This window comes from Arachis hypogaea, chromosome 18 (assembly GCF_003086295.3).
Source record: "Arachis hypogaea cultivar Tifrunner chromosome 18, arahy.Tifrunner.gnm2.J5K5, whole genome shotgun sequence".
NCBI lineage: Eukaryota > Viridiplantae > Streptophyta > Magnoliopsida > Fabales > Fabaceae > Arachis > Arachis hypogaea.
In genome coordinates this window covers 111,631,506-111,703,594 of record NC_092053.1, presented here as the reverse complement: position 1 = coordinate 111,703,594, position 72,089 = coordinate 111,631,506, and the positions used below count along the sequence as shown (strand labels likewise).

At 35.7% G+C, this 72,089-nt stretch overlaps 2 protein-coding genes, 1 long non-coding RNA gene, 1 other non-coding gene and 2 pseudogenes across 7 annotated transcripts in view; 2 read left to right on the top strand and 4 right to left on the bottom strand.

The window, feature by feature from the left end:
- Positions 1 to 2,968, top strand: part of LOC112769156 (beta-adaptin-like protein B) — a 4,273-nt gene extending 1,305 nt beyond the window's left edge. Inside the window, exons 2-6 of one of the 4 annotated variants that reach the window (XM_025813598.3) lie at positions 556 to 638; positions 801 to 900; positions 1,040 to 1,187; positions 1,640 to 1,720; positions 2,358 to 2,968. In XM_025813598.3, coding sequence (XP_025669383.1) covers positions 866 to 900; positions 1,040 to 1,187; positions 1,640 to 1,720; positions 2,358 to 2,723 — 630 coding nt within the window. In that variant the 5' untranslated portion in view covers positions 556 to 638; positions 801 to 865 and the 3' untranslated portion in view covers positions 2,724 to 2,968. Of the gene's footprint in view, positions 1 to 555; positions 639 to 800; positions 901 to 990; positions 1,188 to 1,639; positions 1,721 to 2,357 lie in introns of all 4 variants that reach the window. The other 3 variants (XM_025813596.3, XM_025813597.3, XM_025813599.3) reach the window with 3 other exon arrangements.
- Positions 2,969 to 3,410: 442 nt separating this feature from the next.
- LOC112769158 (uncharacterized) lies at positions 3,411 to 6,928 on the bottom strand (annotated as a pseudogene).
- A 1,921-nt stretch (positions 6,929 to 8,849) lies between these two features.
- On the bottom strand, positions 8,850 to 10,066 carry LOC140181734 (uncharacterized). The gene is made up of 2 exons (XR_011876860.1): positions 9,774 to 10,066; positions 8,850 to 9,013 (listed from the first exon to the last, which is right to left on the bottom strand). It is a non-coding gene; the product is annotated as an uncharacterized lncRNA (long non-coding RNA).
- An 8,036-nt stretch (positions 10,067 to 18,102) lies between these two features.
- On the bottom strand, positions 18,103 to 22,572 carry LOC112771575 (uncharacterized; annotated as a pseudogene).
- Positions 22,573 to 39,434: 16,862 nt separating this feature from the next.
- LOC112773534 (small nucleolar RNA R71) lies at positions 39,435 to 39,542 on the top strand. The gene has a single exon (XR_003188081.1). It is a non-coding gene; the product is annotated as a small nucleolar RNA R71 (small nucleolar RNA).
- A 9,610-nt stretch (positions 39,543 to 49,152) lies between these two features.
- LOC112773174 (phospholipase D alpha 1) lies at positions 49,153 to 69,418 on the bottom strand. The gene is made up of 3 exons (XM_025818233.3): positions 69,141 to 69,418; positions 50,498 to 52,415; positions 49,153 to 49,745 (listed from the first exon to the last, which is right to left on the bottom strand). Exons 1-3 carry the CDS (start codon positions 69,243 to 69,245, stop codon positions 49,315 to 49,317), a joined length of 2,454 nt encoding a protein of 817 aa, XP_025674018.1. The 5' UTR covers positions 69,246 to 69,418; the 3' UTR covers positions 49,153 to 49,314.
- Between the last annotated feature and the right edge of the window lie 2,671 nt (positions 69,419 to 72,089).

Below are 72,089 nucleotides of genomic sequence, written 5' to 3'. Positions count from 1 at the left end.
TTCATTTCCACACAAGTATAATCTAACAGAACCCCATCTTCGATTTTCTGTTGAATTTCGCCTACCCTGAGAAAAAGTTACAAAATTTGTGATATGATCAAGAATTCTTGCAGCATATATATATATAGCATTTTTGAGAGACTCACTTTGCTTTCGTATGATGCGGCAGAACCATTTCTGGAGAAGACACCTCTTACCAATTCTCCAGTAAAACCCATATCTTAACTAGCTTTATGAATTTGAGAAGAGATCAAAAGAAATAAGAATTCTGAATGAGATTTATATTAATATGGACAATGCATAGATATAGCATATAGAGGATGATGCTACTAACTTTAGCATTTCTACATTATTAGATAGTAAAGTGATAAAGGCCAAGCTACATTCTCACTTGTCCTCTGTGATAATAAATTAATAATGTAATCTTAGTCTTAATATTTTCTTAATATGTGCACCAAAACTTTAAAGACACTTATTATTGTTACTTGCTTTATCTTATAATATGGTGAAATCACATGTTAGCTAGAATTGAATATGATCGTGATCTATATACAGGGATTTGCAGAGCTGGAATGCTGGCTCTAAATCAAGGAAACAAAATAATAGAAGCTGGAAAGTTAAAAAGAAAAAAAAGAAGGGTATATGGATTTAAGTGCAATATTTTTATTGTTGTCATGTACATCATCCTGTCATTTCTATTTCCGTATTCAATTTCATATTGTTCTAAGTTAAGCTAATATCTCTTGTTTTTACTTAATGACCGGATGGGGTCAATTTTTTATCTTGGATGTTCTCTCTAGATACAAGGCAGCCAATGCTCGTGAGGCTGAAAACATAGTAGAAAGAGTTACTCCAAGGTTACAGCATGCCAATTGTGCAGTTGTACTATCAGCTGTTAAGGTAAATTTTGTTTATTTATTTTTTTCCCCTTTACTTATTATCTTGCATTGCACATTAGAGATTACATTTTATGTTGTTTGCTAACTACAGTTTTTAATGGGATGTACGTGATCCTGCAACAAATGGAGCTCATCACCAGCACTGATGTGGTTCGAAATCTCTGTAAAAAGATGGCTCCTCCTCTTGTGACATTACTCTATGCAGAACCCGAAATACAATATGTAGCCCTGCGGAATATCAATCTTATGGTACAAAGAAGACCACCAATTCTTGCCCATGAAATTAAGGTGGTGATCTAAAACCGATTTTGTTGAATTCTTCATTAAGAAATAGCACATTTGGGCACTAGTGAAGAACTTCTCTTCTCTAGTTTGGAGACTGGGCTTATTATATATCTGCAGGTGTTTTTCTGCAAGTACAATGATCCTATCTATGTGAAAATGGAAAAGTTGAGATTCATTTCAAGCTATTTTTACTTATTTCTTGTTTTATGTAGTTCGTATTTGGACCTTCTGTCCTTTCATTAATGAAATGTGTTCTTTTCTGTATTTTTTTTTATAAATAGCAAGTTATCTTGTTTCAGTGATGAGACTTGTATGTCTTTCATTCGCTTGGTGCTGAATTGCAGCTTAACAGTTGCATATTAATTATCAGTGGCTGCATCCTCATGTATTATATTAACTTGTTAAGCAAGGGGCTAGTTTTGATTTCTTTAGTCCTTTGATGTCGATTTTTTTAGAAAGGCTGTTCGCGCTATTGGTCGTTGTGCAATCAAATTAGAGATGATTCAGGTACTGAGGGCCCACAACAGATGATTCAGGTACTGCCTCATATTGCATACAACATACTTGTCAAGAACTGAACCCCTTATTTATGGACCAATTGAAGTTCTCGAAAAGATTCTAAAATTAAAAGTTTTATGGAGAGCATAGTGAAATTTCTTGATATATTATTATCTAGACAGTACTTTCACACCCCATTTTCAGTGTCCTCAAAACGCCATCTTTGAATTATATAGGAAGGGTGTCAAACAAACTGATCTTTCTCTACCAAAATTGAGTTGTAGGACCTCTGTTTTACTTAGTATGCAAACCTTTATCTGTGAGATCTTTTTCTTTAAAATTATAGTCTAAATTGATATATCTTAGATAATTGTGTGTATTCCTTTGTCTGTATGTTATGGACTATGATACTTTCTTCTTCCTCAAAAAATCTAAGAAATCTCTCTCTCTCTCTCAACTTTATTGACTAGTGTATTCCTAGAAAGGTTCCTAAAATTGTTGGAAGCCAAACAAAAAGTTTACCATTTTGTTGTTAGTTGTATAAGATGGTTCTGGGAATCTACTATTAAGCACATACTCCTATGATCAACCTTTAGGTCAAATTCTTACTTGACTTCTCCTTTGAATATCAATTTTGAGCTGTAACAATTAATGGTCCTAACTTGTCTTTCTCAGGCAGCTAAGGATGTTGTGTTAGCTGAGAAACCTATGATAACTGATGACTCAAACCAACTTGATTTGTCTCTACTTGATGAGATCCTTGTCAACATTACTACATTATCTTCAGTTTATCACAAGCCTCCAGATGCATTTGTAACCCGTTCACACACCTCAGCCCAGAAAGCTGAAGATGAAGAGTATCCTGAGGGAAGTGAAACAGCATATTCTGAGTCATCTTCTGCAAATCCTGCCAATGGTGCTGTTTCAACCCCGGCATCCGTTGCACCGCCATCACCTCCACCTGTCGTGCCTGTGCTGGATTTACTTGGTGATTTGATGAGTCTTGTTCCTAGTGATGAACCAGCTACTCCTGCTGGGTGAGTTAAACATGGATAATTTTGACAAAATTGTGGCTTGCTTATTTGATATTTCCTATAAGATGATTGGCTATATTTTGTTCTAATTTTTTGCTTGTTTAGAACGTTATTACTTTTGTATTGAAATGGTGGCCGACAATGATTTACATGAAGCTGTGATGTATTATAATATGATAAAATAGGGTTATGTGCATTTTGGATAAATAAACATATGTAATAGACAGTAATAAAAGCAACAGTCCTTTTCTACCGTTGATTGCTTTCTAAATCAAATGTATGGATTTGTATATGAAAACTTTTTTTCTTCTTTCAACTCTCTCTCGTCTCTCTTTTACAAAATTATCTCCTCTCTGTAAATTTATTTTATTTAATTAGAAAAGGAAAAATTAAATGTTTAAAATTAACCGGAGGATAGGTGTATACTAGAGCAGAGGAGGGTCTTTGACAGATGTAAAGTTATCGTTTGTTTATTCACAACGCCTAAAAGATATAAATTATTGAATGAAGACACTGGGCAACACGTTCTCGCCTACAGAAGCAACATTAATGTATGTGTTAGGTGGCTGAACCCAAATTTGAGTAACTCGAGGACAAAAATATTTCACACTAAAACGCCTTTGGAGGTAGAGTGAAATATTTCACAATTCACACTATAAAACTGAACCAATACTACAAGTAATTACAAACCAAGTTTGGAAAGCAAGACATGTCTAGCAGTATTCAGTAAGGTGGTAATCTAACATTGGGCAATCTCATATCCACATGATACATTGATGCTGAAAGCTTTTATTTTTAGCACCACAGCAAATTTATATCCATTGGGAGTACCCAGCAACTGAGAATTCAAGGCTTCTGAACTATCGCCCACCATCATGCAAATCTAGCCATACTTTGTTCCGTGTAGACAAGAAAGTAGGGACTTCCGTACTCTCTAAAATTAAAACAAAAATAATGTAGACTTTACATCTGGCATAAAATGTAAACAACACTCGGGAGCAAGACTTCCAGAGTCAAATGAGTGGTTGAATGACAATTCCCTGTCACATATCATGAGTGGAACGGCTACTATCTGAATGATGATTCTGTGATCCTACATTTGAGCTATGCCGGGAAAATAAGTTGGGGTATGAAAAATATGGATCATCATCTAATGAAGGCAATCTATTAGGCTGGTGAGGAGAGAATTTCTCTCCCACTGAATGATTTTTTGGTAAAGAAGAATCAAAATCTGCTTTGAGTGTATCGAATGAAGGAAAACTTGGTGAACCAGATAGAGAGTCTGAAGCAAAGTGATCCTGGTTAAGTTCAAGAGTATTTCTGCCACTGCCATCGGAGGTACCTCTAGAATTATGCTTAGCTAGATGTCCCCTTTCTGTAGTAGATTGATTGTCATCCCCTGCATAAAATGCGTTCACAGAGCTGCTATCAGGTGACTGTTCACTGTTTTCCCTGGTAAGCTCGCTAATTCGGACTTGAGCAAGACTAGCTGCTGAGCGAGCTGCAGCTGTAGCACATTCAGCAGATTTTGTGGCAGCATGAGAAGCAGCCAACACATCCTGCAGGTCCACATTGGCTTCAGATTTTGAGCTTGACAAGGAGTTCACATTGGCTTCAGTTTTTGTGCTCAACATGGGGGGAGGAGAATCACTATGTCTAGTAGAATATGATCCAGCCGGTAGTGGAGGGGAGATGAACGGCACAAACTGCTTGCTTTCCATTTTACCAGATGTATTATGGGGTTCATCTCTCTGAATAGTTGACATCTCGTGAAGTTGCTCATGCCTTATGTCTGGGATATCTCCAGACTCCAGAGTAGCTAGATGAACGAAGATTAACTTCAGGAGGTGGAACAACTGGAGCTGTGGCAGTATTTGCATTTGGCTGGACCGATACCTAAGGCACATCAGGGAAGTCCAATATGTCTGAATCGGAATCAGAATCAGGTTGTTCTTTATTGAAAGTATCAGGAGCAGTGTTTGACTCTTCATCTTGTTTTTCTTCAGGTGGTGGCACGTTTGACCCAACAAATTGTGTGGGGCCATTCTGGCAATGAAAAATCATTTTAAGATTATGGTGCAAAGAAAGGAAAGCCAACATGAGATTGTTACTGTTGCACTAGTCACTACTGCCTAGTACTTACCAGCAAGTCCTCGTGTTTCTTAAAGAACTCGGTTTCTGAAGCAGCCGGATCCCATTCTATCTCATGCTCAACAACAATTTCTTTTAAAAGGTTCAGTTTCTTTTCAGGTGATGGAGCACGAACCAACAGCAGCTCTATTAACTACAAGTGAAATTCACAAAGAAAAATGTCATAAAAGAGAATAACTTCCATCCTTGATGGTAAGTCTATATAAATGGTTTTCTCCACATAGGATGAAAAGTTAAGGAACCTGGCAATTAACACCATAGTCCGGCCTGAGTTCAGTAGCAGCAGATAAAAATTCCTTCCCATATTTGGCAGCAAATGCCTGCTGAACCTACAATAACTTCGGCAGATCTGCACATCTGGGTGCAGCAAAACATACACTAGATATGGCTTCCTTCAAATCTAGGGGACATTCCCTGAGAAACATTAAAAATTTTATGAGACAAAATAACGAGTCAAATGGCATATAGAAGATAGACAAAAACATATTCTAATCCACATGGATATTGATTTATATTACTAAAAATCCTAAGAGATAAGTGAAAGATGAATAATTCAGAGAAAAAAAAAGGGGGGGGGGGGGGTAGTGCTACTTTTAGTGAGAAAAAAAATGAATGCTTCATGTTAACAAATGCATGTTCTACACATTGCTACCTTAGTTGTAAATCATACTTGGATGTCAATGATGTAAAGTAAATTCAAACAAGCAAACAAAGCTAGAATACCTTTGTGCCTCGATTATTGGAAGTCTCACAGCAATTAATTCACAGAACAGTTCAATGATCTCCTGGGCAGCCATCATGTTCTCCTCTCTGATAATATGCTCCACCTGCATCAATAGCCCTTCCAAGAGAAGGTTTTAGTATGTTAACAGCATCAATAGCCCTTTCAGCTGCTCCAGCTCCAATTAGAGTGTGCATTTCATCGATAAAAAGTATTATCTCATCACTTTGTTTAATTTCCTCCATCAGTTTCTTCAACCTCTCCTCAAACGCACCACAATATTCAGTTCCAGCAACAAGCAGACCCATATCTGTATTTGTGGATACACTAGAAATCCTACTGCATAGGATAAATTAACTCCCTAAAAGCAACTCATATATAAAAAAAACTACTATTTACTGATATGTATGGTTCTGAATTTACTGATTATAATGAAATCAATCCTAATACCAAAATGGCATAATAACAAGCACCACTAGAAGAAAAATCATAAAGGATCATAAAACCCAAAAGTAATAATGATGGCCAAGAAAATCCACCTTTGAGAATAATAATAATTATATCTCTAGTCAAATCGAAACATTAAGTAATCCGGCAAAACAAAAAAGAATGCAAACGTGAACAAAATATGGTGCGTATGTCACTAGAAGGTTTAAGTAATCAGGTTTTCTAAATATTTAGATTTCTCCTAACAATTTAAGGGCATGCAAGCTAACAGGGGTCATTATATTAAGTATTGACAATGTCAGACAAAGCAAATGAAACTTTATAGAGCGATTGGCCAGATGGCTCAATCTATCTATATAGAGAAATACAATGACTTTATCTTTCAAAAGCAAAACCATGCATAAAGAAACTATCATTATCAGATTCCAAGGAACCATTTCCAGTAAATCCACACAAGGTGAAATAACTGCTCAAAAGAAATCGTACCAGATGTATAAGCAAAGTGTATGTGACTTGTTTGTGCCAATACAGCCTTCTCCAATGGCGGTAAGGAAGCCTCAATATTTTGAACACGAACGATCAATCTATGGCTCCTAGAAGCAGTTGTCATTACTTGTTCCTGCAACCCATGAAAAACCTCTGCTGCAAAACTAAAATATGGACCTTCTATCCTTTCATTAATGAAATATGTTCTTTTTATGTTTTCCAAACCACAAACTAAAATGATGTTTAGAGAAGGCATAAAAGTGCGTTGACTATTGTAACTTTAGTGTGTAATGGCAACTATGTCCCTGCTATAACGCTATTCTCTTTTCTACATCTTTGCTTGGATCCTCTTTCCTTTGATGTTTTTATATAACTTCCTTTTGTTTTTGCCTAATTATTTTCCCTCTCCCTATATTCAGACATGCAACAAGCTTACAACAAAAATAATATTTACGGCCAAATCACAATTTTTTGGAATTCATGATATATTCTGCTATATATGCTCTGAAATATTTTATCATATGAATAGTATTTTTCTATATTATTTTTTTGTTACGTTGTTTTCCTTACTTTGTTAACATAATTTACCACAACAACAAATGAAGTGAATGATTATTAGTGAGCTTACTGATTTTTAGAGCTCCAACCAGAGTAACCGGCAAATTGTGTTAACACATGTCTTCATGTTCTAACCTTGTCACTTTTTTGTTTGAATCTTTGTTCATGTTTCATGAAAGCTTCTCCGAAAGTGCTTGACATCAGAAGGCTCCACACCGTAGAACACCGCTTCGACGTATTGCCCCAACTTATGCTTCATTCAAGGATCTTCTGGAACTCGTTTAAGCACCAAGTGGAGGAAGCGTAGTTTGGTGAGAGAACAATGATTGCAAACATGGAGTCTTCAATTGCTGTGAGAAATTCATGTGAAATAACGTCACCTTTGCGAAGGTTGGTCTCATCAATGAAGGTAGTGATTCCCTTCATTGTGAGTGCGCATAGAGATGGCTAGTGAATCCATTGCGAGGGTCTTCACCCTGAAGCTGTGATGAACACATCATACTTGCATGATCTTGAAGAAGTAGAAGCCATGTATACAGAGAAGACGATTACGAGCAAAGAAGAAAGATAACTGGGTTTGTGTTAGAGTGAATAGTATAGTAAAAGCAGCTAGACGGAGAGAAAAGCTTCTATAATACAAAACTGGAAACTGGAATTTAATGTAATATTAGAAGAAGCAAGACCGAGAGATGCCGAACTTAAAAAGTTTATATAATGTTGGGTTGAGATTGACTTATATTCTGTTTCATTCTCACTCTGAAAAAGTGAAAATACAAAACCATTTGTTTTGGCGTTTTGCCGTACAAACCACTTTCCCTTTTTGCGATAAAAAAAAATAGCCAATTATAGAGTGAGAACGAAACAGAGTCTACACTATAAATCAATCTCAACCCAACATTATATTAAATTCCAGTTTCCGATTTTCAGTTTCCATATTATAGAAGCTTTTCAAGTTCGGAATCTCTCTGTCTCTCATCTTCCGATATTACATTACATTCCAGTTCCAGTTTTCAGTTTCCAGTATTATAGAAGCTTTTCTCTCGCTCGCTGCTTCTACTATCCTATTCACTTTCCGCATTATAGAAGTTTTTCTCTCGCTCGCTGCTTCTACTATCCTATTCACTTTCCGTATTACTCTAACACAAACCCAGTTTACTCGTAATCCTCTTCTCTATATACATGGCTTCCACCTCTTCTACTTCTTCAAAATCATGCAAGTATGATGTGTTACTCAGGCAATGGATTTACTAGCCATCTCTATGCCGCACTCACAAGGAAGGGAATCATTACCTTCATTGATGAGACCAACCTTCGCAAAGGTGACTTTATTTCACATGAACTTCTCACAGCAATTGAAGACTCCATGTTTGCAATCATTGTTCTCTCACCAAACTACACTTCCTCCACTTGGTGCTTGGACGGACTCCAAAAGATCCTTGACTGCAAGGATAAATTGGGGCAACACGTCGAAGCAGTGTTCTACAGTGTAGAGCCTTCTAATGTCAGGCACCAGAAAAGAACCTTTGGAAAAGCTTTCATGAAACATGAACAAAGATTCGGACAAGAATATAATAAAATATTTCAGAAAGGGTAGAAAGGGAGAGGGAGGATGAGGAGATTTGTTGATATATGGTGGGTGGTGGAGACTTGTAAATGTATGAAAATGGAGGAGGGGGAGACTTGTACATATAGGGTGGGTGAGGTTCATGTGCAGGTGGCGCCGCTTGTGGAGCTGGGTGGTAGGGAGAGTTGTGGCATCCATAATAAGGACTCTGATCATCATCAGCAGCAACATTGATAGCAATTAAGCAAAATGCTAATGCATAAATGAGTGGAGGCAAATGCTTCCATGTCATTGAGGTTCCCATAACAACTAACTCTTGCGGCAGCTGCAACCTCAGCTCCAAACCTCTTACGCAGCAACCACAACAACTCTAATCACAACATAGAATAACCAAGAATCAATCTTATAGCCAAGGTTCTGAGAACCGGACCAGTCATTGAACCAATCAAGTGACTGGTTCAATGGTTCACTGGTTCGACCAGAGTCGAACCGTGGTTAAACCGGGTTAATTAAATATACAGTGAAATTATAAAAAAAATTCAATATACAAATCACAACATTGAATATAGCATTCAAAAATCCAGAGCCTCAAAACCCAGAATCCAAAATATTCTATATAGCATTCAAAATAAATAAAAAACTCAAGCAAATTTTGAATGAACATCGGATTGCAAAAGAGCCTTTTGTACTTTCTGTAACAAACAAACCACACAAACAACAATCAGCATCCACTGTACTGTTATAGGGTTTGGACCAATAATGGGCCTGAACACACTTTATCAATTGACATAGAAATTAGAAAATTATCTACCCGAGTACAAAGTATAGCAATACTATTGCACAGTAAACAAATTGAAAATTTCTGTAAAACGCAAATAAAAAATCCAAATTACAGAATGATTAACAAAAAAATTAACAAAATAAAAAAACTGAGAAGTTCACGGCAGCAGAACAAATTCCCTACGACTCAACAACTTCAAATAGTAAATCCAACAAATCAGAATCACAGAATCAGTATTATACTAACTCAGCAACTTGATGGAATCAGAAGTGACAGCGACGAAAAGGGAAGCAGAGAGAGAGAGCTCGAACAAGAGAGAGAGAGAGAGAGAGCTCGGACAGACAACTACCTATGGACCCAGCAATCCTTCGCGACGCGATGCCAGGAGCTCAATGCAGCCCTTCTTGCGACGGCCAGGAGAAGAGGAACATCGAGAAGATGGTTAAGCAGACTTTACCACTAGCGACGATGGCACCCACAGCGAGAAGAAAGGTTCGACGAAGAGTGTGAGTGATGGGTTTCGGATGATAGCTAGTGGGTGGTGGGCTGGTGGCTGTTGGAACTTCGAAGAGAAGAGAGGGAGTGAGGGGATCAAGGGACAAATTAGGGATTTTTGAGTGAAAAGGAAAAAAGGGAAAGGAGGGATTTTTGGTTTCAGCGTTTTAGCTATTTATTTTTTTTTCAGCGTTGGATTTTGGAAACCGGTGCTTTTAAAAACCCATCTGGTTCATCCGGTTTGACGGTTAATCGTTAGTTCGACCGATTTTTTATTGATTTTTTATAAGACGGTTTTGAGAATGGACTGGATCGACCAGATGACAAATTTCCGGTTAACTTGATTGAACTGACTAGTCGGATCCGGTTTTTAGAACCTTGATTATAGCAATTAAGGCCGCAAAACCTTAGCTTAAGGTAACAAAATAATGACTAAAGGACTTTTCGAAACGGAAACGCTTACCGTAACAGAGAAGAAATTACTGAGTGAAGTAGCAACAGTTCCGGTGTTGGTGTATAACAGAAAACTCGCGGTAACCATAAACCTAGCACAACAGCCTCATCAACACGCTCCGTAATAACGCACTTAACAAACAGGGAGATTTAGAAGTAAGGTTAGAGCTTATCAAGACAGAGAATTCAGAGAAGCGGCGGTTTCCGACAGCAGAGGCAGCGGTGGAGCAGCCGCAGCTCCGGTGACAACTCCTGGAGAGCAGAATGGTGACTGAGCTCCGACGGGGTGCTTACACCGAAAGCAGAGGCAACCACCAGCCATTGCGCCAACTAGGAACGGCCATGCATGGCGGTGCACAGTCCGACGACGGCTCGGCAGTGGCGAGGAGTGGTGACGGCATGAACGGCGATGAAAGTGGCTGGCTCCAGCGACGGTGACAGGTCGCGGTGAGAGTGACGATAGCGACGGCGGCTTCCCTCAATGGACGACGCGGCGACACGAGTGGCGGCTGAATAGGTCGCGGTCCCCCCTTCCTCGCGGATCTCTCTCCTCTGCTTCACCCATGGATGACGGCGATGCTAGCTCCCTTCGGCGAGGACGATGGCGCGAACAGCTGCAGCCATGGCGACGGACTTCACGGTGGTGGTTGCAGCTCGCGGCGACAGAGAAGCTCCTCCGCGACGGCGCAGCTGGCAGCAATGGAAATGAATCAGCAATGACACCCCTCTCTTTTCTGTGTCGGTGTAAGGGTGTGTGTGGATGAGCAACGGCGTGAAAGTGGGCGAGGGGAGGGCGTCTGTGAGTGTATTTGCAGGAAGACGGTGTGTGAGGAGGATGGGTGTGGGCTCGACAGCGTCAAGAAGGAAAAGGAGGAGGAGGGTTATGGCGGCTGGGAGATGAAAATGATGTTGGGGTTAGGGTTTTGCTATGTTAAAAATTAGGATTTGTGAATTAAAAATAGTAAGGGTAATTCTTGGTAATTCTAAATAAAAATAGAGATAATATAATAATTGAAAATTAATTTTAATCTAACAATAATAATGTATAAAATATTATTTATTCATCAATTTATAAATTATTTTTTAATAAATATTTTAATTTAAAAAAATTAGACATAATATAATTAATTTTTTTGTTTATAAAGATAAAAGTATTAAATTCTGAAATCTTAATTATTTAAATTAAATTATATAAAATTTTTATTATTTTATATTTACTAAATTTTATAATTTAAATATAGAAAATAATTCGATAGTTATAAAATCAGATAAAATCTTAAATTATTTTAAATTTAATTAATCAAAATTTATTTTAATTATCTTTAATAAAATAATTTCTGAGATTAAAGTACTTAATGAATAAATAAATCAAAACTAGCTTTTAATAAGATTTTTTTTTTTTTTGAAATTTTTGAGTCTTACACCACCTCTCAATGAATGCATTTATTATAGGCTCATCCACTCAAAAGCGATGAGTGTTCAGCCAAATGATACAAATCATCTCTAATATGATCTGATCATGCAAAGACATATTTTGTTTTCTCTTAATACTGTAAATACACCTAATTGATTGCATTATACGAAAAAAATAACTACGCGCTAATAAAATTCTAAAACATACAAACCTAAACCATAAATTATTTATGAAAATATCCTAATCAGATTTTAAATACATAAATGAGTGTTTTCTATTTAATCTTTTAAATACACAAAAATTATATAGATGTTACGTGAAAATAAAAAATATAAAAATTCTAAAACATGCAAGCCTAAACTATAAATCATTTATAAAAAAAGTCCTAATTAGATTTTAGATACACAATGCGTGTTATTTATCTAATCTTTTAAATAAAACTGGATATATGCTATGTGAGAAGAAAAAATATAAAAATTCTAAAACATAAAAGTTTAACCCATAGATTATTTATAAAATATCCTAATCAACAAATAAATATACAAATGCATGTTATTTATCCAATCTTTTAAATATATAAAAATTACAAAAATATTAGGTAAGACAAAATATAAAAAGACTTATATATTTAAACAGCTACAACTAATCTCTTAATACAATGACAACTCTTATAGTTAGAGAAAGTCTAGGAATTCAGCAGTTTTATTAAAATTGAGTTTTGCTAAGGAGACAATGAGATATCTATACAATTCATACAATGGGCTGTTTATTTGGCCCAATCTAAATTAATAATGTAATTTAACCATCAGTAACCCTCATTTCATATGGCCTTTTACTCCTAATTTTTACCTAATTCAAATTTTTTCCCTTTAACCCTTTTATCCCCGTCGTGACCCTCCCCCCTCCCACCCCCCCAAAAAAAACCCAATGGTCATTCGACAAGACCCCACCCACCCCAGCCGCCGCCCAGTTGTCCACAAAGCAACCTGCAGCCAATCGATCCGCTCCTGTGCGACGTAGAGCCTCTGATTCCTTCGACCGGAGCTGTAGCACCCAGCTTCGTCGCACCTACGCCCTTGCGGGAAGGAACTCCATCGCTCCTCACGCGACTGAACATCCGTCTACTGAGGAGTCAACATCCATCATCGCCGACTCAAGAACAGTGCTGGAGTAATATCCCATGGCAAGAGAAGCCCAAGAAAGGGCGGTTGCAATAGACCTCATGCTCCATGGCGCTTCAGTGAAGAAGAACTCCATCATCCCAGCAAGAGTGAAAAGATCAACAGAGCCAAGAAACAAGTACTGTAACACCACCCACAAGAACATTATGGGAAGAGGCTCCGTTGAATCCGTTAGACCATGAATCAACGCCGTTTTCTTTCTCTTTGTTTCGACTAACGCGGCAACTGCCATGGCCACTATGGAAAGAACCAACCCTGTTCCAATTCTTTGTAAATGCGTGATTTCGGTTTCGGTTCTGGTTATTTTTCTTGCGAATGGGAGGATGGCGTGGTCGTACATGGGGGCAAGAACCATGATGAAGAGAACTGGGAATACAGGGAGAGAAGCTGGTGGGACCTTGAAGGAACCAAGATTTGTGTCCATGGTGGATGATTGTTGGATTGAGAAGGTGGAAAGTTGAGCTAGGCAACAATTTAGCATTATGGTTGACATGAAAATCGGGAGGATTCTTAGCATTGTGGACCCTCTTTTACCTTTTGTAATTTTGTGAATATGTTGGTCTTCATTCACTCAGGCATGACATTTTAAAAAATGCATGAAAGTGAACATCCATTTTCTCTGTGAAAGGAACCATCTTTATTCTAGTTAAAACGAACATCCGTCTAACTATGTCTTTATTCAGGGATTTATCTTTAGTTTTCCAAAGTGGAACGACTTGAAATTGTTAAGCTTTGAGTTCTTGAAATTTAAACTTGATTCGAGTTTCCATGAAGTATTCTGAACATATGTTATAGCGAAAGTGAACATCCATTTTTTCTGTGAAAATAACCATCTAGTTTCTTACTATAACGAACATCATGTCTTTATCTAGAGATTTATGTTTACTTTTCCAAAGTCAAATGACTTGAATTTGTTAAGCATTGAGTTCTTGAATTTTGACATTAAGCCAAGATTTCATGAAGCGTCCTGAATAGACGCTATAGTGACCACGATCTGAACATCCAGTTATATGTAAAAATGAACATCAAACATTTGTAAGTAGCAATAATCGTGTAATTAATAAGTGAGATCATATAATCAGAATGAACATCCGTCTTGTCTAATAAATTAACCATCTGGATGGATACAATAATGGTGAACATCATTAATATTTAGAAACGAACATCCAAATTTTTTTTAAAATAAACCCATTCTTTCCAGACCAGATAATCATTTTCGTCTATAGTATCTAATACATGAATTACGTACTTAAAGTCATGTCCAACAGAAACTAACTATTGTCGAATGAGTTTAACAAAAGCATGAACCCATTAAATTGGTGGGGCTCATTGCGGCCAACATGAGCACCGACCTCTAGAGTCCAAACCTCGTAACCAAGATCCATCTCTTCACTTCCAACCTCAATAACATCCGATAGTTACATGGCCTACAATTCCAAAAAAAAAAATAATAAGATAAATCCTTAGTATATATCATTTGTTTGAAACCTCACTAACCAGCACAAACAATGCAACCATAAAAAACAAATCAAGTCAATCATTCTACCAAGCTCGTAGACCAAAAAAGAAACTTCACTAACCAGCACAAACAATGTCACTATACATCACATACATGAACATGCAGTAGATACAACTACCAAGCACATAGTCCAGACATCGGTTTCAGAGTCAATGGTGACTAGAGTTGTTCTTTTTATTCATTTAGTGTTTATTATGTGTGATCATATGTATATTCCAAACTAAACATGCAGGAAGCATATTAAGTCGTCCATCCGTTGATAACTAACTCTTGGCTATTTAATTTTCATTATCAAATTAAATCTTAATAATGATAATAACATTCGCTGTTTTTCATATTCAACAATCTCATGCTTATACATACAATTTACATTAAATCATATAAATTCATATACCAATAAAAGTTAATCCAAGGAAGACCTAGTTTCATCCAACGTCACATTAATATGCCATGCTTAATTAACACATACAAATTTCTCATACATAAAAGCATACCATGAACATAAAACCTTCATAAATTTGGTTGAATCATGAATTTTTATGATGCATTTGGGTAAGCATTAAACATAAAAATAAATACGCCACTTGGATTGAGTATGAACATCTAATTCACATGAAAATAACCATTCATTATCAGTACATTCAACGAACGTTGCTCACTATATTAGATTTCTCACCCTCGACGACATCATGGTTTGCTACGTGTTCATGTGTATGTGAATTGAGGCTGGAAAGCTTAGTTATTGCAATTGTGTATTGAATTTGCAAGGGTTAATCAAAATTAGCACAAAGAAAATAATCAAGACAATAATAAAGAAGCCCACTTATTCATGTCAAAGAGTACAAAATAATCACATACACACAGCTCTTTGTTCAAAAAGCAATAATTTTGATGAAATCTAATTTTAATTGCTCAAAAACTTCAAAGAATGAGTGATGATGCATGTGATCATTTATGTTCAAAACCAACATGAATAAACCATTTCATTCAAATCACTCAATAAAACATGGTATGCACTTCTTAAAAATATACCAAACAATTGATAACATCTGAATTTTTTAACCAAATTGGTGTTTTGATAAAAAATCACAAACAAGTGCATAACAAAATTCAAGCTCAAACATCATTAGAAATCACATGAAACTGCACAATTGTAAATTATAATGCTTCATGAAAATAGAATTTAAGTCAAATACTGGCCATACATAAGAATTAAACATACAGATTTCATTTAAGCATTTCATCGAGCATATGGTGTGCATCATGTGTAAACAGAGCATTGAGTTTAATGGAAGCAGCAATCAACCCATAAAATTCAGCCAGCAAACACATTCAATCTAGCAACAGATATTAACTAGTCCTAAGCCTAATCTATATGCAGGAACCAGAATTAAAAGCAATGAAATAAATAAAATAGAAAGAACCGGGAACAAGAAAAGGGATGGAACCTGCGTTGATGAAGGAGAGAAAGAAGAACGGGGGCAGTGATGGTGTCGCAGCGGCACAGAACTTAGCCGCTGTTGGATTGCATCGGGGTGTTGCTCGCCGGAGCTGGCAGGCGCGAACAGGGGCGTGGGGCAGCGAACAAGGCAGGGAGAAATGGGAGAAAGAGGAAAGAAAGAGAAGAGAGATAGGGTGGGCGACGGTGGTTGGTTGGCTGGGGGTGATGGTTGGGGTGATCTGGGTTGAGAAAACGAAGAAGAGAGATAAGGGTTGGTTAGAGAAGAAGCGATGGAGAGAAAGGAAGTAATGGCGGATTGAGAGAGGGGTTTGTTGTTTTGATTCTATGACTTAGGATAATCCTAATTTAATTCAAATTTCAAATTAGAAAGAATTCAAAATTAAATAACTACCTATAATTTAATTTTAATTACAATTAAACCCATTGTACACATTGTACAATAAGGCTATTGTCTCCTCATACTTTTCCATTAAAATTTGGCCAGCACATAACTATCAAACGAAAAATGAGTAATCTTACACCATTAAATGTAATATCACACCATTATATACCATTTATTGTTATTATTATTGATTGACGGTTTATTTTTATTGTTATGTTATTCTGACAAAATTATTTTCTTAGTTAAACGCCTCGTTAATTAGTATGTAATTTTCTAATTTATTTTAATATGAAGATGTAAAGAATGCAGAATATAATTATTCAGGTGTATAATATTTCGTCATCTGTATACACAAATTATGTGTGCAAAAATGAATAGAGAATACAAAATTTGATACGCTGATTCGATGGAATATATAAATGGTTATAAATAATTATTTTTCTAATGTTTTACGCTGAATATTTTTTAAATCAATAAAGATTAAATTTTAGATCTTTAAGTCATAAAAATTTTAATATTATGTCATAAAATTATTTTTTTAAAAATTTAAATTAATAAATAGAAATATAAAAATAATTACATCTTAACGCTAATTAATTATTTGTCAAATTTAGCTGACCTTCTAAAAATCTTTATTAAAATTTAACTTTTAGATTTGGAAGATATATATGTGATGGAAAAATATTTTCTACAAAAAAAATTGATAACATGAGAAGAATTGAGTCTTAAATAACTATCGAGTTTATAATTTTTATAATATGAGTTTTATTATTTTGATTTAAAGGTAATCAGATATTTATTATTTTACTTTTTTTTTTTACTTTAGAAAAGATTAATCTATATTGGATTATCTCAATTCAATTTGCAGTTACGTTTAATTATTTAATTGAAATGATATTTATACAATAAACTAAAAATAGTTCAAAATTATTCATACTAAATAATTTTTAATTGGTATACATTAATAATTTGTAAATTTAATTTTAAAGTTAACCTTTATATTTTTTATAATTTTAGGGAGAAAATGAGATAATTAAGATAAAGTTTAAAAAAAATGAAGAAAGAAAGAAGAACATGTTGAGAAGAAAGAAAGGAGAGAAAAAATATAAGGAAGAAAAAGAAGAGAAGAAGGAAAGAAAGAAAGAAAGGAGGTGACAAAGAAAAAGAAAACTCCAAAAAAAAAAACAGCTATGTAACAAAAAAAAAACAAAAAGGAGAAACAAGGGGAAAAAAACCAAGCAGAAGAGGAGAAAAAAGAAAAAATGTTTAATTTGAAACATAATTAAAAAATAACTTAATATTCATCTAAAATAGACAATAATTTTGAAATCAATGTAACAAAATATAATAATTTACCACTTAAAAACAAGTATTCGATCATAAAGTACAAGTCAGAAATGAAGAATAGTAGAGGTAAAGAAGAAAAAGAATACTTTATTTTGGGCCTACATCGTTTCTTCTCTCTTCATATACAAAGCGACGACATTTCTAACTTGTTTGAGTGCCAAGGGTAAACGAAGTCGTTTACTCATCATCGAGCGTGGCAACAAGGGTGCATTCCGTTTGTCTAGTCATCGCCGGAAAGAGTTGAGGGACCACATTGGTGCTCAGACTTGAATCTGGAGGACTAGTATAGGTAATTTTGAATTTCGGGGACCAAAATGGGTAATCGCGTGAATCTTAGGGATCAAAATGGGAATTTAGTCGTATTACAAATTGTAGCACTAGCGATCCAACAGCTTTTGTCAACAAACATAGCCATCTTCCGCTAATGACTTGTGTACACAAACATTCCAGGCAAACACCAAATCTAACCTTTCTGCCAAATCTTGTAGGGGATAACAAAGAGAATTGAACAAGGTAGGGGTCAGATCCAGACTCAATGCTTATGAGCTAGCTGGTGGACTCTACAAATATTTTCGGGCAAGAGCTCGGACTTTCGTGTCAAAATGTGATGATGTGATCCGGGAGCCAGGCAAGTACAGGGGATTAAGAAGTGTCTGCAATTCGATAATTCATAAAATATGACGAGTTTAGCTTCGAGGGGAAAAAATATCAAATATCAGCATATTCATCTTCAACATTGAATCAAAAGGACAGTTAGCAACTTCCAAGTTCAGTTGTGTTATCAGGACCCATTCTTTCTTAGACACCATAGTAACATCCACATCCAATCCAATGTTGAAGGGGAGTATGTCGACTTAGTATTCCAGGAACAATGGGTATAAGAATAATTTCTCTGGATGAAAACCAAACAACTAAACTTATTTATCAGGATGCTGATTCCTGCACAAAGCACTTGTACTAGAGAAAGATAGAAATGGAATTTGGCAAACATCTGACAAACCCCAATTTGAGGATTTATCTTGTGATGATTTCAGGGGTTTTATCAATGATTCCACACACCTTCTATATGAAAATACAAGATTTTGCATTCCTTTCCTAGTTTCGCCTCATGAATGAAAACATGCTTATTTCGCACTAAAATGGATACATTCTTAATCTCCTCTTGATGCCATTCGATGCCGTGACTTGTGTGTTAAGTGGTTTCAGGATATAGAGTAGGAATGGACCGAAAGAGAGAAGGAAGGCGGGTACAAAGGAAGGAAGCATGAGGATTAAGCTTTGGAAATCTCCGCATGGGCGCGTGCGCGCACCTTGCGCGCCCGCGCGGATAGGGCAACGTGGAGCCAAAGCCAAGAGCCGGCTTGAGAAGCGGCTAAGCCAGGATCTTCATGGGCGCGCACGCGTACATCACGCCTTCGCGCACATTACAAGACGTCTCAACGGCGCGTGCGCGCCGATTTGCGAATATGATTTTTTAAGAAGTCACGTGACTTAGGCGTGGAGGCAGTTAAGGATCCCACTCTTGGAGAAACACCTTGGCGGGAAAAGCTCAAGAAGACCAAAGGAACAAGGGTTAAGGACACTTAGTTAGTTCATTTTCTAGATCTAGATATTTTAGGGAGAGAGGAGAGTGAGTTACACTTTTTGGGAGAAGAAGAGGGAGATTCCAAGCTTCACTAGGGTTCATCCTCATCTAATTTCTGAATTTTCAATGACTTTTTGGTGAGATCCATTGCAATTCTCACTCCACTTTGTTCATGTCATAGATTTTCTTCTCCAATTTCAAGTAGTAGATACAATTGATCAATTCTCATAGATCTTGAATTCAACTTTGTAATTTTGGATTTCATCTCTATTTTGGATTTTCATTGCTACTCTTTGAGATTTGTTGTTAGATCTTTGTGTTGCAATACTTTCAATTTGACTTTCCCTCTCATTTCACTATGACTTGCCTTCTTGCTCATCACATGTTTGATAAAATGACAACACTAGTTATGGAGTAGAATTTTCACACTTGGCATAGGGTTTGGTCCTTGGAAGAAGTTGAATAGTTGTCTCAATAGTTGATTTGGAATTAGGGATTGCTAGTTGGCTTGGAGTGCACTAAAGCTAGATTCCCATAAGGTGAAGCTAGGACTTGTGACTCAAGTTGATTGCTCTCATTTGACTTCCCTCTATACCTAGGGGATAACTAAATGAAGCAAGGCCTAATTGTCGTCAACATTGGATAGACTATAAGGATAGAATTTCTAATGCCAACCCTAAGCCAAGTCTTTTGATAATTGATTGTTTGTCCCTCATTACTTTGCAAAAAAACCCTCAAAGAATTCCAACAAGGCTTACTAAACCAATAAGATGCACACTTTGGCAATTCCAAGGGAGAACGACTCGGGAGAATAGTACTCTCGGATATAGATTGTAGATTTGTTTGATGAAGGATTTTGCGTCGGTTTAGACTATACTACGATTGATCATTTGATAATTTCTATACCGGCAAAAATTCATTTGTCAACATCTATGAAAATCCACTCTTCCAATGCAAAGTAATTTGCAAAGTATGTAAAGGAAATAAGAGTATAGGGTCTATTGCAATGAAATATTGAAACACTGTTTGGAAAAAACATCAATAAATCCAGAAAGAAAAACTGCAACATTAAGTTTATTCATTTACTGTGAAGGAATCTGCAATGATTTATATTGAATTTCACCAATTTAATACAAATGTAACTTTTACTCTTTTATTCATAACAAGAACAAAAACTGTTTCATGTTCACATTTCGAGAGATGCAATTTTTACAGAATAAGAACATGACTGAGAGGGTTTTGACATTATCAAACTAATTAACAAATAAAACAAGGAAAGATTCTATGATTTTGTTGGGTTTTTTTCTCTCTTTTGTGAGGCCCAAGTCCAATATTTTGGGGGTGTATTCTTGCACCCTAGTGTAACAATTCTAATTCAGATTTTGGAGGTCATTTGAGAGAAAGAGAGTAGCCACCAAAGAGAGAAAGAGAAGGGGAAAAATAGAATTCTCGTTTTTGCCCAAAGCAGTAAATTTCAAATGGCAGTTTCTCATTTGTTCACCGTTGGATCGTCTTAAAATTTAAACTGTGTGTTTCTATCATCTTGTTCTTCATTCTGGTCAGTGAAGATGTTGATTGAAGATTTTCAGTGAGAGAAATTGGCTTCGCAAGAGATAAATTAGGTTTCCCGTTTTTACACAGAGCAGCAATCTTGGAACGGCAGTTTCTCATTCTTTCACCGTTGGATCGACGTGAAATTTGAACTGTAAATTCTTCATATCTTATTCTTCATTCTGGACGGTGGAGATTTTAATTGGAGGCCTACAGAGGGAGAAATTAGCTTCGACAGCAGCTCTATTTTTTGGGTATATTTCATCTTCTTGCTTTTCATTTGTGAGCATTGGTGCTTTGATATTTTGGCTGGTTATATGCACATTTTTGTGCTTTATTTGAGACTCTCTTGTATCTCATTTGATTATAGTGGAGCTATTTCATTGGTCTGGACGACTCGTGGTTTTTACCTCTCACATTGAGGGAGTTTTTCACGTTAAAATCTCGGTGTGTTCTTATTATTGCTTTACTTGCTATATTTGCTTGTTATAGTTGCTGCCATATTGTGTTGTGAGTGTTTTCATATTGTTCTTGTGTTGGACATTTGTGTCGTTTCCGCTGCTAGGCTCTTTCATACTGGTATCAGAGCTTGTTGGTATTTTTCTCGACTTGTGATTTTGTGAACAATGAAAGCTAATACTGATACTAGTAGGATGATCACTCTTAATGGTCCTAATCATCATTATAGATTACCTTTATGTAAAGTTCGTGTACCTCTTGGAAGAAGCTCTTAATGCCATCATCATTACGAGCGTCATGAAGCAACATAAACCAGGTATGTATGATGCGTCAAGGAAAATATTAGAGAAAACATAAATCCCTTAAAGAGTTTACGTAATTAAGTTTATAAAGTTCTTCACTATTGTGCATTGGCTCTTCCATTTTGTTCCCCAGCCAGATCAGGTAAGGGAGTTCAGAGTAGAGAGAATGTATAGCCATACACACTAGGAAAATAGTTAGTTCTAAAAGTTAAGTTCCCCAATACTTCATCGTATGAACATAAAAAAAGAACAGCAATTTTTTTTATCAGAGGAGCAATATAATTTTTATCTCAAATATAAAATAATTCTCAATAAAGGATATGACCAGCTGTGACATACAGAGACCACCAGATCATTAAACCTATCTACCGATTTTAAGTATCTATATCAAGAATGTTAAGAAATACGCTGCTGAGTAAAAGAACATTACAAATAAAAGCAGTGCACAACCAAAAAAGGATAATCATAAGATCAAATTTTTTATTTAAAATTGGATTCTGTATCAACTTGTAACTCACATAGCGCTGGTAGTCCATGCTAAGTCCTGAACAATATCGAGAGCAGCATGCAGGATAAACTGATGCAGCTGAGCGGCATCCTCTTTCTGTCATAGAGTAGCACAGGATCACAAACGATGAATATTTTGGAAGAACAATATTCCCTTCTTTCCAAAATGACACAAACTAAAGTAATGCACTAGATTCAATTATTCAAATAAGTCTGTACATTAATTCTTTAAAACAAACTATTATGTAAATTAAATTCCTCTATAGCATTTTCAACCATCAATGAACCTCTTGAATCATATGAAAACCACTTCTATAGTTTGAAGGACAAATATCTAAATTCTAACCATAAAAATAAATAAATAAATTCTTAAACTTTAGCATAAAAAAAAAGAGAGGAAAAAATCATACTTTAGCAGCTACTCCAACTTCAGCTTCTTAAATAGGAATATCATTTCTGCTAACAATGATGAAACAAGCAGTGGTTGCCATTATATAATCCCTGCAAGAATGGCAAAAACGCAAAAGCATTACACGATGATATTATAATCAAAATCACAAACAAAGCAATAAAAAAATCATAATTTTGGATAAGATCTAAGCTCAAATAGACAGCGAAATAAAAAATCAAACCTTCGAATAAGAATGGGAAGCAATCAAGGATTAAGTTATCGTCCAATTCGGTCAATTTTGGCAGTTGGCGAAAGTGCAGTGGAGCAATTGCGATATTGTGATGAGTGAAAAATTGGAATTTCAGAAATAGCAAAATTTATATCACATTTAATTTAAATTGCAAAAAAAAAAAACATTAAAGATTGAAACACAATAATAAAAAAATTAATATTCAAAATTTATATATAACTTGCAATGATTTTTTTTTAAGCTTTTAAGAGAGTAGTTTTTTAAATTATTTTCTAAGATTATAAAATTAGCATTTAATATTTTAGTTGGTTGTAGTATTATAAATTTTAATAACTTTTTATTACACTAATCATCAGATTAAAATTAAATTTTGTTATTTTTATTTATTCTGCATCCATAAAATAATATATTTGGCAAAAAATTAATAATTATATATTTATTTATTATTTTTATTTATGTTTATATTTTTAGATTTATTATATTAAGATACTGTAGATATAATCCTAATATTTGTATGAGATTAATAAGACGATATAGAAGTTTAATTGTGCTAATTTTTTTAAAATAGTTTTATTAGTTTTTTATTTATGTTCTTTTAAAAATATAACGTTTTTGTCTTATTACTATTTGTTTCTTAACATTATTATTATTATTATTATTATTATTATTATTATTATTATTATTATTATTATTATTATTATTATTATTATTTAAAAAAAAATAAAATATACATAAAGAGCCAGTTTACCAGTCAATTTTCTTTATACATTTTATTTCAATAAAAGTAATTTATTCAGCATAAAAATAATTGTCATAAGATCTTTTATTTTTTGAAAATGTTTATTTTGTATTGAATAAATAATATGAAATATATATTTTTTAAATATAAAAAAATAAATAAATAAAAATAAATAAATAAAATTAAAAATATTATTTAAATATTCTAAAGAATAAAAAAACAAAAAAAAAATAATCATCTTAAAACAAAAAAAGACATACAAAATGTTAAATAGTAATAGTTTCCATTATGTTGTTAAACTTAAACTACTACTCTACTTCTCTTATTTTGTTTCATGCATTATATATACTTTGTTCCTATGTTAAAATTTTTTATATTCGTCACCGATAGTATATGATATGATAACATGACATAATATAAAATATAATATTTTTTAAAAATAATAAAATTATAGATAATTAAAGATATTTAATATAAAATTAAAGATATATTCTTTTAGAAAGTTAGTAAGATAAAAATACCTAAAATATTTTTTAAAATTTTTTAACAATTAAAATTTAACATATGTAATCGATTAAACTGCGTACAATGACAGAACTTGAATGAAACTTTTGGAAGGACCAGAAAATTTTAGCAAAAAATTATACAATAATATTTATATTAAAATAAAATTTATAAATATAATTATTTTTAAAATGTGTTATTAATACGTAAGATTGCATATAATTAAAGTTAACTAAAACTAAATTTGATTTTGATTAACAAAAAATTTAGTTTAGATTAATAAACTAAACTAATTTTAAATAACAAAATTAATTATTAACTGATTATAAAATTAATAAATTGATTTTAAAAATAAAAATTAATTTTAAAAAATAATTGAGTTTTGTATGAAAAATTACTTTTTCATATTGTTCTTGCCTGTAGAATAGGTCGGCTCCTCGTATGGAACGTCATCCGAGCTTTATCTTTGGAAGGCTGCACTGCTAACTCGTAGGTTCCGAGCTTTTCCTTTCAACTTGCGTAGGTGTGGACAATGAAGAAGAAGAGAGGGGGGAGTGTACCTGCAAAGCACTCCAATGCTTAAGTCAGTATGAGATTCAAGTCGGAAGTGTCTGAAAAAGATACTTTTACTTTGCTTTTATATGATCGGTTCTTCATCAGTAACGACTTCTCCTCAACATCTGTCTTGGTGAGGATTGATAACGTATCTGGTCATTATGTCATCCTTTATTCGGCGGTTTTGATCCATAACGTCGGTTTTGCCGAGTTATTGCTCATGAAGACCGTATTTATAATGTGTATTTATGGCCGAGGTGTGACGTGTGATGCCGAGTTCTGTAGGTGTAACGACCATATCACAGCCCCCAAGCTTAGCCTGAAATATTTTTAATGAAGCAGGTTGAGCTTTTTGATGAGTTATAACTCGGTTAGATTGATTAGTTATGGAGCCCCCAGTTCAACGTTCTTCATTAAAAAGAATGTTAGTGGGGAAAGTGGGGAGTCGTGTCAAGCCATTAGTAAGGAGAGAGAAAGATGTTGTGTTTATTAAATGGCTTTTTACATTTCCAACACAATCTGTACCGTTTGATGTGATTGAGTTTTGAGGGTTAAGTTTAAATTTGGTTACCCCTGACCCTTGGTCTTGCTTCTTTGGAAACAGTATGAGTAAAAGAGGTATGCATGTTCTTTATATCCTTTACTGATTTCTCATTTTCTTCTTCTTCTTTTGTTTTCATTGTCTGGGTTTGCTTATGAGTTTTGAGAAGGATAAAAAGAAAAGTATTGATTGGTCTTATGATTGGGTTAGTGAAGATGTTAAGTCTCGGGTATCTTTATTTTGTGATGAGGCTGCTGTTAAAGAGATTGATGCTGGTAAGGTTGTGAGGGTTGGGTTTGGGGTGCAGGTGGAGTTGTTGCCATGTAGTGTGGAAGATAGGGTTTATCACTGGGGTCAGGGGTTTGAGTACTTCTATATGTATAGTTGCGTTTTGGAGGAATTGAGGGTTAAGTTGCCTTTCACAGAATTTGAGTGCCAAATTCTGAAGCAGCTAAATTGTGCTGCTTCACAATTGCATCCTAATGGGTGGGTGTTCTTGAGGTGTTTTGAGATATTAATGGAAATTCTTGAGGAAAGGCCTTCTGTGGATTTATTTTTTTCCTTGTTTCAAGCTAAAGGGGTTTGGAAAGGGGGGTGGGTTAATCTAAACAGTACTCCTGGATTTGGCATTTTCAAGTTGTATAAATCTTCCTTTAAAGATTTCAAAGAGATGTATTTGAAAGTGAGGAGTGTGGAGAAGCAGTTTCCTTTTTACACGGACGAGTTTGTAGCGGAGAGGTTTCCACTGTGGTGGTGTTCGGAGCCTCAAAATATACTCGGCCCCGAGGTGATAACTCCAAGGAATGTGTGCATTATTGAGTTTCTCGTGGAGCAAGTTGATCGGAAGGATTTGATATCTATGTTTGAAATTTTAAAGTGGGAGGAAAATAGGGATTCGGTTATAGAATATTTGGGTGAGTTTTGTTATTTTGTTTGCTTTATCTTCGCTTGAAATGTTGCTGACTTTGTTTTTGTGTGTTTGTACAGGAGGTAAGTATCCTGGTGTCTCAGCTGCTTCCTTAAGGTCCAGGTTCAAGAATAAGAATCTGGAAAAAGAAGTGTCCTCATCTAATAAGGAGAAGATTACTGTTGCCGCGGAAGTCAGCAAGCCTGTAACTGGTCGGAGAAAAGTTCTTGCAAAGAAGAGGAAGGGTGAAGTTGTTGACCTATCCGAAGAATCTAGTCAAAGGGGGGATGACATTTCGTTGGAAGAAATTCGTGCATTTCTGATGAACCAGAAGAAACTTCATGAAGTTTCTGAATGTAGTGGTGGGTTATCAGTTTGGGGAGGTGATTTTTCGTATATGTCTGTGGCCGATGATATCTGCCACTCGTCGGTCGATGTTTCATTGGCTAATGAGGTTGGGAAAATAGCCGTCGGGCAGTATATGTAGGTAAATGTTTTTCGTTTTTAATTGCTATTTTGGAGTTGTATGTGATTCTAATTTTGTATTAGGTTGTTGTTTTAACCTATAGGTGGTTGGGTTTCGTATGGCGAGCTTAGGTCGTAGTCAAGAAGTGAAATATAAGAAGTTAGCGATGCAGAGAGAGGAGGTTGAGGATTTGAAGGAGCAGTTATCTCAGAGTAAAGGTACAGTTGCCGAGTTGCAAATTAAATTGGGTGATATTGAGAAACTACTAAAAGAAACAAAAGACAGCTATGCTAAGGATGTGGAGGACTTAAAGAAAAAGGAGGCCGACTTGGCTAGTACGGAGACTCGGCTAATTGAGGTTACTGCTCAGTTGAAAGATATGGAACAAAAGAAGCAAAATGAAATCTTGGATTCGTTTGTTGAAGGATTTGAGAGGGCTTCAATTCAAGCAAAATTTATGGCTCATGAAGTTGATTTTTCTGAGATGGATCCTGGGAAGATTGTTAGAGATGGTAAACTAGTTGATGATGATTGTTTTGCGGAGGATGAGGCTGAGAATACTTAGTTATGTTTGAAATGAATTGTGTGTTTCTATTTTGTTTAGGATTTGTATGTTGAAACATTTTGTGTTGTGGATTTTTTTGCTTTTGAGGCAAAAAATGGTGCTGTATTTTGAGATGGATTAAGTTATAATCCTTGTTTTGGTAATTTCCTTTTTGTAAGTTGTATGCATGGAAAACGAGAGTAGATTTGTTGATAGGGACATCTTGTTAAGATGTGAAATGGTTTGCCGAGCTGTAAGTATTGTTTGGTGGAAATGCTTGTTCCCTTTTTGAAAAGCTTTTCGAATTGTTAACTCGATTTACTGATTGATAAATAATAGTGAATATCTGGAAAGTATTTGGTTTGATTGATGAACCTTTATTTACAACAGTGCAGGTAGGCTAGCCTCATTAAAACCTCTCCAAGCAAAACCCTTTGTTTTGGGAAAAATCTTGGTAGTAGGAAAAAGAGTACTTGCTTGGCCCTAACTTTTAACTATAAAATTTCTTTAAAGAAGAAACATTCCAGGTATTAGGTAAGCTAGTGCCATCTATGGATTCCAATGTGTATGCTCCTTTGCCGAGTACCTTGGATATTCGGTAGGGCCCGTCCCAATTTGCGGCGAGTTTTCCGTGGTGTGGAGGTTTTCAAGCTGATTCTGTCTTCCGGAGGACTAAGTCTCCTTGTTCAAATGATCTGTTTCTGACGAGCTTATTATGTCGCAGAGCTGTGGCTTGCTGTGCCGCATGGAGTCGGATACTTGTCATATCTCTGACTTCTTCGATGATGTCTAACTCGGCTCGCCGAGCTTCTTCGTGGTCGAAAATCTGTGTATGGACCGAGCCTTGTGAAATTTCTAAAGGGATCATTGCTTCGGATCCGTAAACAAGCCTGAATGGGGTTTCTTTCGTTGATGATTGAGGTGTAGTGTTATACCCCCAAAGGACTTCTGGTATGAGTTCGGCCCAAAGGCCTTTGGCGTCATCTAACTTCTTCTTTAAAGCATGTAATATGACCTTGTTCGCTGCTTCAGCGAGGCCGTTAGTTTGTGGATGTTCAACGGATGAGAAGTGATGATTAATGTTGAGGTTCTGCAAAAAAGATTTAAATTTCTGACCGACAAACTGGCGACCAATATCAGTAATGATATGTCTTGGGAGACCAAAACGACAAATAATGTTCTTCCAAATGAAAGATGTCATATGTTGTGAAGTAATCTTAGCCAAAGGTTGGGCTTCTACCCATTTTGAGAAGTAGTCAATTGCAACAACAAGAAATTTTATCTGACCTGGTGCTACTGGGAATGGGCCGAGGATGTCGAGCCCCCAGTGGTTGAAGGGCCAGCTGATGTCTGAGTAATGTAACTGTTCGGCTGGGGTGTGTATTAATGGCGCATGCTTCTGGCAAATGTTGCATGTCTTTACTTTATTATTGGTATCTTCTTTGATGGATGGCCAGAACAGGCCTGCTCGGAGGATCTTGGAGGCCAAACTTCGAGCTCCTGTGTGGGTTCCGCAGATTCCTTCATGAGCTTCGGCTAATGCTATTTTTGCCTCACTTTTGTTGAGGCATTTCAGGAGTGGTCTGGAATATCCTCGGCGATATAGGGAGCCATTTATTAAAGTGAAAAAGGAAGCCTGTCGACGAAACCGTTTCGCATTTTTGATATTTTCTGGTATGCTTCCTATTTGCAGATAATGTATAAAAGGTGTCTGCCAATCTGTTTCCTATGTAACACTCACAACATCGGTTAGAGTAACACTTGGAGATGTTATTGTGGATTGGTGTAACGTAGATAAGTCAGCTTGTGTGCTGCCGAGTTTAGAAAGAATGTCTGCTCTGTGATTTTGTTCTCGTGGTATGTGATTTATTTCAAATTCAGTGAACTTAGAACTTAAATCTTTGACGAGTTTAAGATATCTAGAAAGAAGCGGATCTCTTACCTGGAATAGGTCATTTACATGTTGTACTACCAGAAGCGAATCGCAATATACCTTAATACTGGAGATTTGGAGATTTAAACAAAGTCGGAGGCCAGCGATGAGGGCTTCATATTCCGTTTGGTTGTTGCTGGCTTTAAAGGATAGATGTATAAAATGTTCTAGGATAAATCCATCACTCCCCTCCAGTCGAATTCCTGCTCCACACCCTTGAATGTTAGATGAACCATCAACATGTAATGTCCATTGTATTTTGTGGTCGTCTTCAGTGGGCATTGTTAATTCTGCTATGAAATCGGCAAGGAATTGGGACTTGATTGGTCCTCTGGCTTGGTATCTGATATCAAATTCATATAGTTCTACCGACCATTTTACAAGTCTACCCGAAATTTCTGGTTTTTGTAGCACCTGACGTAATGGGTGGTCGGTTCGAACATGGATGACGTGGCTTTGAAAGTAAGGTCGGAGTCGTCTTGCCGAAATTAGCAATGCTAATGCTAATTTTTCTATCCTCGGATAGTTGATTTCAGCGTTTTGTAGCGTTTTGCTGACGAAGTAAATTGGATGTTGAGTTTTGTCCCTTTCTGTAACAAGAGCAGAGCTTATTGCCCAGTCAGTAACTGCTAAATACAAATATAAATCTTTCCCTTGCAAGGGTTTTTATAGAATTGGCGGTTGTGAGAGAGTTATTTTCAGGTTAGCAAAAGCACGCTCACAATCGTCATTCCATTGAAAAATAGCTTTCTTTTTCATGGTTTGAAAAAAAGGAATAGATTTTAAGGCTAAGCATGGGACGAATCTTGCTAGGGCAGCAAGTCTGCCTGTTAAGCGTTGAACTTCTTTTAATGTCTTTGGGCTCGCCATCTCCAAAACAGCTCGACACTTGTCAGGGTTTGCTTTGATACCTCTACTTGTGAGTAAGAAGCCGAGGAATTTGCCACCTTCAACGGCGAAAGCACACTTTTCAGGATTCAAGCGCATGTTGTAGGATCGGATCTGGCCGAAGATCTCGGTTAGGTCGTCGATGTGACTGTGGCCGACTTTAGTCTTAGCGACCATGTCATCAACGTAGACCTCTATGTTGCGACCGATTTGTTTAGCGAAGATTTTATTCATGAGGCGCTGATAGGTTGCTCCTGCATTCTTTAGTCCAAATGGCATAAATTTATAACAATAGTTACCAAATTCAGTGATGAATGCCGTTTTATTTTAGTCAGAAGGGTGCATAAATATCTGATTGTAGCCCGAATAAGCGTCCATGAAACTTAGGGTGGCATAGCTAGAGGCGTTATCCACCAAAGAGTCAATAGATGGTAAAGGATAAGAATCCTTTGGGCATGCTTTGTTTAAATCAGTAAAATCGACGCACATGCACCACTTACCATTTTGTTTCCTTACCATAATGACATTGGCGAGCCAAGTAGTGAATATGATCTCTCTGATGAAGTTGGCATTAATCAGCTTCTGAGTTTCTTCCAATGATGCTCGTTTCTTTTCTTCGCCGAGGTTTCTCTTCTTTTGTTGAATTGGTCGGACAGAAGGGTTGATAGCCAGCTTATGGCTAATGATCTGAGGGTCGATGCCGGGCATATCGGAGGGCGTCCAAGCAAATAGGTCGGCATTTTCTTGTAAAAAATTTTCTATCGCAGGTAGTTCGCCCTTGCTTATTGCTGTACCAACAAAGGTGTATTTGTTAGGATCTTTGTTGAAATGTATTTTTCGTAGCTCACCTGTTGGTGTAGGTCGCTCTAGGAAGTCTGCTCTAGGATCTAGATCGGCGAGCTTCGAGCTGCTAGCTGTGCCGAGGACGTTGTTGATTTGAGGTTGCTTTGGTCCGTTTTGAAATTTCATTCCGATGTTGTAGCAATGCCGCGCTTCTTTGTGATCCCCATGAATGGTTACGATATGTTTGTCCTGCACAAAAAACTTGACACAAAGGTGAACTGTGGATACTATTGCACCGAACTTATTTAGAAAAGGTCGGCCTAGGATAAGGTTGTATGGGCTGAAGCAATCCACTACTAAGTGCTGAATATCGTATGTTTTAGATAGAGGGTACTCACCCAGTGTGGTTCTCAACCACACTGATCCCAGTATTGGGACTCGTTCACCTGAGAAACCGATGAGGTCTCCTCCTGTTGGCTGCAGGTTGTTGTCGCTTAGCTTCATTTTCTGGAATGTAGAGTAAAACAGAACGTCAGCGCTGCTCCCTGGATCTAAGAGTACTTTTTTTACTAGTAGATCTCCCAATTGAATTGTAATGACCACGGGGTCGTCCAAATTTTGAATATTGGATTTGAAATCTGCTTGTGTGAACGTCATTTGGGGGAATTGAGGGATTAGCTAGTCGTCCTTCTGTACCCCTTCTACCGAGTATATTGTTCGGAAAGATCTTTTCCTGGCCGAGTTGGATGAGCCTCCACTAGCACCTCCTCCTGAAATACAATTGATGATACCTCGTGGTTGGTCATATTGGGTTGAGGATGGCTTGTCTTTTCCTCGGTTTGGTTGGTCGGATGGAGTGTTGCCTGCCGAGGTTGGAGTACGTTTTTGAATGTGTCCCCCAATATACTTTTCAAGGTGCCCTTGCCGAGCTAAACGTTCCAAGAGGTCTTTGGCGACGACACATTCGTCGGTCTTGTGGCCGTGCTTTTGATGGAAGGCGCAGTACTTAGATTTGTCAACATGTTTTGTATCCTGATATGTCCCCACTTTTCTTGGTGGTTTGATTAATTTGGAGTTCAGGATCTCTTTGATTATGTCCTCCCGTTTAGCGTTGAACTGTGTATAAGAATCAAAACGAGGGGTTAGTTTAAAATTTTTCTTACTGTTGTGCACTTTTTCCTCGTCTCTGTAGTTTGTTTTGTCGGGTTTCCGAGCTTGTCTTAGCTCTTCGATATCAATCTGGCCTTTTTCCTTCTCTCGAAACTCGGCGAGTGTTTTTGGTTTAGATACGGCGATCGTCTCTTGAAATTTCCCAGGTCGAAGTCCGCTTTTGATGGCATGGAGGTGAACTTCAGGGTGGAAATCAGGGATGCTTATGGCGACCTTCGTGAAATGAGTCATATAGTCTTTCAGGCTTTCATTTGGTCCTTGCTTAATTGTGTTCAGATAATCCGAGTCATGCAGATAAATTGCGGAGCCAGCGAAATGATCCTCGAATAGCTTGGCCAGCTGTTGGAATTGCGAAATTGAACCTGCAGGCAAAGCACAAAGCCAATCAAGTGCAGGGCCATCCAAATAATTTGGAAAACAACGACACAAAACAGTATCAGATGCACCGTTGACGATCATTATTGATCGGAATTTCTTGATGAACTTCTTTGGGTCTCCGAGCCCATCATAAGGTGTGAGGGTCAATGGTAAAGTGAATCGCCGTGGTAATTCGAAATTCATCACGTCTGCCGTGAAAGGGCCTACGAGCTCATCTGGTTCCTCATTTTCGTCCCCTGGCTGGGCATCCTCGACTTGAATGGTCTCAGATACATGAGTAGGGTTGGAGTGATGTTCGGCATCCTCTGGCTGAGGTTGACGATTGTTGTTATTTTCAATTCGGTGATCTGAGCGGCCATTCTCTGATTTTCTTCTGCCATACGTTGATTTGCTTGTTGCAGCTCGGTCACCATTCGGAAAAGTTCGGATGGGGTAGGAGGTAGCGCGTCAGCCATAGGTTAGGCGGAGGAATAGAGACCAGAAGAGGAAAAAATTTATCTCTTCGGCCCCACGGTGGGCGCCAGTTGTTCTTGCCTGTAGAATAGGTCGGCTCCTCGTATGGAACGTCAGCCGAGCTTTATCTTCGGAAGGCTGCACTGCTAACTCGTATGTTCCGAGCTTTTCCTTTCAACTTGCGTAGGTGTGGACAATGAAGAAGAAGAGAGGGGGGAGTGTACCTGCAAAGGCACTCCAATGCTTAAGTCAGTATGAGATTCAAGTCGGAAGTGTCTGAAAAATATACTTTTACCTTGCTTTTATATGATCGGTTCTTCATCAGTAACGGCTTCTCCTCAACGTCTGTCTTGGTGAGAATTGATAACGTATTTGGTGCACGAAATTGTGATCTCAGGCAACGGCGCCAGAAACTCTGTACGCACGTCTTAATAAATCGTTTTTCATTCACAACTTCGATACAACTAACCAGCAAGTGCACTGGGTCGTCCAAGTAATAAACCTTACGTGAGTAAGGGTCGATCCCACGGAGATTGTTGGTATAAAGCAAGCTATGGTCACCTTGTAAATCTCAGTCAGGCGGATATAAAATAGTTATGGAGTTTTCGAACATAAATAATAAATAAACATAAAATAAGGATAGAAACACTTATGTAATTCATTGGTGAGAATTTCATATAAGCGTATAGAGATGCTTTCGTTCCTCTGATCTCTGCTTTCCCGCTGTCTTCATCCAATCAGTCTTACTCCTTTCTACGGCTGGCTTTATGTAAGGACATCACCGTTGTCAATGGCTACTTTTAATCCTCTCTGGAAAATGGTCCGATGCGCTGTCACTGCATGGCTAATCGTCTGGAGGCATCACCCTTGTCAATGGCTGCATCCTATCCTCTTGTGAAAATGGTCCAAATGCTCTGTCACAGCACGGCTAATCATCTGAGGTTCTCGATCATACTGGAATAGGATTCACCCTCCTTTTGCGTCTGTCACTACGCCCAGCACTCGCGAGTTTGAAGTTCGTCACAGTCATTCAATCCCATAGTCCTACTCGGAATACCACAGACAAGGTTTAGACTTTTCGGACTCTCATGAATGCCGCCATCAATCTAGTTTATACCACGAAGATTCTGATTAAGAGATCAAAGAGATACTCATTCAATCTAAAGTAGAACGGAAGTGGTTTTCAGGCACGCGTTCATAGGGAATGATGATGATTGTCATGTTCATCACATTCAGGTTGAAGTGCGAATGAATATCTTAGAAGCGGAATAAGTTGAATTGAATAGAAAAACAGTAGTACTTTGCATTAATCTTTGAGGAACAGCAGAGCTCCACACCTTAATCTATGGAGTGCAGAAACTCTACCGTATGAAAATACATAAGTGATAATGATTCAGGCATGGCCGAATGGCCAGCCCCCATGAAAGTCTAAGATAGCATAAAACTGATCAAAGATGTCTAATACAATAGTAAAAAGTCCTATTTATAATAAACTAGTTACTAGGGTTTACAGAAGTAAGTAATTGATGCATAAATCCACTTCCGGGGCCCACTTGGTGTGTGCTTGGGCTGAGCTTGAATGTTACACGTGTAGAGGTCAATCTTGGAGTTGAACGCCAGTTTGTAACGTATTTCTGGCGTTCAACTCTGGCTTGTGACGTGTTTCTGGCGTTTAACTCCAGATAGCAGCGTAGAACTGGCGTTCAACGCCCTTTTACGTCGTCTAAACTTGGCCAAAGTATGGACTATTATATATTTCTGGAAAGCCCTGGATGTCTACTTTCCAATGCAATTGGAAGCGTGCGATTTTGGGTTCTGTAACTCCAGAAAATCCACTTTGAGTGCAGGGAGGTCAGAATCCAACAACATCAGCAGTCCTTCTTCAACCTCTGAATCTGATTTTTGCTCAAGTCCCTCAATTTTAGCCAGAAAATACCTGAAATCACAGAAAAACACACAAACTCATAGTAAAGTCCAGAAATGTGAATTTAACATAAAAACTAATGAAAACATCCCTAAAAGTAACTAGATTCTACTAAAAACATACTAAAAACAATGCCAAAAAGCGTATAAATTATCCGCTCATCACAACACCAAACTTAAATTGTTGCTTGTCCCCAAGCAACCAAAAATCAAATAGGATAAAAAGAAGAGAATATACTATAAATTTCAAACTATCAATGAAACATAGCTCCAATTAAATGAGCGGGACTTGTAGCTTTTTGCCTCTTGAATAGTTTTGGCATCTCACTTTATCCATTGAAGTTCAGAATGATTGGCATCTATAGGAACTCAGAGTTCAGATAGTGTTATTGATTCTCCTAGTTCAGTATGATGATTCTTTAATGCAGCTATTTTATGAGTCTTGGCCGTGGTCCTAAGCACTTTGTTTTCCAGTATTACCACTGGATACATAAATGCCACAGACACATAATTGGGTGAACCTTTTCAGATTGTGACTCAGCTTTGCTAAAGTCCCCAATTAGAGGTGTCCAGGGTTCTTAAGCACACTCTTCTTTTGCTTTGAACCTTGACTTTAACCGCTCAGTCTCAAGTTTTCACTTGACACCTTCACGCCACAAGCACATGGTTAGGGACAGCTTGGTTTAGCCGCTTAGGCCAGGATTTTATTCCTTTAGGCCCTCCTATCCACTGATGCTCAAAGCCTTGGGATCCTTTTTATTTATCCTTGCCTTTTGGTTTTAAGGGTTATTGGCTTTTTGCTCTTGCCTCTTGGTTTTAAGAGCTTTTGGCTTTTTCTGCTTGCTTTTTCTCTTTTTTTTTTCCTATTTTTTCGCTATTTTTTTTCCTGCAAGCTTTGTTCTTTGCTGCTTTTTCTTGCTTCAAGAATCATTTTTATGATTTTTCAGATTATCAAATAACATGTCTCCTTATTATCATTCTTTCAAGAGCCAACATATTTAACATTCTTAAACAACAACTTCAAAAGACATATGCACTGTTCAAGCATTCATTCAGAAAACAAGAAGCATTGTCACAACATCAATATAATTAAACTAAGTTCAAGGATAAATTCGAAACTCATGTACTTCTTGTTCTTTTGAATTAAAACAGTTTTCATTTAAGAGAGGTGATAGATTCATAGGACATTCATAACTTTAAGACAAAGTTACTAAATACTAATGATCATGTAATGAAGACATAAACATGGATAAGCACTTAACATAGAGAAAACGAAAAACAGAGAATGTAAGAACAAGGAATGAGTCCACCTTAGTGATGGTGGCATTTCCTTCTTGAGGAACTAATGATGTCCTTGAGCTCTTCTATGTCTCTTCATTGTCTTTGTTGCTCCTCCCTCATTGCTTTTTGATCTTCTCTTATTTCATGAAGGATGATGGAGTGCTCTTGATGTTCCACCCTTAGTTGTCCTATGTTGGAACTTAATTCTCCTAGGGAGGTGTTGATTTGCTCCCAATAGTTTTGTGGAGAAAAATGCATTTGAGGCATCTCCAGGATCTCATGGTGATGAGCTTCATGCGTCTCTTGAGATCCATGAATGTGCTCTCTTGCTTGCTCCATCCTTTTCTTAGTGATGGGCTTCTCTTCCTCAATGGGAATGTCTCCTTCTATGAAAGCTCCAGCTGAGTAACATAGATGGCAAATAAGATGAGGAAAAGCTAGCCTTGCCCCAGGAGAGGGCTTTTTGGCTATTTTGTAGAATTCAAGGGAGATGACTTCATGAACTTCTACTTCCTCTCCAATCATGATGCTATGAATCATGATGGCCCGATCCACAATAACTTCAGATCGGTTGCTAGTGGGGATGATGGAGCGTTGGATGAACTCCAACCATCCTCTAGCCACAGGCTTGAGGTCCAGTCTTCTTAATTGAACCGGCTTGCCTTTGGAGTCAATCTTCCATTGAGCTCCTTCCACACATATGTCCATGAGGACTTGGTCCAACCTTTGATTAAAGTTGACCCTTCTAGTGTAGGGGCGTGCATCTCCTTGCATCATAGGCAAGTTAAACGCCAACCTCACATTTTCCGGACTAAAATCTAAGTATTTCCCCCAAACCATTGTAATATAATTCTTTGGGTTTGGGTTCTTACTTTGATCATGGTTCCTAGTGATCCATGCATTGGCATAGAACTCTTGAACCATTAGGGTGCCGACTTGTTGGATGGGGTTTGTTAGAACTTCCCAACCTCTTCTTTGGATTTCATGTTGGATCTCTGGATACTCATTTTTCTTGAGCTTGAAAGGGACCTCGGGGATCACCTTCTTCTTGACCACAACATCATAGAAGTGGTCTTGATGAGCTTTGGAGATGAATCTTTCCATCTCCCATGACTCGGAGGTGGAAGCTTTTGTCTTCCTTTTCCCTTTTCTAGAGGATTCTCCGGTCTTGGGTGCCATCAATGGTAATGGAAAAACAAAAAGCTTATGCTTTTACCACACCAAACTTAGAATATTACTCGCCCTCGAGCAAGAGAAGAAAGAATAGATGAAGAAGAAGAAGAAAATATGGAGGAGATGGGGGAGGGGTGTATTCGGCCAAGAAGGGGAAGAGAGGGTTGTGTTGTGTGAAAATGAAGAATAATGGAGGGCTTTATATAGGAAAGGGAGGTTGAGGTGATTGGTGAAGAGTTTTGGGGAAGAGTGTTTATGGGATTGTGTGAAAGATGGGTGAGAAGAAGTGAGTGGAGGTAGGTGGTGATCCTGTGGGGTCCACAGATCCTGAGGTGTTCAAGGATTTACAACCTTGTACCAAATTAGGTATGCAAAATGCCCTTGCACACAACTCTGGGCGTTCAGCGCCAGATTGGTGCTTGTTCTGGGCGTTCAGTGCCAGCTCTTCTCCAGGGTGTAATTCTGGCGTTCAAACGCCCAGATGCTGCCCATTTTGGGCGTTCAGCGCCAGAACCATGCTCTGTTCTGGCGTTGAACGCCAGCCAGATGCTTCTTACTGGCGTTTAAACGCCAGTAAGGTCTTCCTCCAGGGTGTGATTTTTCTTCTGTTGTTTTTGATTCCGTTTTCAATTTTTATATTTATTTTGTGACTCCACATGATCATGAACCTAATAAAACATGAAAGAACAAGAAAAATAAAATTAGATAAATAAAAATTGGGTTGCCTCCCAACAAGCGCTTCTTTAATGTCAATAGCTTGACAGTGGGCTCTCATGGAGCCTCACAGATGTTCAGAGCATTGTTGAGACTTCCCAACACCAAACTTAGAGTTTGGATATGGGAGTTCAACACCAAACTTAGAGTTTGGTTGTGGCCTCCCAACACCAAACTTAGAGTTTGACTGTGGGGGCTCTGGTTGACTCTGTTTTGAGAGAAGCTTACTGTGCCTCTTTTCCATGTTTACAGAAGGGTAACCTTGAGTTGTAAACACAAGGGAGTCCTCATTCAATTGAAGGACTAATTTACCTCTGTCAACATCAATCACAGCTCTTGTTGTGGCTAGAAAAGGTCTTCCAAGGATGATGGATTCATCCTCATCCTTCCCAGTATCAAGGATTATGAAATCAGCAGGGATGTAAAGGCCTTTAACCTTTACTAACACGTCATCTACTTGTCCATAAGCCTGTTTTCTTGAATTGTCTGCCATCTCTAATGAGATTTTAGTAGCTTGCACCCCAAAGATTCCCAGTTTCTCTATTACAGAGAGGGGCATGAGGTTTATCCCTGAACCAAGGTCACACAGAGCCTTTTCAAAGATCATGTTGCCTATGGTACAAGGTATTACGAACTTTCCAGGATCTTATTTCTTCTGAGGCAATGTCAGTTGATCCAGATCACTTAGTTCATTGGTGAACAAGGGAGGTTCCCTCCTCCCAAGTCTCAATACCAAATAATTTGGCATTCAGCTTCATGATTGCACCAAGGTACTTGGCAACTTGCTCTTCAGTAACATCCTCATTTTCTTCAGAAGAGGAATACTCATCAGAGCTCATGAAGGGCATAAGGAGGTTTAATGGAATCTCTATGGTCTCTAGATGAGTCTCAGATTCCTTTGGTTCCTCAAAGAGAAACTCCTTATTGATCACTGGACGTCCCAGGAGGTCTTCCTCACTGGGATTTACGTCCTCCCCTTCCTCTCCAGGTTCGGCCGTGTTGACTATGTCAATGGCCTTGCACTCTCCTTTTGGATTTTCTTCTGTATTGCTTGGGAGAGTACTAGGAGAGATTTCAGTGATCCTTTTACTCAGCTGGCCCACTTGTGCCTCCAAATTTCTAATGGAGGACCTTGTTTCATTCATGAAACTTACAATGGCCTTAGATAGATCAGAGACTAAGTTTGCTAAATTAGAGGTATTTTGTTCAGAGTTCTCTGTCTGTTACTGAGTGGATGATGGAAAAGGTTTACTATTGTTAAACCTATTTCTTCCACCATTATTAATGCCTTGTTGAGGCTTTTGTTGATCCTTCCATGAGAGATTTGGGTGATTTCTCCATGAGGGGTTATAGGTGTTTCCATAAGGTTCACCCATGTAATTCACCTCTGCTATTGCAGGGTTTTCAGGATCATAAGCTTCTTCTTCAGAAGATGCCTCTTGAGTACTGTTGGATGCAGCTTGCATTCCATTCAGACTCTGAGAAATCATATTGACTTGCTGAGTCAATATTTTATTCTGAGCCAATATGGCATTCAGAGTATCAATTTCAAGAACTCCCTTCTTCATAGGCGTCCCATTACTCACAGGATTCCTCTCAGAAGTGTACATGAACTGGTTATTAGCAACCATGTCAATGAGTTCTTGAGCTTCTGCAGGCGTTTTCTTTAAGTGAATGGATCCACCTGCAGAGGTATCCAATGACATTTTAGCTAATTCAGACAGACCATCATAGAATATGTCCAGGATGGTCCATTCTGAAAGCATGTCAGAAGGACACTTTTTGGTCAGTTCTTTGTATCTCTCCTAAGCTTCATAGAGGGATTCACCTTCTTTCTGTCTGAAGGTCTGAACATCCACTCTAAGCTTACTCAGCTTTTGAGGAGGAAAGAACTTGGCTAAGAAAGCCTTGACCAGCTTATCCCAAGAGTTCAGGCTATCCTTAGGTTGAGAGTCCAACCATATTCTAGCTCTGTCTCTCACAGCAAAAGGGAAAAGCATGAGCCTGTAGACTTCAGGATCTACTCCATTAGTCTTAACAGTATCACAGATCTGCAAGAATTCAGTTAAGAACTGAAAAGGATCTTCAGATGGAAGTCCATGAAACTTGCAGTTCTGCTACATCAGAGAAACTAATTGAGGTTTCAGCTTAAAATTGTTTGCTCCAATGGCAGGAATGGAGATGCTTCTTCCATGTAAATTGGAATTAAGTGCAGTAAAGTCACCAAGCATCCTCCTTGCATTATTATTATTTTCGGCTGCCATCTCCTCTTCTTGTTCGAAACTTTCTGAAAGGTGCTTGCTGGATTGTTGTAATTTAGCTTCTCTTAGTTTCCTCTTCAGAGTCCTTTCAGGTTCTGGATCTGCTTCTACAAGAATGTTCTTGTCCTTGCTCCTGCTCATATGAAAAAGAGGGACAGAAAAATAATAATAATAGGGGTCCTTTTTACCACAGTATAGAGGTCCCTGTGTGAGTAGAAGAAAAGAAGAAGAAAAAATTCGAACACAGATGGAAGAGGGGGTTCGAATTAGGGTGAGATAAAGTGTTAGTAGATGAATAAATAAATAGAAGGAGATAAGAGAGAGAGAGAGAGAGAGAGAGAGAGAGAGAATTTTCGAAAATAATTTTTGAAAAAGAGTTAGTGATTTTCGAAAATAGTTTTTGAACAAGGTTAGTAATTTTTCGAAAATTAAAATCAAAAATTAAAATAATTAGTTAATTAAAAAGAAATTTTGAAAAAGAGGGAAGATATTTTCGAAAATTAGAGAGAGAGAGTTAGTTAGGTAGTTTTGAAAAAGATAAGAAACAAACAAAAAGTTAGTTAGTTAGTTGAAACAAATTTGAAAATCAATTTTGAAAAGATAAGAAGATAAGAAGTTAGAAAGGATATTTTAAAATCAAATTTTGAAAAAGATAAGATAAAGAGATATTTTTGAAAAGATATGATTGAAATTAGTTTTGAAAAAGATTTGATTTTTAAAATCACAATTAATGACTTGATTCACAAGAAATCACAAGATATGATTCTAGAACTCAAAGTTTGAATCTTTCTTAACAAGCAAGTAACAAACTTGAAATTTTTGAATCAAAACATTAATTGATGATGTTATTTTAAAAAATTAGGAGATAAAGATAAGAAAAAGATTTTTGAAAAATATTTTTAAAATTTTTGAAAATAAATAAGAAAAATAAAAAAGATTTGATTTTTGAAAAAGATTTTGAAAAAGATAAGATTTTTAAATTGAAAATTTGATTTGACTCATAAAAACAACTAGATTTTAAAAAGTTTTGAAAAAGTCAACTCAAATTTTCGAAATTTATGAGTGAAAAAGGGAAAGATATTTTTTTTTTGATTTTTGAATTTTTAATGATGAGAGGGAGAAACATGAAAAAGACTCAATGCATGAAAATTTTGGATAAAAACAATGAATGCATGCAAGAATGCTATGAATGTCAAGATGAACACCAAGAACACTTTGAATGTCAAGATGAACATCAAGAACTTATTTTTGAAAAATTTTTAATGCAAAGAAAACATGCAAGACACCAAACTTAAAAATTTTTCATGTATAGACACTATGAATGCAAGAATGCATATGAAAAACAAGAAAAGACACAAAACATAAAAACATCAAGATCAAACAAGAAGACTTACCAAGAACAACTTGAAGATCATGAAGAACACTATGAATGCATGAATTTTTTGAAAAATACAAGATGAATATGCAATTGACACCAAACTTTCAACTTGACTCAAGACTCAAACAAGAAACATGAAATATTTTTTATTTTTATGATTTTTTTATTTTTTTTGGATTTTTGTATATTTTTTTCGAAAAAACATATAGGAAAAAGAAAATAAGGATTTCAAAATTTTTTAATATGAATTCCAGGAATCTTGTATTCTTAGTCTAAAGCTCCAATCCGAGGGTTAGGCATGGCTTAATAGCCAGCCAAGCTTTAGTATGTAACTCAGACATGCCACGGCTGACATTCCAATTAACTTGCCTCTATGATGATGGTTGGAGGCCCCTATCCAAAGGAATTAGACATGGCTTTACAGCCAGCCAGGCTTCAACATGCTTCATGAAACTCTAGAATTCATTCTTAAAAATTCTGAAGAAAAATATATTTTTGAAAAGATTTATTTATTTATTTTTTTTCGAAAACAGATGAGAAATTTTTGAAAAGTTTTTGAAAAATTTTTGAAAATAAAACAAAAAGAAAATTACCTAATCTGAGCAACAAGATGAACCGTCAGTTGTTCAAACTCGAACAATCCCCGGCAACGGTGCCAAAAACTTGGTGCACGAAATTGTGATCTCAGGCAACGGCGCCAGAAACTCTGTACGCACGTCTTAATAAATTGTTTTTCATTCACAACTTCGATACAACTAACCAGCAAGTGCACTGGGTCGTCCAAGTAATAAACCTTACATGAGTAAGGGTCGATCCCACGGAGATTGTTGGTATGAAGCAAGCTATGGTCACCTTGTAAATCTCAGTCAGGCGGATATAAAATAGTTATGGAGTTTTCAAACATAAATAATAAATAAACATAAAATAAGGATAGAAACACTTATGTAATTCATTGGTGAGAATTTCAGATAAGCGTATAGACATGCTTTCGTTCCTCTGAATCTCTGCTTTCCCGCTGTCTTCATCCAATCAGTCTTACTCCTTTCTACGGCTGGCTTTATGTAAGGACATCACCGTTGTCAATGGCTACTTTTAATCCTCTCTGGAAAATGGTCCGATGCGCTGTCACTGCATGGCTAATCGTCTGGAGGCATCACCCTTGTCAATGGCTGCATTCTATCCTCTTGTGAAAATGGTCCAAATGCTCTGTCACAGCACGACTAATTATCTGAGGTTCTCGATCATACTGGAATAGGATTCATCCTCCTTTTGCGTCTGTCACTACGCCCAGCACTCGCGAGTTTGAAGTTCGTCACAGTCATTCAATCCCAGAGTCTTACTCAGAATACCACAGACAAGGTTTAGACTTTCTGGACTCTCATGAATGCCGCCATCAATCTAGTTTATACCACGAAGATTCTGATTAAGAGATCCAAGAGATACTCATTCAATCTAAAGTAGAACGGAAGTGGTTGTCAAGCACGCGTTCATAGGGAATGATGATGATTGTCACGTTCATCACATTCAGGTTGAAGTGCGAATGAATATCTTAGAAGCGGAATAAGTTGAATTGAATAGAAAAACAGTAGTACTTTGCATTAATCTTTGAGGAACAGCAGAGCTCCACACCTTAATCTATGGAGTGCAGAAACTCTACCGTATGAAAATACATAAGTGATAATGGTTCAGGCATGGCCGAATGGCCAGCCCCCATGAAAGTCTAAGATAGCATAAAACTGATCAAAGATGTCTAATACAATAGTAAAAAGTCCTATTTATAATAAACTAGTTACTAGGGTTTACAGAAGTAAGTAATTGATGCATAAATCCACTTTCGGGGCCCACTTGGTGTGTGCTTGGGCTGAGCTTGAATGTTACACGTGTAGAGGTCAATCTTGGAGTTGAACGCCAGTTTGTAACGTATTTCTGGCGTTCAACTCTGGCTTGTGACGTGTTTCTGGCGTATAATTCCAGACAGCAGCGTAGAACTGGAGTTCAACGCCCTTTTATATTGTCCAAACTTGGCTAAAGTATGGACTATTATATATTGCTGGAAAGCCCTGGATGTCTACCTTCCAACGCAATTGGAAGCGCGCCATTTTGAGTTCTGTAGCTCCAGAAAATCCACTTTGAGTGTAGGGAGGTCAGAATCCAACAGCATCAGCAGTCCTTCTTCAACCTCTGAATATGATTTTTGCTCAAGTCCCTCAATTTCAGCCAGAAAATACCTGAAATCACAGAAAAACACACAAACTCATAGTAAAGTCTAGAAATGTGAATTTAACATAAAAACTAATGAAAACATCCCTAAAAGTAACTAGATTCTACTAAAAACATACTAAAAACAATGCCAAAAAGCGTATAAATTATCCGCTCATCAGTATCTGGTCATTATGTCGTCCTTTATTCGGCGGTTTTGATCCATAACGTCGGTTTTGCCGAGTTATTGCTCATGAAGACCGTATTTGTAATGTGTATTTATGGCTGAGGTGTGACGTATGATGCCGAGTTCTATAGGTGTAACGACCATATCACATATAAAAAACATTTTTTTAATCTAAAAACTATTTTTTCTCTTTCTAAAAAGCAGGTGTTTTTTTAAATTATATAAAGTTATTTATAATTTATAAGTTAATTTTGACATTTTAAACAACTAATTTTATTTTTGATCATATCTATCTCTCAAAAATTTTAATATTATTTATTTTTATTGTGATTAAATATAATATATTGCAACAAAATAAAATTTTAACTTTTCAGCAAATAAAATATTCAAATTCATTAATGTAAACAATACTAATACTTGACATTTAAGTAACAATGTTAATTTAAAAATAAAATAATATTTTTTATTAACAATGGATATTTCTATTAACTATGTTACTATTGGTCTAAAATTAAAATAATACATGAAATGAAAATGTATAAGAAAATAAGAGAGAGTCTTTTTATTTCAATTTTAACATACAAAAATAAGTGAATAGTAAAAAATTTCAACACACAAATGAATATTAAATACAAATAAGTGAATAGTAAAAATAAGTGAATAGTAAAAATGAATATTAAATACAAATAAATAAGATAAAAAATATCAATTTAATCAAATGAACTAACTTTATTTTTTTAAATAAAAATTACTAATTTTTTTACAAAATTTTTCGGAAGGCCATAACTCCCATTGCCTTCACAAAGTTCCGTCTCTAACTGCGTATTAGTTTACTAAAATAAATCAAACAAGAGCCGAAGTATATAATATATGTGATCCTATTTCCCAACAAACCAATAAAACATTCCAATTTCCAACATTAACTAAATATCTAAATATAATACTAATACTAATCAATGTTCTGAAAATCGATTTGAATCGGCCGGTCAAACCGAGAATCGTTAACAAATACGGTTCAGATAGAAGGTAAAATTATTAAATTTAAGAACCGAAATTGAACTGCCGAACTAGTCGAAAATCGGTCGGTCGAACCGAACCGTGACCCGGCCGATTTTTTAAATTTTGTCAAAAACGCTGCGTTTTGATCTAGAAACCAACCCTAGCCTTCAGTCTTCGGTCCTCGCTCTTCAGTTCACTCAGACACCATTCTCGAGCCTCCACCCTGCAGTCCTCCACTGTCGCCTCTCGCACTCAGTGGCCACCCATGCAGTCTCTACCTCGAGCCACCGCCGCCGTCGCAACACCTCAATCGAAGTTACTCACCGTCACAAGTTTGTGGAGCCAGCTTGGAGATTCGCGCATCCCTTTCCGTCGAAGTCAGCCGTAGAAATCGCAGCCACCGCCACCACTCCTTGCTGTCGCGCAGTGTCGTCCTTAGTGACCTGAAGCCCTTGCCCCTGTCTCGAGCCCCATTCCTGATTCCTCAGTCTCATACATACTCTCATTATTTCTCCCCAAAATACAACCCTAGCCTCCATCGCGCCCCCGTTTGTCGCACTGTTGTCGCCTGGTTCATCGTGATCGTTCTTCAATCCTCCTATTTCGTGGTGCTGGAAGGCCCTTCTATTCCCCCAACGCCAATCCTCCTACTGATTGATGATAAATTGATACTAGTTTGTACATGCTTTTATTTTTTCTGCTGTTAAATTTTGTTAAAGTTTCTTGATTGTACTCATTGCCTAAAGGAATACTTGTATCACATAGCTCAGTACTAGTGCCTGCTGTTCGTGTTTGTTTTTTAGTTCATAAATTATCAAATTATATTGATTATTGAATGGCTCTGCTCACTACTGCTATGCTGTGTTGTACCCTGGTTTGTGTCTTCTTCGCTGCTGTGCTATGCTTTTTTGGCTCTCTGTTGTTCATTGCTGAGCATTTTTGTGTTTAATTAAGTCAATTAAAACTATGCTTTGGGCTTAATTGTTCTTAGATTGTTAAGTTATTTAATTCAGCATATGTTCTGCTCTGCTGTTGTTGTGCTGATGTTTTGTGTTTTGTGATTTCTTTGCATAATGATGTGCTGCTGGAAACTGAAATTGCTGCTGTTTTGTGTGTGTTTGTGTTTATTTTACTGTTTTGTGATTTAATTATGCTTAAATGGTGATTGTCTTTATGATTTTTTATTTCAGTTATGTAGGATTTTGTGATTTCTTTGCCTAGTGATGTGCTACTGGAGATTGAATTGCTGCTGTTAAATTTTTGAAACTTGACAAGTTTGAGGTCTTTGTGGATTTACTGGATTGTAATTTCCCTTTTGTGGATGATAAATTACAAAACTGGTGAACAGATATATATTATGAAATCAATAAGCAAACTGAAAGGCGGATAATATATATTATTCCATTCCTTAATTTATGACTCCATCCAGAATTAATGGCATGCAGCATTAGTATCAATAACATTATGATTTATAGTGGATTTTGATGATTGATGATAAGTTTGGATGTTGGCATTTTATGTTTGGTTATCTTATTTTGTTATTTGACTTTTTGAGTTTGTATTTGAATAAGATCATAACATTCTGGTTTATGTAGTACTTTAATTTGGATAATATTTTAAGGTTTATATTAGACTATAATTATGATTTAATGTGTTTATTTATATTTTATTTATTATTTTATTATAAAACAGTTTTTTCAGTTTAATTATGGTTAAATCGATTGAACCTATAAACCAATAAACCAATAACTAAAACGGTTCGATGACCGATTCGGTTTTTAGAACCTTGATACTAATACGGTGTCCGAAAGGAAAGCTATATTAAACTAACATATAACTATATAAGCAATAGGAAGGGAAATAATAATAATAATAATAATAATCAACCATATTTAACTATTTTTTTGCACTTATGTTTACGCCAAGTGTATTAATTACTTCATTTTTCAATCATCATGAATTCATACTTATCTTTTTATAGTATATTAAAAAACGTTAAAAAATATCAATTAACATAGTTGGAGTGTATTATAAAAAATTAAAAAAATTAGGCTTATTTTAATAAACAATTATATGTCTTCTTACATAATAAATGATGTTAAATTAGTTTATTTATTTTATAGTTCACTTGAAATTTATTTTTTCAGTTAATCTAATTTTGTTGTTTGGATTTAAAATTTAAAATTATAAATTTTATTAATTTAAAAAATTACATATATCTATATTTTTTGTTGAGATACTTAAAAATTATGTTTAGTAGTTAAAATTTTCTTTAAAACAAAATTAATTATACAGTCCTAATATTAATCGTATAAATACAATAAAATATCATTATAAATTAGAATTTATATTTATAAAAAATATTGGAATATACAAAATATAGTTTTTATATTCATAAATATAAATACATATGGCAAAATTTTTTAAAAAAAAAAGTGATATGCATAGCATCACTTAATATGATCCAAAAATAAGTGATGTCCAACAGCGTTTTGATTTAAGTGATGAAATCCATTCACAATATTTCAATAACAAAATAATGGCTCAACAATGATAAGTCCATCCATGATATTTCTTTCCACCAGCTTAGCTTCAATATGGAACCATATAAATCATATTTGCAAGTGCTGCAAGCTGTTTAGAAAGATAATCAAGCTGTTATTCCAAAACGAATGGTTTTGTATTTTCACTTTTTCAGAGTGAGAACGAAACAGAGTTTAGACTATAAGTCAATCTCAACCCAACATTACATTAAATTCTAATTTCCAATTTTCAATTTTCGTATTATAGAAGTTTTTCAAGTTCGGTATCTCTCTGTCTCGCTTCTTTCAATATTACATTAAATTCTAGTTTCCAGTTTTCAATGGTCATATCTCTATATGCACCATCTATATATATAATTTAATAATTGAGATCTATTAATCTTTATCTAATAAAAATTATTATATATATATATTAATCTTTTTGGATTATTAATATCTTTTTTAATAATCCTATAATCAAGAACAATTTAGATTAAATTATAAAAAATTTATCTCTCAATATTATAAATTACTATCACAATAATAAATTTCTAAATTTAATCAAAGATCTTTTTATATTAACATTTTAATATAATAACAATAACAAATTATTTAACACATAATTTATTGGATTGTTCCGACAGTAATATGATCATCAGATAAAGCTTTTTCAGAAAGTAAATATTTGATCATTAACAAGTAAAAATTATTATCTTCTAAGCTTTTTCACATTATGTTTGACTCATATTTTTTCAAATAAATATTTGCCATGATAGCTCGCACAAGTGTCTTCAACGTTCATTTTATTTTCTCTTTCGTTTATTTTGCTGCTTGCATTGTTTGTAAAAATATAAAGTAAATAAATTTGCATTTTTTAAATTTGTCCTTAGCTTATTATTACCATAATATTGTTATCAAACTAAACTTTGGTTTCACAATTTCAAATATTATGACCAGAAACAATAATCAATAATAGATTCAATTATCTCTGATATCCATAAATCTAAGTAGATAAGTGTTCATATAATCATAATCATACTTGGACATTGTCAAACGTCACGTTAATTCAAAGAAGCAATAAAAATTATTATCAAGCAATTCAATAAAGTGAATCAGTAAAACACCATAAGGTGAATCAAATTACTGAGAGAGAGAGAAAAGAGAGGAGCAACTTAGAGAATCTTGTTGAGTGCAACATGAATAATTTTGGAGCCGTCACGTAGGCGAGGGTTGACCATGGAAACCTGGCACAACAGGACTTGTGCGTCGTCTTTGTTGAAGTAGAAGAGGCCGAGGTTCTTGCCAGTGGTGGCTCCGGCAACCAGCAAAAACTCCTCCCACGGATTGCTGAGGGCATACACGGGGAGGTCGTGGAAGAACATAAAATTGACAGGGGTCATGGAGGGGAGGCGATTCGAACAGAGCTTTGTTTTCTTTTTGGCCAAAGACGAGACGAACAGAGCTTGAGAGAGAAGACCAGAATAGAGACGAGACAAAAAGAGCTTTGGAGAAAGAAGAGCGGAGAGGAGACGGACTAACAGAAACACCTCCTTTTTGTTATTCTTCTTTGTCCAGAACCCTAAACAAGATCAATACCGTTTTTTATTTTTTTTATTTTTCATATATATATTTTTGTTTCAAACTTTTAATTTTTAAATTGTTTTAGATTTAAAAATGTAAAACTAAAGTTGATTTAGTTTTGACTAAATTAAAAGGATTAGAGTAATTGTTCAATGTGAGAAAAAGGATATTTAAGTCTTTGTTATAAAATTAAATAAAAAATATTTTTTGTTTTTTATTAAAGTATAAAGGTAGTTTAGTAAAAATATTGATATGATATATATTTAATAAAAAAAATTATTTATTGACGTAAAAAATATAATTCACGTGTCTATAATTTGTCCACGTTTTTTTCGTATTAGTACCTATGAATTTATGATTGTAGGGAAGCAAACACCAACTTTAAATCCAACGAACTTATGAGCTACAACAATTTTCGAATAATCTACAACATATGAATTTCTCTGTATTAAAATGTCATGATCAAGGCATAAACTGATGACAAAATGAAAAACTCAGCATGAATAACTCAATTTAAGTAGTCAAGACAAAAGGAAGTTCCGATTTGGACCCAAGAATTCGTGCCTTTGTGTCCGGAAAGTGCTCTACACCAAGATGCGTTGTGACATTACCACTTTCTGTTACTTTAATGGGATAACTAAGCAAATGTCCAGGCAAGTCTTCATCAAGGGTTTCGCTACAGTAAAGGTCCCAATACCTTCTTGAAATATTGTTTATAAGTCTGATACACTCCAAACTCTGTGGAACAAGAAAAGAGCCATCTAGAAAACCCAAGTGCTCGTACCACAAGGCCATTCTAAAGCCATGTATCTGACCCCTGTTTGGCTCATTTCTTTCTATGTGATATGGTTGGTAAGCTCCCATCGCAATCTCTGTATCTCTAGCTCCATCCATGGATCGTTGATTGATATTGGCAGATCCAATAATTATGTATTCATCATCAACTGCGTGAAACAATAATAATCATAATTGACTCTGGAAAGGCATTGGATTGATTTGTTCTTTAGTTTGTATTATTAAATTTGTCATTGTATTTTCAAATTCTTATTTTAACTCAAATATTTTAAATGTCTTCTAGTTAAAAAAAAAAAAAACTAAAATAAAAGTATCATATCCGCAAATGTCATTTATGACATTGAAAATTAGATTTGAAAGTGGAACTTGTCAGCAACCTAAATTCTCAAGGTGAATTATATGGTAAAAATATAAGCTTATTACAGATTTTTTTTTGTATGGGATGAAAAAAAAATTGAAAAAATTAAGACTCACATTTTAAACAACAATAAAATAACAAAAAATAACTATAAAAAGAATTTATATTTTTTTTATACAACTTTAATCTATACAGTAGAGTATCCTAATTCTCAAATATACTTAGTTGTTTAATAATATTATATAAATATAGTATATGAAAAACTTTGACTAACATACAAGCCAATCCACTCTTAAAGATACCTTATCATTAATTTATTGAACAGCCAAAAAATGAGTCTAACGATAATAGGTACAACTAGAATTTAGGAAAAAAATTAATTTAATTTCCTATTAAAACTCGTGAGAACTATAACTTTTGAACTTTAAATTTTAAATTATATTGTGAGTTATAAAACACTACATTTAAGAAATTTAAAATAAATTTAGTCACAAAAATAACCAATATAATAAATTGTACAAACAAATATAATAAATAAGTTACCTATCATCATTTTAGCATGTACATAGATCATGAATCTCCTTGCTTGTTGAGCTCTGTTATAATCTGAGTCATATTGTGGGTGTTTAGAAGGTTTATATTCTCCATTATTCTTCTTTTCACGATTTGCAAGGCAAAAGAAACTCAAATAGTCTTTTGGGTCAGCAGTAATCCCTTTGGCACGTAGAGCTTGGATTATATCAATGTACATCATATCCATTGTCTCCTTCTGCCAACTCAACATGCTTTGAACAGAGTTACTCTCAGGAATACCCTCTGGCCACATTGGAATCACTACATATACACTAAACCTTTCTCCTGCTTCAATCTTGCTGACAATCTTGAGAGACAATTCCTTCGGAATAAGATGCAAAGCTCCCACCTCCTGAACTTGGAGGTTGCCAGAATTCCAGCCAAAAGAGCTTCCCATAAAATACTGATTTTCTATATAGATAAAACTCTTAGCTCTCCTGATAGCAGTAATATAAGCATTTTGGATGCTGCAGTCAAAGATATGTTCTTTTTCATTCATAAGACCCAACCTTGCTACTTCTTCTGCAGAATTTGGGAGGCCCAAAGCTGCTCCTCCATCAATTGATCGAAATAACTGAACATTCCATATTTCTTCATCATCTTCAGGGAACTTATCTAGTGATGAGGGAACAAAAGTGTCAACAAGTGAGTCGATTTCAACAAGACAAACATCCTTCTTACCTTGTTTTCTCCACCTTTGCTCAAAATTCTTTAAAACATCCCTTGCAATTGGTCCTTCTAGGCGACAATGTATGTCATGCCAAGGCTCTCTCGGTCCGCCTTTATCGATTGAGGCTCCTTCGAAGTTTGGCTGGCGAAAATCATTATGATGCACTGTTCCTATGGTACCAAAAATGGAATGGAAAGGTGTGTCATATCTCCCATCACATAGATCAATACCACCAATGAAACTCAAAATTCTTCTCCTACTATCCGATTTTTTATTTGGCATATCACTATCGACGATTATGATCTTTTGATGATGTGTAAACATGGTAGCAACTTCTGTGCCTTGGATAAGGCTTTCCCCTTTGTCAGGATTTCGAGGACATAGAACACAGTGCACTCCAGTTCCATCAAAATAACTCTCTGTGTCTTCATCATGAGTTGTCATAACTCCATCATTCCTTAGCCACTTAATTGAAGTTCTGTCATCCCAAATGAGCATAAGGACCTTAACACCTTCACTGGCCTTCTTTTTAAGAAGCTCACCAAGTGTCAAATTCAAATCACTACTTTCTTGTTTCTTGCAAGTTGATTCCCTAACCAAGGTGATTTTGGTGCAAAGAGACCATCCTGCTATGTAAATCAACTGTTTCGCCTTCGAAATGGCATTAAAGATGTCTTCCCAACATTGATGCAGTTCATAGTACCTACCCTTAGTTAGCAAGATTTCAGGAAAAAATGTGGTTGGTATGTGAGTATCTTGGTAAAGTGTGACCCTACAACCACTTCTCTGAGGAAAGTATGAATGAGTGAGCCCTGCAAAATCGAGACTTTTGATCCCTTGAGACCAGTTAATGTCCTTCGTGACATTAAAAAACTGTAATTTCACATGGATTCTAGGCCTTGCTTTAAGAGGTTTATGTTTTTTATTCAAGATTTCGAGCCATATATCCTTATTTTCTCCATTTACCAACTCTTCCACAGGAAAATATGCTCTTCCAATCACTTTTGCACCAATTATTGTGTCGTCTTCTTTGATATGGAAAACAACTTCACTTGCAATATGAGCAGTGTAAATTCTTAAAGATTGATGCCACTGAAAATTAAAGTGTTCATTTTGGTTTACATATCTAGTCCTGCCCACTATAGTACTGCCTAAATTAATGGTTGTGTATATTCTACAACCACCAATTTTTCCACTTGAGAAGGTTTCTTCTGATAGCTGCATGAATGAACAATAATAAAAGGCAAACTTTGAGCATGTACATGCACATCACAAAACCAAATTTTGAGATAGATTACTAAGATTGTCAAATTAAAATCCTAAACATAGGTAATAAAATGTATATTTTCTCCTATATTGTATTTTGAAAACAAAAGAAGTTAATGACTAGGTATTAAAAAATGTCTACCGATTTGTTATTATATTATTTTGTGTTCCTATTTTTACTTAATTTATTTTCACGCCTTATCCATTTTTTCTTTCACTTTTCTTGTGCTTTCTATTTCAACTAGTTTTTTTTAATTAGGTCCTATTTTCAAATAATTGATAGAAGAGAGGCTTGCAATCCATATGTTACAATAATATTTTGTATATACTATTTAAGTAACAATTTGATTAGGGAATACATTTTTCAAACTAAAAAAAGCCAACAAAAACACCTGTCTTACATGTTTGTCCTCTCTCCTGTGCAATCTTCTCACTCATCATCTCTTTTAATACACTCACTCGTACCTAGGCTCACTCAAACTCACATTTAAAAAAGAAAGAATTCAAAATCTTTATTTTCAAACATTCAATTTCCTTAGGGTGTGTTTTGATTATATCTATTTTAATTGCTTTGGCGGACAAGATAATGGTATATTCGAGTAGCTGGACATGGATCTAGAGTCATTGTGAGCAGTGCCGGAGTTTGAAACAAAATTTTGGAGGGACAAAAAATTTAACATTAAAATTTAATAATAATATTTATATTAAAATAAAATTTATAAATATAATTATTTTTTAAGTTTGTTATTAATAAGATAATAAATAAATAATTTTACAGATAAAAAATATAAAATAATTTATAATGATACTTTTCAAATTTTTAGTAATTTAAAATATTCAATAATTGAATTAGAACTAAATTTTTCAGTAATTTTTTCTTCAATTTCTTTTTTTATTATTTTTATTGCTAAAAATGATCGTTCTATAGTAGTTGTAGAAATCGAAAGAGTTAATATCAAACGAATCAATCTATCAATAAAAAAAATTGCTTGTTAAATAGAGAACTACGAAATGCAAATAGAAAAGCTGTTAGTAAATCTGATTGCTTTAAGTCATAATAAAATATTTGAGTTAATTGAACTATTTTTTATTTTTTAAAAAATTATTATTAATTTTTTTTTATAAAAAATTTGGGAGACTATGGCCCGTTGCCTTAACTAAGCTCCGTCTCTGGTTGTGAGTACAATGGTCACTTTAGATAAAAACATGGTAGATTAGAGTAACTGGATGTGGAATAGGAGTTGCAAGTGATATGTTGTGATGGAGAGATAAAAATTCAATTGTGTTCAGTGGTGATATAAAATGGTGTTGATTGAGGTAACTGGCTGTGATGGCCAAAAAGGGTGGCAATTTTCAATGATGGAATAAAGAAAAATTAGCGACATTGATGGTATGACTGCTATTGATGGAGAATGGTAATGATGGAAGAGAGTGGCAATGATAGAACTATTACCTTCATATACACTAAATTCAGTGGATCTTGAGATTGGCGTCGTACACTAAAATCGTTTTTGAGATTTTAATTACATCAATGATGTTATTGAGAATGAAAAAATTGCACCATATTAATCCCTAACCTATTTTCTGTTAACGATACCTTGACGTAGTTTAATGACGTGGATCTTTGATTACACGTGTCACCTCATAGTTTGACTAGGTATAACAGTATGATGATGTGTCAGTCAGTGACATGTGGCATGTTAATGTAGATATTTACACCACGTATCACAATGCTATTTTGTCACGTGTCGAATTATGCCACGTATCACAATGTTATTTGTCCACGTGTCATCCACTATGTCATCATTAAATATGTACTAAATTGGTCCCTTACTTTGCGTAAAATAACTTATTTAGTTCTTGAAATTGAATGTCGTGTACCAAATTAGTCCATCATCAATTTATTCTCTTTTTTTTATAAATTCAAAATTTTTTAATATAGTTGAATACACTAATTTTAATTTTATCTTTTCACAAGTTATTTAAATATAAGTGTTTTTATAAAATATTTTAAAAATTTTAGTTTTAATTATATAATTTTTTTCTACAATATTTTATTAAAAGAATTATATGAGATATTGATATTGATTTAGTAAAGAATGTAAGTTAAGAGTATAATAATATATCTTAATACAAACTTTTTAATATTTAACACCTTAATAAATATTTTAAGAATACTTGATAAGACACTTGTTAACTAATATAAATTCATTATTCTCATCCATTATAAGAATGTCCGATTCCCCATAAAATTAACTTATCACTAAATTAATAAGATAGATTTATACTGTCGATTATAATAATTTATTTTAATTATCTGTAACTTGGCTAGGCGGTCTTTTCATATATTATACTATTAATTGATATAAGCACTTATTGTAACCATAGCTTGAACAATATTAAATTAAAACAGATACAAATAAATACAAGAGGTAATAATAAAATTTTGGATTTATCGAACATGTGCTCTAATGACACAAGTTAAAATTATTAATTAAAAAATTTATTATAAAAAATTGTATAATAAAAAATATAATTAAAATTAGTGTATCAAAAAAATATTGAAAATTTAAATTTACAAAAAAAATGAGAACAACTGATAAAGGAAATATGGTCCGAAGAATCTCGATAGTAGTTCCATGAACAATCCTTTGCGGGATTGGTTTTTTTTTTATAGTGGAAATGCTATAAAGCGCGAACCAAGATCCATGGAGAAATTATTGCTGAAGTTGTTTGATAATTTGATATTTTCAGAGATGACGACATGTAGAGGTGTTGCGGATCAGGCTGCTGGTCGTGGCCATAACCGTGGTCGGGGGAGAGGGAGGGTTTCTTCCGGTACCCCCGGGACTTCTGGATCCTCTTTTTCTACTCCGATCACCCCGGTCATGAGACATGTTGCGGGGTTAGTGGACCAGCCATTCATCATGGTCCCTAACCCCAACTACGTGCTTTCGTCCACGGCGGCGACGCCACCTCCGTCTGCTCAGCAGCCCATATCCACGGCGACCCGCCTCCAGCGATGGATGCTGTGGTTTCAGAGTCCAGCCATAGAAGCGAGGCAGTAGCTGATGTCCCTCCAGCACTTTCCATCACATGGTTGCACATTTGGCCTGATGGCGGCATGGGGGTAAGTAACCTATTATTGCTCATGTATTTTCTAGCATGGTTGCAATTCCTGTTATTGCTGAAAGTTTCTTAAACTTGATTCCTGTTTAGTGGATTTAGGTTGATTTAAGTATTGATTATTGTTTTCTACTTTTGATGATTATGATTCCTGTTATTGCTAAAGGTTCTTGAAACTTGATTCCTATTTAGTGGATTTAGGTTGATTTAAGTGTTAGTTATTATTTTCTACCTTTAATGATTATGATTCTTGTTATTGCTAAAGGTTCCTGAAACTTGTTATTGCTGAAGGTTCCTGAAACCTGATTTCTGTTTAATGGATTTAGGTTGATTTAAGAGTTGGTTATTATTTTCTACTTTTGATGATTATAATTCCTGTTATTGTTGAAGGTTCCTGAACTTGATTCCTGTTTAGTGGATTTAAGTTGATTTAAGTCTTAGTTATTATTTTTTTACTTTTGATGATTATGATTCCTGTTATTGCTAAAGGTTCATGAAACCTGATTTCTGTTTAGTAGATTTAGGTTGATTTAAGTGTTGGTTATTGTTTTCTACTTTTGATGATTATGATTCCTGTTATCGCCGAAGGCTCCTGAAACCTGATTCCTGTTTAGTGGATTTAGGTTCATTTAAGTGTTCATTATTGTTTTCTATTTTTGATGATTATGATTCCTGTTATCGCTGAAATCTCCTGAAACCTGATTCTTATTTGGTGGATTTAGGTTAATTTGGATTGCCTGTTATTGTGGGTTGTTGTTAGGTTTTTGCGGAACCCAAACGGGTGTACTCAGGAGATGACGAATGTCATCAAGCTAACGTACGACCAGCCTTGGCTCATCTACACGAAGATCCCCGCTGAGACCAGAAAGCTCTGGTTTGAGATGTGGGCGGTAATTTTCTTCACTATTTAATTTTTAAACCCTTTTAGCTAGTCTAATTCATGTTATCTTGTTTACCTAAATTTAAAGCTTCTTTGTTGCAGCTGCACTTCATTTAGGATGTTGAGCACGACCTGACCATTCAGAAGATATTTGACTGTAGGATGGATTGGCGGCTCCAGCAGATGCTGGATGATGTAAAGCATGGGCGGGACTAGTGGACGCATTGGCTCCGACCGGAGGTGCAGAGGGGCCTGTTAGCTCATTAGGAGACCGATGCAGGGTTCAGGCATCGACGTCTCACCAACCGAGCTAATAGGGCATCCCCAGGTCATCTAAGTACACCGGTGGCTTGGCAACCTTAATAAAAACGAAGGGCAGGCTGATATGTAGTTTCTTTAATATTGTTAATAACTTTGTTATGTTATCTGTTTTGCATATCATTACTAGGAATTCTACTAATTTTTTATTTCAATGCAACTGGTGTAGTCGAAGTCATTGGAACGCGAAGCTACATTGGCGGAGACGTTCAAGTACACCTACATACTGAAGGAGAACAAAGCGAGATTTGTTGATCAGCGATCTCAGGACCATTATGTGAGTAAACATACATCTTATTATTTTCTGCTATAAAATTATGAGAGATTAACTATATATCTGTCTTACTAATCAGAGTAACTTGTGTTAATTGCATAGGAGCCCTACACACATAGATTAGAGGTCACGACTCAGCAGAGTGGGGAGGACGCCGCTGATGGATATGTGGCCTCTGTCATCGACCCCGATGCGATTTGGCGTGAGACTGTCGTAGTCCCATACAAGAACCGCATATACAGAATGGGGTCATTCTTCACGAGCAGCCTCTGCACCTCGATGTTGAGGCCGTCGTCAGGCTGCGACACCAGTCAAGCAGTCCATCCCGAGGAAGTCATGGATTTGAGGCTCCAGTTGTAGGAGCTCCAACACAGCCTTCAGCAGTAGGCTCAGGAGCTCAATGATTATCCGGAGAGGTATCAGGAGATCCTCATCCATGTACAGTCTACGGATGAGCTCAGGATGGAGTGGAGGGAGTCGCTGGAGTGAATGCAGTGTATGGAGAGTCAGATGGATGTGTACCAGACCCAAATGCGCGCCACTGGCATCAACTCTGCTGGTGGCAGTAGTAGCGCTGGTAGCACCTAAACATCGTCACCGCCTCCTGCACCGCTGATGCGTGAGCATCTTTCCTATCTTTTCATAGTGAATTTGCACTTAGTTTGTAGAGTTTAATCAAGAATTAATTATCTTTTAGCCACTATGGATGCTACTTTGAGTTGTGTGTAATTCTGTTTATTTTAGGTAGCATTTGGTTAGATTTGATGGAGCTTCCACAGAAAAAGAGAAGAAGGGTATCTAGGGAAGGAATGGCTTAGAAGATGGAGAGAAAGCTTGCACAAATAGAATCAGCACAAGAATTAAAGGAGATGACAGCGAGGAGCGACGCGTGCGCGTACCTGACGCGTACGCGTGACATGCGCCACATGCAGAAAACACTGATTTGGATTCTGATTTAAACTTTTATTTTAAAATAGGAAAAGATATTATTTTTAGTTTTAGAAAATAGATTTTAAATTAATTAGGATTAGATATAAAAGAGAAAAGAAACTTCTCTTTTAGGGATTGGCCAATTAGTTAACTTTTCATTCCACCTCTGCCCAATTTACAATCCTAGTTTTCACTCTTTTCCATGAGCAACTAAACCTTCACTGTTAAGGTTAGGAGCTCTGTCTATTGTAAGGATTGATTCTATTATTTTTCTATTTTAATTCATGTACTGATTTATATTTCAAGAATTATTTTTTATCTTTATTTTATGAATTTGGGTGGAACGGAAGTATGACCCTCTTTTTAATTGAGTTCTTGTATAACTTGGAAAAGCTCTTTACTTGACAACAGCTTGAAAACAATTTCTCCTAAATTTCTAGTTTATCTGAATTTAACGGGATATGTGACATATAATCCTCTTATATTTGAGTTATTAGGATTTCTGTGGCATATAACTAGAATTGAACTTCACCCTCTAATTGAAATTAATTGACCAAGGAATTGGCTATTGATGAAAGTTAGAAGAGACTAGAAAGGTCTAAGGAATTAGGGTCTAGTCAAATATAGTTGCCATGAATTAAATCTTACATGATTAAAATAGATTAATAAGAAAAGTCAATCCAAAAATTAGATAACTCTGAAGCCTTAACTATTTCTCCATATTTTATTCCCAACTTATTGATTTGCCTGTCTTCTGTTTAATGCTTTTTGAACTCTCAAACACTATTTTCTGTTTGTCTAATTAAGTAAATCACTTAACCATTGTTGCTTAGTCCATCAATCCTCATGGGATCGACCCTCACTCACCTGAGGTATTACTTGGTACGACCCGATGCACTTGCCGGTTAGTTTGTGGGTTATAAATTCCGCACCAAGTTTTTGGCGCCGTTACCGGGGATTGATAGTGATTAACAACTATCAGTTATTTGATTTCTTAGATTAGGCGTTTTAGTTTTAATTTTATTTAAATCTTGCTTAGTATTTTCGAAATTTTTTTTAAATAAATAGATAGTACTAATATTTTTCCTTAATTTCTGAAATTAAGTTTGGTGTCACCTAGTTAATTTCATTTTAATTCTCTCGTTTATTTTCCCTGTTAATTTTCAAAATTTTTTTTGTCTAATTTTAGTTATCATTTTCAAAATTTTTCTGTTTTATTTATTTAGTATTTCTATTTTATTATTTTACACAGGTTATCTCACTAGGAGTTCTCTGCACTCTGACGTAGAGAATCCCATCTTTTCTTGTTTTCTGTTTATTTATGTGCAGGAACAGAGACAAGGAACCTCTTTTAGACTTTGATCCTGAACCTGAAAAGACTTTCAGGCGGCGTTTACAACAAGCAAGACTTTATAAGGCTGCAGAATCCATTATGGATCCTAATAATGCTGTTAATGCCAATGTGGCAAATCCGAATGGGGATGATCAACAAAGGAGAGTGCTTGGCTCTTACTCTGCTCCTACTACAGATCTTTATGGAAAAAGCATTGTGGTGCCTCCTATAGCTGCGAACAACTTTAAATTGAAGCCACAATTGATCACTCTGGTGTAACAAAACTGCCAGTATCATGGTCTTCCCCACGAAGACCCAAATCAATTTATTTCTAACTTTCTGCAGAATTGTGATACTATGAAGACAAATAGAGTGAACCCATAGGTGTACAAACTCATGCTCTTCCCGTTTGCTCTGAGGGATGGAGCAAAGATATGGCTAGATTCCCAACCCAAAGAGAGTTTGGATACTTGAGACAAGGTTGTTACTAAGTTTCTTACTAAATTTTTCCCACCAAAGAAGCTGACTAAGCTTAGGGTGGAGGTTCAAACCTTCAGGCAGAAGGATGGTGAAACTCTTTATGAAGCTTGGGAGAGGTACAAGCTACTGACTAGGAAATGCCCTTCGGACATGTTCTCCAAATGGACCCAACTAGATATCTTTTATGAAGGCTTGGGTGAAATGTCCAAGATGTGCTTAGATAATTCTGCAGGTGGTTCACTGCACAAGAAGAAGACACCAGAGGAGACTATTGAGCTTATTGAATTGGTTGCTAGCAACCAATATTTATACTCATCTAACAGGAATCTTGTGAACTCTGAGACTCCTCAGAAGAAGGGTGTTATGGAAGTAGAAGCTCTTAATGCTATTCTTGCTCAGAACAAGCTTATGTCTCAGCAAATAAATCTACTTACTCAGCAGATGGGTGGAATGCAAGTCTCAGCTATCAACACCCAAAATCCACCTCAAGAGGTCCCTTATGACATGATAGGTAATTTTATACAAAATGAGAATTATGATTATGCTCAATCTTTTTCTGAACAGGTAAATTACATGGGGAATGGTCCTAGAAACCCTAATAATGATCCATACTCTAAGACATACAATCTTGGGTGGATGGACCAACCTCAGAGATCTCAGAATTTCAACAATAATTCTCAAGGCGGTTTCCAACAGAACAATCATAATAATCGCCAATTTCAGTCTCATCAACAACAACCACCTCAGCAGACAAACTCTCAATCCCAACAAGATTCTAATTGGGAGATGATGAGGAGTTTTATGCAGGAAACCAGAGCCTCCATTAGAAATTTGGATGTACAAATAGGCCAACTAAGCAAGCAAATACCTGAGAGGTCTGCAAATACAATTTAAAACTTGGAGATTCAGATGGGTCAATTAGCCACAAAAGTTAATGAAATTGATAAGAGGACCATTAATAGCCTTTCTGGTACTACAATTCCAAATTCAAGAGAGGAATGCAAGGCTATCACCTTGATAAATGGACAAGTGGCAAGTATGGAAGCACAAGTTAATGAGGAGCCAGTTGAAAAAGAAGCTACAGAGGAGAAGAAGGAAGAAGTAGAGCACGCCCCTCCAAAGCATGCAGACAACCCATTCCCTGACTCTCTTGACACTTATCCTACATTGCCAAAGGCTCCTGAATACAAGTCAAAAATTCCATATCCTCAGAGGCTTCAGAAGGCTTCCAAAGAAAAGTAATTTTCTAAATTTTTAGATGTCTTCAAGAAGCTACAGCATAGGCTCTTGAGCAAATGCCTCTCTATGCTAAATTTATGAAAGAATTGTTGACCCACAAGAGGAATTGAAAGGAATAAGAAACAGTGGTGTTAACCAAGGAATGTAGTGCCATTATTTAACACAACCTTCCTGAGAAGATGCCAGACCCAGGGAGCTTTGTCATTCCTTGCACCATTGGAGATGTCACCATTCAGAGAGCTTTATGTGATCTTAGAGCTAGTATCAATCTCATGCCACTTTCAGTGATGAAAAAGCTTCAAATTGAGGAGGTAAAACCCACTCGTATTTCTCTTCAACTTGCTGATCTTTCTATTAAATTACCTGTGGGTGTTGTTGAGGATTTACTTGTGAAAGTAGGACCATTCATTTTTCCTGTTGATTTTGTTATATTAGACATGGAAGAGGAGGTAAAATCCTCTATTATACTTGGTAGACCCTTTTTAGCTACAGGTAGAGCTTTGATTGATGTGCAAAAGGGTGAATTAACCTTGAGGGTCAATAAAGAATAGGTGGTCCTTAATGTTTTTAAGGCTCTCAAGCACCCTAATGATTCTGAAGGGTGTATGAAAATAGATGTTATTGAACCACTTGTTCAAGAGGTACTGAAAGCTGAGGCACTTGATGACATTCTGGATCCTATTTCTGAGTGTGAATTAGTTGAAGTTGATGATTCACCACCCCAAAAGGCTGTGGTTCACACGCCTAAAGCAGAGGAGGAAGCCCCCAAGCTTGAGCTCAAACCTTTACCTCCTTCTCTGAAATATATGTTCTTGGGTGAAAATGATTCATATCCAGTGATTATTAGCTCTTCCTTGAAGCCTGAAGAGGTAGAGGCGCTTATTTCAGTGCTCAGGAGCCATAAAACAGCTCTTGGGTGGACCATTAGTGACTTGAAAGGGATTAGTCCAACCAAGTGTATGCACAAGATCCTCCTTGAAGATGATGTTAAACCAGTTGTGCAACCACAAAGGAGACTCAATCCAACCATGAAAGAGGTGGTCCAAAAAGAGGTAATGAAATTATGGGAAGCAAGTATTATTTACCCTATTTCTGACAGTCATTGGGTAAGTTTTGTGCAGGTAGTTCCCAAGAAAGGAGGGATGACAGTGATCAATAATGAATAGAATGAGCTTATTCCTACAAGAACAGTCACAGGTTGGAGAATGTGTATAGACTACAGGAGGCTCAACACTGCTACAAGGAAGGATCACTTCCCCCTTCCTTTCATTGATCAGATGCTTGAGAGGTTAGCTGGTCATGCTTTTTATTATTTTCTAGATGGATATTTTGGATATAATCAAATTGAAGTGGACCCTCAAGATCAAGAGAAGACAGCATTCACATGCCCCTTTGGAGTATTCGCCTACAGGAGAATGCCTTTTGGACTTTGTAATGCTCCAGCAACTTTTCAGAGGTGTATGCTTTCAATTTTTTTCTGATATGGTTGAAAAGTTCATTGAGATATTTATGGATAATTTTTCTGTTTTTGGTAATTCTTTTGAATCCTGCCTTAAGCATTTATCTCTTGTCTTGAAACGGTGTCAAGAATCAAACTTTGTTTTAAATTGGAAAAAATGTCATTTTATGGTTACAGAAGGTATTGTTCTTGGACACCGGATTTCAAGTAAGGGAATTGAGGTTGATAGAGCAAAGGTGGAGGTAATTGAAAAATTACCACCACCAGCTAATGTTAAGGCAGTCAGGAGTTTCTTGGGTCATGCAGGATTTTATAGAAGATTTATAAAGAATTTTTCTAAAATTGCTAAACTATTAAGCAACTTGTTAGTTGTTGATGTTCCCTTTGTTTTTAATGCTGAATGTCTGCATGCTTTTGAAACTCTAAAAGCAAATCTTACCTCTGCTCCCATCATAGCTCCCCCTGACTGGGATTTACCATTTGAATTATTATGTGATGCCAGTGACTTTGCTATAGGAGCTGTTTTAGGACAGAGGCATGGTAAGCTTGTACATGTTATTTACTATGCTAGCCGCATATTAAATGATGCCCAAAAGAATTACACAACTACAGAAAAAGAATTATTAGCTATTGTGTATGCTGTTGATAAGTTTAGGTCCTATTTAATTGGTTCTAAGATTATTATTTATACTGATCATGTTGCTTTGAAGTACCTTCTAACCAAGCAGGACTCTAAACCAAGATTAATTAGATGGGTGTTACTCCTTCAGGAGTTTGATATTGGGATAAAAGATAGGAAAGGGTCAGAAAATCAAGTAGCTGACCATCTCTTCAGAATTGAGCCTGATGTAGGAGTACAACCACCCACAGCTGTGACTGAGACATTTTTGGATGAGCAATTGTTCCTCATTCAGTAGGCTTCATGGTTTGCAGACATTGCAAATTACAAGGCCATAAATTTTATTCCAAAGGAGTACAGTAGGCAACAAGTAAAGAAGCTATTGACTGATGCAAAGTACTACATTTGGGAGGAACCATACCTTTTTAAAAGGTGTTCAGATGGTATCATCCGGAGATGTGTCCTAGATGAAGAAACACAGCAGATTCTTTAGCACTGTCATGGTTCTGATTATGGAGGCCACTTTGGTGGTGAAAAGACCGCTACAAAGGTCCTTTAGAGCGGGTTTTACTGGCCGACTCTCTTCAGAGACTCAAGAGCATTTGTGAAGCACTGTGACAGATGTGAAAAAGTCACAAATTTCCCTGCCAACCACGAAATGCCATAGCGGGGGATTCTTGAGGTTGAGCTGTTTGATGTGTGGGGTATTGATTTCATGGGACCTTTCCCACCCTCACATTCAAACAACTATATTCTAGTGGTAGTTGACTATGTGTCCAAGTGGGTGGAAGCTGTGGCTCTACCTACCAATGACGCCAGGGTGGTAATGAGCTTTCTTCAGAGATATATCTTTAGCCGGTTTGGTGTCCCAAGGACACTCATTAGTGATGGAGGAAGTCACTTCTGTAATAGACAGCTAGACTCTCTTCTGCAGAGATATGGAGTCCGTCATAAAGTGGCAACCCCCTATCACCCTCAGACAAGTGGACAGGTTGAAGTTTCTAACAGGGAACTTAAGAGGATCCTAGAGAAAACCGTCAGTGTTTCAAGAAAGGACTGGTCTAAGAAGCTTGATGATGCTCTCTAGGCATACCGGACAGCTTACAAGACTCCTATTGGCATGTCCCCTTATCAGCTGGTCTATGGTAAAGCCTATCACTTGCCAGTTGAGCTGGAGCATAAAGCTTACTGGGCAATCAGGTATCTGAATCTTGATTCAGAAGCTGCAGGAATTAAGTGAATGCTTCAGTTGAATGAGCTTGATGAATTCAGATATTCAGCCTATGAGAATGCCAAGCTCTATAAGGAGAAAACCAAGTTATTGCACGACAAGAAGATTGCCATCAGAGTCTTTGAGCCAGAACAGATAGTGCTTCTATAATTCAAGGCTCAAACTCTTTTCCGGGAAGCTGAAATCCCGGTGGTCAGGATCGTTTGTGGTTACCAGAGCTTTACCATATGGTCATGTAGAAATACAGGAAGAGAATTCTGACAGAAAATTTACAGTGAATGGCCAGAGATTGAAGCACTATCTGGGAGGCGAGATTGATCTCCAGAGGTCCGCTCATCTGCTGAATTAGCAGAACTGATCGTCAAGCTAGTGACGTTAAAGAAGTGCTTGTCAGGAGGCAACCCGATAATTTCGTATCCTTAGTTATTTTTCATAGTAGTAGTTTTCTTACTTATTTGATTTTTATTGAGTTTTTACTATTTTTCTGATCATGCAGCTATTTATAATAGGAACCGAACACTTCAGGCGAAAAAAAGAAAAAAAAAGAGCACACGACGCGCAAGTGTTGCTGACGCGTACGCGTCATATGTGTGTGTGTGAAAAATAGAAGTGAACAGAGAGTTGAGCAGGAGTGGCGCTGGAACTATGTTTTGTGCACAAACAATCCCACGCGTACGCGTACCTCACGCGTGCGCGTCATTTGCGCTTTTAGCCACCTACGCGTGCGCGTCCTTGACGCGTACACGTGACCCTGAAAATCGGCGTAAATGGGTGTATGGCCAGAGAGCTATGATGGTGTGGGGCTGGAATGGTGCTGGGAGCACAAGCCCCACCACGCGTACGCGTCCTTGATGCGTGCGCGTCGTTTTCCCATCCTGGCCATCCACGCGTACGCGTCCCAGACGCGTACGCGTCACTTGAAATTTGCGCGATCCACGCGTACGCGTGCCTTACGCATACGCGTCGCATGCGACGCCCAAATTAAACCCCTCAGCACCTGATTTCAATTCATTCACCCCCAATCCTAATTCTCTCGTGTTCCTTTATCCTTTTATTCTTCTTTCATCATACTAATTTTTATGTCTTTTTATGTCCCCCTCTGTTTTCAGTTCTTCTTTGCTTGAGGACAAGCAAACCTTTAAGTTTGGTGTTGATGTCGCTTCGCTGATGGTTTTTCGGTTTAATTTTATGGTACTAAAGGGAGGCAAATCATCTTCACGGAGGAGCATAGCCGGAGGAATGAGATGGCCACCAACATAACTGAGGTGGTTGAGTTCCTTTTATTCTATATTCCTTCCCGCTCTTACTATGTTATGTTCCGGTTTTCTGCTATTTTGTCTCGTTTATTGCATGATCCTTTATTAGTTAGATTCTTAGGTTCTAGTTAGTTTTACTATTTTGAAATTTTCTGTTAATTCCTTTAATGTTGAAAGATGCCTCATGTATTGTCCACTGAGCTTGAAATCAAAAAGAAAGAAGAAAAGATGTAGTGCATGAGAAATTGAGTTTAATTTTTAGAGTAGTCTCATTTATTCAAATATGGTGGTATTTTCTGTGACTCTGAATGCATGATATGAATAGTGCATATTTAAATTTGAATCAAAGAATGTTGATATACAAGGAACAGGGATTTAGAGAATTATTATGACTTCTCTGAAATAAACAAAAATTTAATCCTTGAAGCAAAAGAAACAGCAAAGAAAAAGAAAAAAAAGGATATAAAGGCAAGGTCCAAGGCTCTGAGCATTAATGACTAGGGAGGTCAGACATGATTAAAAGCTCAAAGAGTTGTTTCCCTAGTCATATGCTTGTGGTATTCTTGTGTCAAGTAATCCTTGAGACAAAACATTTAGAGTCGAGATCAATTGCAATTAACAGAGTATGCCAAAGACTTTGAGTACCACTGTCTGGGAGTAATTGAAAGGAAAATCAAAACTTAAAGAGAGTTTCCCAGTTAAGTGCTTGTGGTATTTCTGTGTCAAGTGAAGCTTGAGACAAAACATTTAAAGTCACGGCTAAGCTCAAGGTGCAAAGCACCAAAGAAAAGAGAATCAAAGAAAAATTGTTGTGTTCAAGGGTTAAATCGAGTTACAAAAGATCAGAGAATTCATAATATTATCCGGATTCTAATTCCAAATGACAGTGACATCCTTCTGATTCAAAGGAGAGTGAGATGCCAAAACTATTCAAGATTGCAGTTGTAAACCCCACTATAAGAAGAGACATGAGCTTAATCGAACTCTCATTCTCATGCAAATTCACATCCTAAGCCTATATTAGTTTGGTTGCTTGAGGACAAGCAACAATTCAAGTTTGGTGTTGTGATGCGTGAGCATCTTTCCTATCTTTTTTTAGTGAATTTTCACTTAATTTGTAGAGTTTAATCAAGAATTAATTATCTTTTAGCCACTATGGATGCTACTTTGAGTTGTGTACAATTCTGTTTATTTTAGGTAGCATTTGGTTGGATTTGATGGAGCTTTTGCAGAAAAAGAGAAGAAGAGTATCTAGGGCAGGAATGGCTTAGAAGATGGAGAGAAAGCTTGCATAAATGGAATCAGCACAAGAATTAAAGGAGATGACAGCGAGGAGCGACGCGTGCGCGTACCTGACGCGTACGCGTGAAAAGCGAAGTTGCTCAGTGACGCGTGCGCGTACCTGACGCGTACGCGTGACTGATGACGCGTACGTGTGACATGCGCCACATGCAGAAAACGCTGATTTGGATTCTGATTTAAACTTTTATTTTAAAATAGGAAAAGATATTATTTTTAGTTTTAGAAAATAGATTTTAAATTAATTAGGATTAGATATAAAAGAGAAAAGAAACTTCTCTTTTAGGGATTGGCCAATTAGTTAACTTTTCATTCCACCTCAACCCAATTTACAATCCTAGTTTTCACTCTTTTTCATGAGCAACTAAACCTCCACTGTTAAGGTTAGGAGCTCTGTCTATTGTATGGATTGATTCTATTATTTTTCTATTTTAATTCATGTACTGATTTATATTTCAAGAATTATTTTCGTTCTTTATTTTATGAATTTGGGTGGAACGGAAGTATGACCCTCTTTCTAATTGAGTTCTTGTATAACTTGGAAAAGCTCTTTACTTGAACAACAGCTTGAAAACAATTTCTCCTAAATTTCTAGTTTATCTGAATTTAACGGGATACGTGACATATAATCCTCTTATATTTGGGTAATTAGAATTTTTGTGGCATATAACTAGAATTGAACTTCACCCTCTAATTGGAATTAATTGACCAATGAATTGGCTATTGATGAAAGTTAGAGGAAACTAGAAAGGTCTAAGGAATTAGGGTCTAGTCAAATATAGTTGCCATGAATTAAATCTTACATGATTAAAATAAATTAATAAGAAAAGTCAATCCAGAAATTAGATAACTCTGAAACCTTAACTGTTTCTCCATATTTTATTCCCAACTTATTGATTTGCCTGTCTTCTGTTTAATGCTTTTTGAACTCTCAAACACTATTTTCTGTTTGTCTAACTAAGTGAATCACTTAACCATTGTTGCCTAGTCCATCAATCCTCGTGGAATCGACCCTCACTCACCCGAGGTATTACTTGGTACGACCCGGTGCACTTGCCAGTTGGTTTGTGGGTTATAAATTCCGCACCAACCGCCGATCGAAGGCCATCGGACTGATGACGATGGCTACCTGGATTTGTAGATATTAGGTTTTTATTTTATTGTTTCGTACATTTACTTAGTGTACCTGACTTTTATTTAATTTGCACATTGTATTATTTATATATTTTAAATATAAAATATTCATTATTTATGAATTCACCACTAATTGTGTCAAAAAAATTTAAATTTAAAATACAAATTAACCATTTATTTCAAATTAAAAAAAATAATATTATCATCGGAATTACTGGTGGAATTATTCGACGATAACATGGTGCAAAAACAATATGTTTTGGTGCCAATATTATCGTCGGACACATCCGCCGATAACCAATTCGTCCTCTTAGCTAATAATCTGTAGTAAAATCTGACGATAATTACTGTCGGATGAAATAAATCCGACGATAAATATTTGCCAGTAAAATTTATACCAGCTGATTGTTTTTGACTGCACATTCGACGATAATTTCATTTCCGTTGGATATATTTGATGCATCTAACAGTAACTCGATAATACTAAGTAATTTTCTTGTAATAAGAATGCTATTTTTTCTTAGTAAAAGTATAAAAAGAATAAATAAAAGGGTAGACAATAAGTATTTTAGGTGTCAAATAGCATGTCGTGTCACACAAGTGGATCAAGAAATATGTATAGATGATGTTAGAGGATAAATATTTTTTTGTTATTAATTTTAGCTAATATTTTAGGCCAACATTATATTTTTATAAAAAATACTATAGACATATCAAATTTAACAATCAAATCAGTCATGATATATTTGTATAAAAAAAATATTTGTATTATTTAATTTATTTTTAATATATATTTATATTTTAACAATACGAATAACTGATTTTTAATATATACCTAACATAATTATATTTTTATATTATTAAATTTTATGATTTAAAATTTAATCTTTAATTAAAATTGACTATATATTGAAAAAAAAATTTTAATGATAATTTAGCATTATTCTATATAGATATCTATCCAATTATCCATACAATAAACGCAACCCAGAAGCAAATATATTACCAAACAAAAGCAGAGCAGAACAACGTATATAAATCAAGATGCTTAATATAGGTTTCATGGTGCTTTGATTTTCAGGGAATTTGAAGCATGTACCTTGGGGAAACAATTGCAGCAGTCATTCACATAGAGGTTATCAGCTTCAAAGATTGTAACGTGAAGAACACCATGCAGTAGTGTTCCTTCTCTTATTTTTGCCATTGCAAGTGCTCAAAAACCTAGCCTCCAGAACCCAGAAGATGTTATTGAAATAAAAGTATAACAGCATAACAAAAGACTAGAAATGAATAAGAAATAATGTTCCCGGGCTATATAAGCCTACAAGGCTATAACATACAGCATCTTTTTTTATAAAGAAAAGACAAACTGGAACCACTTAAGGCAGTTGAAGACATTGTTATATACTATAAGGTGATAGTGGTGCGGTTAAAAATGAGGTGTAAAGTAATCATTTTAAAATTACTAGTTGATGATAAATAATAAATAATGCAAAAAGTATATAACTAAATCATTAGACTTTGTTAATATTTTTGAATTGATAATATGAGACTTGCGTATGAAACGCAGTTTTACATATGATAAACTAAAATAAACATAGTTGTCCCGCTTGGCCGAATGGTTGTTAAGACACAATTTTTATTTTTGATACAGAGGGGAAAGAATTACGTCCTTGGCTTCTGGCGGCTAGTTTCAAAGACACAGTTGGAGGATGTGATTCTACATTATAAATGTCATGATATTTGGTTTGGGATTTGATCATAGGGATGCATGAGGCCCAAAAGATATTTTTGAGATGGGTTGAGACTTGAGAGACTATTATTTTTAAGAACTAGCTAACATGTGTTGTAAATTGGTAAAATTTATAGTATAAATAGGTCAAAATATCATTCAACTAATTATGGATAGGAAAGAAGTTCACAACTTTAAACTCCATTTAGCCATGGATTTCCTAATTATTTTTCACTCCAATTGCTCTTGGACTCCCCTCCATGTTGGATTCCTATCCCCTTTGGACTCCTTCCTTCTTGCCACGTTCTTATCCTTTGTAGACTCCTACTATCCATTGACTTTTATTGATATTGAACTCCTAATTTTTTTTATTCTTTTTTTTTATTAAAGCATATCTTTTAAATTTTTAGAATTATCAAATTAATTTTACTTTTTATTCTATTCGATATCTTGATATGTTTGTTTAAGTTGTTTAAGGTTTAAAAGACAAGAATGGAAAAAAAGCATATAAAAGTGTAAATTTATTTTATAAAGAAATGAAGAATTGAAAAAACTACAAAGATGCGTACGCATCATGTATGTGTACACATGAGGTTCATACGTATCATACATGCGTAGGTATCATATCCAGTGCATGCCTAATTTAAAATGACATGTGACTCATGATTTGAAAATCATTTTGTTCCATTAAAACCAATTTAAAATCATATTGATGCAATTCTTGAAGAGGAGCATACACACATTCATATACACTCATTTTTTTTAGGATTTTGGAGACTTTGAATTCTAGAAAAAAACTCCAACTTCTCTCTAGAATTTAAAAGTTTTTCATAAATTTCTCTCTTATTTTTAGGTTTTAGTTTATTTAATTATAGTTTGTAGTTTATAATTTTTTATTTTGATACTCTAGTGTCTTAGAATTTTTTGTTAGTTTTGTATTTTATTATTTTAAGTCCTTGAACTCTTGTTGAATTTATATTTTTCATGAATGAATTTATATTTTTCAAGAACGACAAGAGCAGAGAAAAACCACAAAAACTTTATGTTGAACAGAAAAGATTTACGTTGAACAGAGAGCGTTTACGTTAATATGGGAGAGCGCGTGTATCACAAACAACGTGAGGGGAGGAGGCGTGTTAAAAAAATGTTTGGAAGACTTGGTTAGAATTTTTGCATATAGAGCATTATTAATTCTTTAATATATTGAACTTGTATATTATCAGTTTCTTCTCAATTCCAACCCTTTTTAACACTTATTTTGGGAAACGTGCTTTTTATATATTCTATTATATTTTTTAAAAATTCTTAATCAGAAATATAATTTATACATCCTAAAAATCTTTTTAGTTTCTTTCTATCTTCTATTTTATTAGGAAATAAATATTTTTTTTAAAAAATATTATTTGTATACTAAAATTAGTCACTAAAATCAGCTATCACTGTATTTGTGTATAAATACATGTATGATTTAATTTATTTTTAATATCTATTTATATTTTAGTATGTATTTTATACTGGTGACTGACTTTGTTGGTTGATTTTAATGTACACGTAACATAATTCTTTTTTTTTTTACATATTTAGTTGTAATTTTTAATTTTTCTTATGTTGATATTAATCCAAAAAATTCTATTTTTTGTTTTGCTATTTCAGTCTTCCTTTTGCTGAGAACTAATATTTTTAAACTTTTCTAAAACAGTTAACCATTTTTGAGTATGGTCTTCTTTATCTTATTTAATAATAATTAATATATCATCCATATATACTAAAACAAAATCATTCAAATTTTTTAGATTTTAATTCCCAGAGCTTATTTTAACCCATGATAATATTATTCTCATATATATTTTTTGTTGGACATGTAAAAGTTATTAGTTTTTTTTTGTTTCTGCATCTAAGTGTAACTTCCAATATCCTGATTTTTGCATCCAGAAATGAAAATTAAGTGGCTTCCTTAATTTTTTCTAGAGTTGAATCCTTTCTTAAAAGTTTATGAGTATCTTCAATGGTTGCTTCATTTTTTTTTATAATTAACAATCTTTCTTTATTTTTCTCATTTAATTTTATTATTATTTTTCGCATAAAATGCTAGTACGTGCAGCATGCGGGAACTTTTAGTTAACCTAATAATTCTTTTTGCAAGCAGATCCTTAAATTCTGATAAAAATTTTTCTCTATCTCTTGAAGAATATAAACTTTTTTTGGGATGTTTATTTCATTTATAAGATCTTTTAATTTTATGCTTACCAATTCTTGATTTATATTTTTAACATCTAATGGATTTTTTACACATACCTCGTCTAAAAATTTTTCTAT

Coding starts and splice junctions, on each gene's coding strand:
- LOC112773174 (XM_025818233.3), bottom strand. CDS start 69,245: ATGGCAAAAATAAGAGAAGGAACACTACTGCATGGTGTTCTTCACGTT. Junction 52,416..69,140: donor GCTGCAATTGTTTCCCCAAG/GTACATGCTTCA, acceptor TCATTCATGCAG/CTATCAGAAGAAACCTTCTC. Junction 49,746..50,497: donor ACATGCTAAAATGATGATAG/GTAACTTATTTA, acceptor TGTTTCACGCAG/TTGATGATGAATACATAATT.